Below are 72,089 nucleotides of genomic sequence, written 5' to 3'. Positions count from 1 at the left end.
AAAAGACACCATGGTAAACAATATGGTTTACTAATGCCACTATCTATTCCATCACGACCATGGGAACAAATTTCAATGGATTTTATCACTGGTTTACCTAACACTAAAGCTAACCACGATATGATTTGGACTATTCTCGACAGATTTAGCAAACAAGTATATTTCATTCCATGCAAGAAATCTCTAACTGCATCTCAAGCAACTCAATTATTTTTGAAAAATGTTTTACTAATCATGGATTACCAAAAGTTATTATTTTTTATCGTGATTCTACATTCTGTAATAATTTTTGGATTACTTTGTTTGCTAACTTAGGCACAAAGATTGATTTTTCATCTGCATTTCATCCTGAAACAAATGGTCAAACAGAAGCTACTAACAGTACTATTTTAGATCTTTTACGTGCTTATATCACTATCTCAAAACCACATACATGGGATACATATCTACATTTACTTCAGTTTGCATATAATAATACACCATACACAGCTACAAAGAAAGCACCATTTGAAGTTATTTATGGATATAGATTGTCTACACCTGTTGCATCATTATCAAATAAAATTCAGACTACTGATGATATTGCTAACATGCATGCTACTATTTTTGATGAAGTTAAAGATATGATTGCCCAAGCTAAGCAATCATATACAAAACAAGCAAATAAGAAAAGGCATGCCATGAATTTCAAAGTTGATGATTATGTTTGGTTACATATAGAAAAACGTAGATTACAAAGTGTAGATAAACACCCAGTTGTAAAATTAGCACCTAGATTCTATGTACCATTCAAGATCATACACAAAATCAATGACAATGCATTTAAACTAGAACTACCACAACATTGGAAAATTCATAACACCTTCCATATTAGTTTATTATGACCCTTTAGAGGCCAATTACTTGTACACCCTGTCTATGAAAACCCACCTTTGCTAGATGAAGAGACTGAAATCCTTGAGCCTGAAACTATTATAGACACTGACTTTATGACCACTAAAACTGATCGTAGATATTCTAGATATTTGGTCAAGTTTAAAAACCATCCTGTTGAAGAGGCCCAATGGATGCACGCTAGATACTTAAATGCTTTCCCCACTCTATTAGCTCCACATTGAGCTAATAGCGATTGAGGACCGTGAGGTTTTACGATGGATTCCGTAAACTTTTATTATCGGGGCTCATACACAAAGTGGATTCTTTGTGTGAGAATTCGATGGGGACGCCTATCCTTTTCGAGCGTTTTGTTAATTTTATGTGTACATGGGTGATTCCATAGCAGGTGATTCCGCAAAATACATATTTAATTAATAAACGTTTATGAGTTTAGAGTGCGCACTCGTGATAAATTAAGGTTAGGATTGATTTCTAACCAATTAATTTATTTATGTAGCTGAAGACTACTAGGTATTCACTTTTGTCAGTTTAATTGTATTATTTTACAAATGATTGAATGCTTCAGTTGATGTGTAGAGATAGCAGCGGTGGCAGTGGAAAGCATTGGAGGATAGCGTATATTCAAATTTATCGTCAATATTTTGATGGGCGCGTATCTTAGGCATGGAGTCTATATTTTGTCGCACTTATTTATTAAAGCGTTGGATATTTATTAATCATTTTTATATGCGCATGGACGTACGATTTAGATATTTGTATTTGGACATTGTATTTGGGTACGCTTGACTTCTTGGGTGCCCATTAGCTTTATTTCTATTTGGCACAAAAGCAAACTCAAAAGCTAAAGCGTGCTATTTTGTAATTTGGGCTATTATTTGAGCTTGAAGATGATTAATATATGAAATACATGCTTTGTGGAGCGCACACACAAGGCATGGGGGGGGAGATTGCACCCAATTGGTCTCTTGTTCATGTTGTGCAAGCTTTCTACATTGATTTGTGTACAAAAAGTAGAGTTCTTTTGTTCTTGAGGACCTTCTGACGCTCACTACGCACGCTTATGGCATCCGAACTGTGCACCAAAGCAGACTCGTCATAGAATCCACCTTATCTTCCAATGAAGTATACACTGCCATATAAATGGTTTGAAGACATTAAGTCATGGAAGTCTCCAAAGCATTTTGAACACCTAAAACTAGCTATGATAGCATAGATCTAGACATGATTGTTTGCAATGAAGAAGGAATGTGCAATCCAATTATCCTTCCCTTTGTGCAGCAAAAAGATTGGTAGATGACAAGAATGATGGAAGAGAGATACCAAACACCTCAGGAATCGGCAATCAGAAGGACCGTGTGTGCGGCACTTCTTTCGAATGAATCTGGTAGGGGGTTCATTTGATGGAACAGAATTAATTAACTTCCACAAGAGGAGAAGGAATACATGGAGGAGACTGTTGTGGAAGAGGAACATGATCAAGCACTCAAATGCCACTTGGGGTAGGTGCCAACTGAATGATTTTCAACAAGAAAACTCTATAGGATACATTACTAAGTTGACCTTTCATGACTCACTGAAAATGCTGATCCATCTTAGTCAACAGAAAGGTTGTCTAGTTAAGTTTTACTCCTTCCAAGATATTGACATAGGCTGTGAAGAGTTCTCTAGACAAACACTTTGAAGCAAGCTTGCGGTCCTTGAGAAATTGGCATAATTGTTTCCATAATGGAGAGGTAATATGGGCCAGTGATACTCCTAAACTAGTAATAACTTTATGTGCTACCAACGGAGTATAGGTTTCCTTCTACAACAAGGCAAGGATCTCCATAGTGGATAATAATTTATTATCACTAGGTACTTGAAAAGCTGCAAAAGGCAAGAATAGGGCTTCATTGATAGTAACAGGAGATAGGTAGAATCATCGGCCATAAACCAAGCTTGATTGCTTCTTTAAGTCTCCATGAAAGAATGACAAATCTTCGCATCCACTGGAGGGAATGTCAAAGCCATGAAAAGATGAAGGCCAGCCTTGCAAATACATTCAATATCCGAGAAAATGGAATAGTCATGGATCGGTAATGGTACATACTAGTTAACAAGTGGGGAGTAAAAGACAATGCCATTTAGACCACACTAGAGTATCCACACACACACAAAACCAGGAAATATTTTTTATTTTTTTATTTTTTCTTGGATCACCATGGAATATGCCTCCTGGCATTAGTGTTAGGACCATATTGCATCACTGTGGATCACCATGGAATATGCCTTCAGTGTTAGGACCCTATTGCATCAGTGTGGGGGATGAAAATCTTATCATGGGACCAAATAAGGCCATGCTTGAGCTGATATTGGGATTTTTCAGCCATGACCCACCCCATGTTGTAATTTTTGGAATATGTAGCTGAAGTGATTATCTAACAAGTAAGCCTCTTGAAGCTCTTCAACCCAATCATTGTGCAATTCAAAGATAGAGGATACTCTGCATGCCCACATTCGAGAGAGTGAATGAGCCACAATATTATCCTTGCCCCAAGTGTGCAAAATGTCAAAGTCATAGTTTTGTAAGGTTGCCACCCATCGCCTTTGCTTAGGAGTCAAAGTGGAGTAACTCAAGAAGTATTGGAGGATTCGGTGGTCACTTTTTACTTGGAAGCAACTGCCATACAAATAGTGGTGTCATTTCTTGATGGCATGGGGGATGGCTAATATCTCCTAGTCATATACATTCATTTGCATCTCCTTCTCATCAAGCTTGCAGCTCGAAAATGAAATCACACCATGCTCTTGCAACAATACTGCGCCAATACCCCTACTACTAGCATCACAATGAATGGGGGACAAGGATGGGGGACTGAAGTAAGCACAACCTTTAATTGTTTAAAGCTATGATCAGCAGTGGCATCCCAAAAGAATGACTCATTTTTTAAGTGATTAGTCAAAGGTGCTGCAATGGTGGCATAATGCTTAATGAAGCGTCTATAGAATGAAGAGAGACCAAGGAAGTCACACAAAGAAGTGGTGGTGGAAAGAGTGGGCCAGTCTCTAACACACTGTACCTTCTTCGAGTCAACATGTATGCCATTTTTGCTCACAATGTGTCCCAAGTACTCACTAGATGTCTACATGAAGGCACATTTTCTCTCCCAAGCAAAGAGTCGATGCTCTCTCAATATGTCAAACGCCCTTCATATATGTGTCAAGTGCTCCTTGGATGACTTGTTGTAATGTAACAAGGTCCAAAGCCTCACACGCGAACAAGGCCTAAGAAGGCATGCACGCGCATGAGACTGGGGGAAAGGGGTGATCATGCGTGGAAAGAGGAAATGAGACACAAGGGCCAAAAGTCAAGAGAGGGAGGGTTAGGGAAAAGTGATCATGAGAAGTAATAGCCACTGTGTGTTTGGTGGTTGGTTTTGTTTGTCATTTTGTTTTGTTTTTTTTTAAGAAAGTGTGTGTATGTGTGTGTGTGTGTGTGTGTGTGTAATGTGTCTGTGGGCGTTAGTTTTTTTTTTTTGTTTTTTGGTTAAGTTTTAAATGTTAAATTTGATTTCAAATGTGAGTTTTGTGTGTGTGTTTTTTTTTCAATTAGAGGAGGGAAAGTACCTTAAGGGAAGTCCGATAGGGGGGTGGACAGGCCCATTTGGGGGGGTGGTTGGGGTGAGCATTGTGTACGGGATAGGCGGGTGGAAGTTTTGGGGGGGGGATAGGGCCTATTAGGAATGGTATGGGTAGGGTGGTGTGAGCACAAGTTTTGGGGGGGGGGTATAGATTTGGTATGTGTGTGTGTTTGTGTGGCTGTTTTTGGTTTTGGTTTGTGTTTTTTTTTGTTTGTGTGTTTTTTTTTTGGTTTTGTATTTTGTTTTGTGGCTCTTTAAGGACCGTTGTCCCCCTCATCCGATGTGTGGGTGCTGGGAAATGGTATAAAATTTTGTATTTCTAGGACTGATAAGGCATGCGGGCACAGGCGCGAGTGGAGGATGGCATGACAGACGCGTCGACGCACCATAGAAGCTGTAAGCAGGGATGTTCGCAAGCAAACACACGCAATATTGGAAGGTAAAGTCACAGAAAAAGATTATCAAAAAATCCAACCGCCAAAATGAAACATGCAAATAAGGAAAAGTGTGCAGAATGACGTGCCAGACAGGTTTGTTAAATGAGAACACAGTTCTGACAAGGATAGGAGGCGTTCACATGGGAAAAACCGAAAGACACTTGAAATTGGAAAGAGAAATTAATACTACAAAGAGATCCGTTGTGCAAATCCTGGGGAGGCAAAAATGCTAGGCAGGGTCGAATGTGCTTCCGGTGTGACGGTAGAGCACATTCGCATGGAAAAAACAACAAAAACACAAATATAGAGTCAAAAATTGATATGAAAAAATCCATGCATCGGAACGGAGGGTAATGACAAGAAGAAATGTCAAAGAATGCTTGTAGGATATGTTTGTCAGGTCAAAACGCAGATCCGATGGTAAAATAGAAAAAAGCAGCATGAAAATGCCTAGAAAATTAATAAAAGAAAATCGGTGGGCCAAAAATGGATGTGAAAAAAAGAAAAATCATGCAAGGGAGCAAGCCATACAAGGGTATTCAATAAAAATAAAATTCCAAGGTGGTTAAGGCAGTTTCAGATGAAAAACGAGCAAAAACACACATGAAAATACCTAAAATTACGGAAAAAGTAATAACTCACAAACTAGGCATTGAAATGATAGGCAAGAAAAAGGAAAAATATCAAGGGGAAGGTATAGGTTAGGGCTACCACATCAAATTGCTTGTGTGAAGTGAAAAAGACACATTTGTATGGGGCAAAAAAGTTTTCAAAAATTAATAAGCTATGATCCGTGACTCGGAAATGGAGGGCTATAAAAAGAAAAAGTGGTTACTCCAAGGGGACAAACATGGCTATAAGGTTAGATTGTAATTTTGGTGAGTGTAGGATACATTTACATAGAAAAGTGGCAAAACCAAGAAGAATGGAAAACAAACAAGGAACAACTCGAAGACGGGTTGAAAAGAGGATGGGTGGGTAAGGAAGGGACCCCATTAGGGTAGGACTAGGACATGGTATGCTCAAATCATCCGAGAGAGATGTGTCTAGGAGGATATGCACATCGAACACACAGGGATGCATCCCCACACTTAAGACCTTAATAAATCGGATTGACGATGCAATAGGGTCCTAACATTAATGTCAGGAGGCATATTCCATGCTGGATTTTGTGCAACCACAGTGAATTCTGTGAGGTTTTTCGATGAATTTTGTAAAACTATATTTATTTTTTGGGGCTTGTATACAAGAGGTGGATTCCTTGTGCAAGAAGTTGACAGGGACACTTGTCCTTTCCGGGCGTTAGATTAATTTTAATGTGCACATGGGTGATTCCATAGCAAGTAATTCCACAAAATACATATTTAAATTAATGGATATTTATGAGTTTAGAGTGCACTCGAGTTAAATTAAGGTTAGGATAGTGTTCCAACCTGTTTTAATTATTTGTAGTTGAAGACTGCTAAGTATTCACTATTGTTTGTTTATTTTATTTATAAACAATTGTGAATGCTTCAGTTGATGTGTAGAGCAGGTGTAGTGGTGGCTTTGGATAGCACAAGGCATTAGCGTAAGTCCAAGTGTAAATTTCATTATTAAAATTATTGTTCTATTGGTAAGTTCTAAGTTCAAACTTCTTTTGTAATAATTATATCATTGTTCGTAGTACTATTAATTTATTTATTTTTAATATAGATTATTTTAAAATATGAGATTTAAGATATGCTTTTATTGAAATAAGCTTTCTTTATGGAATACCCTGCTATTTTCTTAACGTGGTTAAGTTTAGAAGGCTTTTTTGGCTTTCTTTATAAAAGCAATAGGATTGCGTGCAAAACAAACCACGGTGAAAAACTGAGGTTTTTTTGTTTCTCCCTCATTTGGAATCGAATTTCAAAGTTGCAAGAATCATTTTGTGGATTTTGGCGTGCTTCAAATGCGATGATGATGTCAAAACATCAAGATTCAGAGCACATAATTTTCTACAAAAACTACAGCATGTTATAAGATACCTCTTAACTCTTAAAACTCTGTATTTTAATTGATATATGTACTTTCTTTGTAATTATATGTAAGATATGAATGTAAATATCCATGTAAAATTATAATATATGATTAAGGATGAAAAACCATGGCTTTTGCTATGGAGGAGATTGGGCAGAATCGTGTGTTTTTCTCTTGTCTTTCTCAATCTATTGAGTTATTCAAATCCTCTTATGTATTATAATGTTATTTGTATTTAATAGTTGAGATATTTTATTTGTTAGATTTTTCCACTAAGTTATTTGTTTATGATTGAGATTTGATTTGCTAGATTTGCCACGTGTTTCGCTTTGCACCATTGGTATCAAATCCTGGCTACGCTCTGAGTTTTCAATTGTATGATATCAGTGTATAAAGACGAATACCGTGTAACAATCACAATCTACAAGACAAATAACTACATATGAATATTGCAACTGCATTTCTCATGTTTTGGGTAGCCTTATATCTACAGTTGATTGACTCGAATTGATTCAATTTTTTCTTCTCTGAATTTGGATTGTAACATGGACTTGGCTATGCAAACAGGATGTTATAGCCAAAAAGCTTTTGAAGTTTATTTCATAGTAAATCATAGCTTTGTTTTATTTTATAAAAGTTTCAAGTTTAAGCATATTAAGTCTTTATTTATGTAACATGTTATATAGAAGAGACACTTGAAAGCAGTCTAACTATTGCATATGCTTCACCATAAAAATCCTCTCAAATAACTATATTTCAGGTAATGTCACTTTTTATTGGTTCATATTTTGAGGATGGTGTATAAACAAAAGTTTTAGCCCTCAAAAAGATCTACAATTATTATTAGACACATATTTTAAAAATTCTGAATATTTAGCGAGTTATTTGAGTCCTAAAGCGACCCTGAATGCAAATTTCATAGTAGTATGCAGAAAATTGTGTAATAGCCAACTTTGAGTCCTATTTTTTATGACCTTACCTTCAGATTTGGTAGTCCATCATAGGGACATGAATTGTAAACCTTTTTGTTGTCTACAACTCTCTAGTTATCATTATGACTTGATTTTATCTACAAAGAAAGAAATTTATCTTGAAAGTAGGTTTCATAGTTAACCGAGACAGTGAAATTTGTAAATTTCAACCTATACAGACATCTAATTTCCTAATAGGATAGCTTTTAATCCATTTGGAATTTTAGTATACTCCCAAAAGAAAAATTTTAGCTTGTACAAAGATCTAAAACTTATATTAGACATAGTTTTGTCTAAATATGTATATATTAAAAGATAATCATATCTAAATATACCATAACTTGAATATTACTATTTTTTTACCAAGAGACTAGTATTTTATCCAACATTAGCCATATCTTTAATACGTTTCTTTTTAAATTTTAGTCTTAGTCACAAGTAAATGTTTTGTAAAATTCCTTACAAGGTCAAACTCTCTAGTTATAGACTAACTTGATTCACAATAAGATATAAGTTGTTTTTATTCAAAGTAGTCCTTCAATATAATTCTCACTCTAATTTTTGACGATTATAGTATGGCTTTAATGTTGCTATCTTTTGATTTGATAAACATTGAGACTAACAAATTTTTCTTAAAAGTACTTGGGAAAATCCATCAACTTCGTAATTTTGTTGCGAATTCATGCTTTCTAGTGAAGATAGAGATCTCCAATCAAGGTAAGATAAGTAAGTATTTTACTATTTTTTAAAAATTCTTAGTTAAATTTTTACTTACTACTAAACTAGAATAACAATTTTATTTGTTATTGTTGATGCTTTGAGTATGAGACTTAGCATTCATAATATTTCTATCTTATCGTTTGACTCTCTTACTCCCATGAAAGACATCTATAGCACTAATACTAGTTTTTAATCTTATTAAAATCAATTGTTTGCCAATAATTAGACTTTGATTGATTCATTGTCTTATATTAGATATTTGGTTCAATTGAAAACGTCCAACAGATGACCGCTCATGCCCTTAGTGTTTACCATATGATACTGCTAGCTCCACATTGAGCAGCTAATAGCAAGTGTGAACAATTGCTATCCCACCCCGGGGGTATGATGCTAGGAGGCATATTCCATGGTGGATTTTGTGAGACCATGGAGGATTCTATGAGATTTTTCGATGGATTTCGTAAAACTATATTTATTTTCTAGGGCTCGTACACAAGGTGGATTTCTTGTGCGAGAAGTTGACAGGAACGCCTGTCCTTTTCGGGCGTCAGATTAATTTAATGTGCACGTGGATGATTCCACAGCAGGTGATTCTACAAAATACATATTTAAATTAATGGACATTTATGAGTTTAGAGTGCAATCAAATTAAATTAAGATTAGGACATTCTTCCAATCTATTTTAATTATTTGTAGTTGAAGACTACTAGGTATTCACTATTGTTTGTTTATTTTATTTATAAGAAATTGTGAATGCTTCAGTTGATGTGTAGAGTAGGTAGTGGTGGCTTTGGGTAGCACTCCGCGTTAGCATAAGACCAAGCATAAATTTTATTATTAAAATTATTACTCTATTTTTAAGTTATAAGTTTAAACTTCTTTAGTAATAATTATATCATTGTCCATAGTACTATTAATGTATTTATTTTTAATATAGTTTATTTTAAAATATGAGATTTAAGATATGATTTTATTGAAATAAGCTCTTTTTATGGAATACCTTGCTATTTTCTTAATGTGGTTAAGTTTAGAAGGCTTTTCTAGCTTTCTTTATAAAAGTAATAGGATCGCACGCAAAACAGGAGAATAGGGTGAAAACTGAGCTTTTTTGTTTCTCCCTCATCCCGAATCAGAATGCAAAGCTTCAAGAGTTGTTTTGGGGATTTTTCCATGCTCCAAATGTGATGGTAATGTCAAAACATCAAGATTTAGAGCACAAAATTTTCTACAATAATTGCAGCATGTTATAGGATACCTCTTAAGTCTTAAAACTTTGTATTTCAATTGATATTTGTACTTTCTTTGTAATTATATGTAAGATATGAATTGCAGCATGTTATAGGATACCTCTTAAGTCTTAAAACTTTGTATTTCGATTGATATTTTTACTTTCTTTGTAATTATATGTAAGATATGAATGTAAATATCCATGTAAAATTATAATATATAATTAAGGATGGCAAACCATGGCTTTTGCCATAGGGGAGGTTGGGCCGAATCGTGTGTTTTTCTCTTCTCTTTCTCAATCTATTGAGTTATTCAAATTCTCTTACGTATTATAATGTTGTTTGTATTTAGTAATTGAGATATTTGATTTGTTAGATTTTTCCACTAAGTTCTTTGTTTATGATTGAGATTTGATTTGCGTGATTTGCCACATGTTTTGCTTCGCACCAAACATGGAATCATAACCCATACATGTACGTCTCCACACTTAAAACATGATTGACTCATGAAATCAAAAGGGATAGGGTTAAAAATACTTGGCCCAATTCATAGATGATCGAGGGAAACCGTCATTGACTTGTGAAGAGTGGTGATTGTTGGTAGCAGAAGATACCAAAGATCGCCATGTCATACTCGTCCAGCACGGTAGGGACCATGCAATAGTACTCAGGGAGGTAGCTTTATTGTTGAAACATTGATTAGGTTGTCGATAGCAAGGTATATAGCACTCAATCTTAACAATCACTCTTGTTGAAATGATAGATCAGTCACTCAACCCATGGCGCACGTCACTCCAAGTATAATGATTGAAACTTGTAGCTCACATCCAATTTACAAATTGACAAAAGGAATAGTTCAAAGGGAGTATGCCAATGTGCACAGTTGATGGTGCATCACTATATCCCAACCCATTTGGCATAAGTGTAAGAAGGAAGGCCAAGGAGCCTTATCGTGCAAACAGTATGCCGAAGAGAATGAGATGTAGAGTGATGGTGAAGGGGGCTTGTCCCATGTGTGCATAGGAAAATGAGAATGTATATGTCTCCAAGTGTTGCAATGTCCCTCAATCCTCACCTCTTAATTGATGAAGGGACAAAAAATCATGCTCAACCCCCCCTTTGTCTCACTCTTTGCCGATGATTATAGGAGGGCAACCGAGTTCCTTACACCCCTTTAATTGAATCTTCATTGGCACTTGTGCAAAGGTTGTATGCCTTGTGCACAATTGATGGTGCAACAATGCATCCCGCCCTATGCCGGCATACGGTGCAAAAAAGGAGACCATGGAGCCTTATAGTGTCATACACAAGAACAATTTTGTGCTTTGTGCTTTGAGAGACCCATCCTATGCTTGCAATGCTCCATTCACACATCTGGCCTCTCTCTTTGATATAAAGAGCAAGGACTAGTCACTCACCTCACCCTTTGTCTCACGCTCTATTGATGATTATAGAGGGTAGCCCATACTCACATACTGATCTGGTTAGTAGGATGAAAGCTCACGTCGCTCTAGGTTTGTTTATGAACATCGGATCCAACTGGTTGATGATGTCAACACGAATTGGTTGATGAAGAGGCATGCCTAGGGAGGTAGCCAACAAGTCCGATACTTGGATTGCATAGGAAAAATATCGTCCATTGTTGGAGGAAGGAGAAGCACTAATGGGTCTATATGATTCAGTGCACCAAGGGACGTGACATTGAAACTTCTGGTGCAAGAGTTCTACTAATAATTTAGTTGTTCTAGAGTGCGGGGTGTCACCACCTTTTCCACAACCAGCTTATCATCCAAGGGTGTGTGCCACCTTTTCTTGGAATGAGGCCTATTATGACATGGAATTTCTTTCTTTTCTCCCATAATAGTTTTGTTTTTACTTTTTCTTTTCTTTTCTTTCTTTTGCCCTGCTCAGGAGGGTGTTTCCACCTTTTCTCGAAGAATAGGTCATCATGACAGGGAACAAAGTCCTTTTGTCCCATGACCGATATATATTTATTTTTTTATTTTTATTTTTTTTTTCTTTTGAAAGAGGAGAATGGTGAGAATGCCATGTATAAGAACCATCCTCGCCACCTTTGATGCATCAGACAGAAAGGAAGCCAAGGAGAGAGGGAAGGTGGCTATGAGGGGCTAACAGAATGAAGCCACATCATTAGGATCAGGAAGAGGGGGACTAGGAGCATTAGGGTAAATTTGTATCAATTGTCATGCAAGGAATGAGAAAGCTATCAATGGTGATTGTCAAGATCCCCATGGAGGGTAATACATTTTGAGGCGATAGTCATTAATCAAGAAGGAATCATCCGAAGCATCGACTGTCTCGATTTGGACAGAGCCATTAGGGTTGATGGCAAGTACCTTATAGGGGCCCATCCATCATTGTTGAAGCTTGCCTGGAAAATTTTCAAATCGCGAATCATAGGCTAGGACTAAGTCACCTTCCTTGAACTCCTTCTTCTTGATGAAGTTGCCATAATAGGCCTTTCTACAAGCTTATGTGGCTTCCATGCACTCTAGGGCCATCTTGCAAGTCTCATCTCGATAGTCCAGGTACAAGAGATGGCATTGTAGGGACTCTTCATCTCCCAAGAATTCTTTGATAGCCACACACAGGGAGCGTAGCTCGAGTTCAACATGGAAGACGACTTCTATACCATACACTAACTAGAAAGGGATTTGTCCTATAATAGCTTTATGGGAGTTTCTATATGCCCAAAGGGCCTCGGTAATTCAATCGTCCCAATCACAATGATGTGAAAAATCATTCTTGTTAGAATTGAACAGAGCATACGATTGGTAACTTCAACTTAGCCGTTGGCTCTGGGGTAATAGGGTGTGGACATATGATGCGTATCTTGTATAGCTCTGTCAATTCTTCCATAATCTTGTTAAGGAAGTGCCAAAATGGGTGATGATGTTCTCATATAGGAACAAGGCCATGTTGTTGCCATCATCTTGCTTGAAAGCCTTGGCTTCATACCACTTTGTCACGTAGTCCATACAGACCAAGACGTATCTATTTTGTTTCCTTTTGGTTGGTGGATCAATGGGACCAAAAACGTTGATTCTCCACTTCTTGAATGGCTTTAGGAAAAGGAAGGGTTGCAATGGCATGGTGTTGGATATGGTAGGCTTTTCCATTCTCTAACAAGCATCACAACGTTTGTAGTAGTCATAGGCATCCTTATGGAGGGTTTGAAAGGTGAGAATGATCAAAGCTTGCACTAGGAGAACTATGGTAGCAGGAGAGCAAGAGCAAACAAGAGAGAGATAAGAAATGGGAACTCCAACTGTCACAATGTGTGACTAGGCCTTCATTTATTCAAACTGTCATCACTAAAAGAATAAATAATAAAGTGACGGTGATGGGCGCCCACCACCTACAATGTGCAATGGCAGGTACTGTTAGTATAGTAATACACGGGCAGCTAGACAAAGGCGCCTTTACCCCCAACATCCTCCCACACTTAAAGGTGAATCTTCCCTAGTGAGGAGTGAAAAGAAAAAATAAAAGATAGTACAATGTACACATGTACAACAAGATAAGGAAAATTGTCATCTCATCCAACACCCATCAATCTCTTGAGAAAGTCAAAGCCCATCAGTAGTGAGGCTTTTCGTGAGTACATCTACAAGATTTTTGTCAGTGGAGATCTTGATAAGGTCAACAAATATGTCCTCCATGACCCCACATATGAAGTAATACCTCACCTCAATGTGTTTCATCTTCGCATGGAAGACTGGATTCTTGGCTAGTTGAATAGCACTCATAGAATTTGAATGTAGCTTAGATATAGCATCAATCCCAAAGTCATGAGCCAAATGGCCTAACCATATGGCCTCCTTTCAAGCCTCGATGGCTGTAACATAACTTCTGTGGTAGATAGAGCCATATACTTCTGAACCAAGACATCCAAGAGACAACACCTCTAGTATATGTGAATACATAGCAAAAAGTGGAATTCCTACTATCTGCATGTCATGCATAATTGGAGTCTGTGTATCCCACAACTCCTCTATCTTGGCTACCATAGAAAATATACATATTTGTTGTGCCCTTCAGGTACCTCATGATACCCATCACAACATCCCAATGTTTCCTGTGATGTGTAGCCATATAGCGTGCCGCAACACCAACTGCAAAGGAAATATCGGGATGAGTGGCTATCATGGCATACATCAATTTTTCCACAACTAATACATAAGGGATCTTGGCCATCTCGGCCCTCTGCTCATCTATCTGTGAATAATTGGTCTATGAGACTTTCACATAAGAAGGTAATGGACAGCCATTAGGCTTCATGTCTTGCATGCGGAAACGCTCAAGGACTTTATGAATGTACTTCCTTTGTGAGAGGTAGAGTAGTCCCTGATGCTTGCCGCGCTTAATGCACATACCAAGAATGTGAGAGGGATGTCCCAAATCTTTCATCTCAAAGCTCTTTTTCAGCTGAGATTTAAGAGCATACAACTCATCATCATGAGTTTTCCATGCTATCAGTATATCACCCACATAAAGTACCAAAATAAGCAAAGAGTCATCACATGCTTTCCTTGTAAAAAGACGCGGATCCATAACACTCTTGCTATAGCCCCGTGCTATAGCCCTGTGACTACACAAAGGCATCAAACTTATGATACCACTCCCTAGGCACCTGCTTGAAGCCATACAAGCTCTTTTTCAACTTGCATACTAGGTGCTTCATGCAAGGATCTACAAAGCCTTAGACTGCTCCATGTATATCTCATCATGCAAATCCCCATGCAAGAATGCAATCTTGACATCCATTTGATACATGTCCAAGTCAAGCTGCATGAGTAAGGCCAAAACCAAGCATAGGGTGGTCATCTTGACCATGGGAGAAAAGATATCATCAAAGTCAACTCCATGCTCTTATTTAAAACCCTTAGCAACAAGTCTTGCCTTATATGCCGGCTTGGGGTTTCCAGGGGTACTTTTCAACTTGTACACCCATTTGCACGATAAAGTCTTCTTTCCCTTAGGCAATGCAACCCAATTCCAAGTCATATTCTTATGCAGGGAGTCCATCTCAAACTGGCATAGTCCTCTCCTAGGAGTGACTGTCAACCCCCCTGCACATAGTCTCACCATAGGTGAGATGCTCTCCTGCATCTATAACCAAGACATAATGCACCGATGGACGTCTATCTCTAGTATACCATCTCATTGCAGGCTCTGTTGCATGTCTAACATCATGTCCAACACCTTGGCCATGTGTACCAATTGCTGCTCTACAAGCTGTCCAACTGGCTCTACAGGAGCACGTGGCTCCTCCTTGAATATAACCCTGTGTATCTCTACCACCTTCTCAGGCTGCTGATGCATATTGTGTACATGGAAGACTAGATCATGGTTGCAGATGACTTTCCACGCTTGTAGATCCTAGAGATAGTAACCCATCTCACTTGCATCTCCATAGCCAAGGAAAATGCATTTGACACTCTTAGGATCCAACTTACTATGCTTGTCCTTGGGCACATAGCAGAATGCCTCACATCCAAAGACATGTAGATGCACATAAAACGGAACAGTCCATACCTCCTCTGCAACCTAGAATTCCAAACCACTAGAAGGTGATCTATTTATGGTATGCACAGATATATTGACTTCCTCAGCCTAAAAGCTTTGTGGTAAGCCTACATGGCTAAGCGTACTGCGTACATACTCCTAGATGATTCTATTCATCCCCTCAGCCAAACCACTCTGGACATAGGTACTCAAAGACATGTGACACATATTCTCCCCCAATGTTAGTTCTAAGGCATTTCAGCCTATGCCCAGTTTGGTTCTCAACCAATGCAAGCCATCTGTGAAACACAACCAAGACATTTGACTTAAGCTTAATGGGATAAGCCTAGACTTTACGCGAAAAATTATATATAAATGTCACAAAATACTTTGTACCACCCATAGACTAGCAGGGCATGGACCCGCAAACATCCGAATGTACCAATGCCAAGGGCTCACTCATGCCTATCCTACTAGACTTATGTGTATTCCTAGTTTGTTTGCCGCCATAAAGACAATGCTCAGATGAATCAAAACATGCATAGTCAAGGGGCAGTAAGTACTGCAAATTAGAAAGCATTTTCATTCCCTTCAAGGACATGTGGCCCAAACGGGCATGCCAAAGTGATACATATGGGATGGAACCCACAGAAAAAGTATGATCAACAGAGGATCCATGCAGAAGATAAACCTCCGTTCACTAGAAAATCCCTTATGTCTGTGCAAAAGAAAACAATCCCTCTAAGATTTCCGTCCCTTCATTAGTACCGGGGACTCCAAGATCCCATCCTGATCCGCGTGAGGGTCAAGCAGTTCCTAGGAGCGATTAAGAGATTTACGGCCAGAGCCCCCTTGGCACTCCCACCTCCTCCTACCTAACGAATTCCTCATAGAGTGACGTCTCCTTGTCAGAGTCAGCGGTCCAAAGCTCCTTGCAGCGGTACAAAACAATCCCCCTTGGAGCACGATTCTGCGTCTAGCACTGGTGGAGGCATAGCACAATATTTTCTCTTATTATCCTAATGATATATTTACAATCGGATCTAACTGGTGCAAGCACAATCAGTCTTTCTTGTGCAACTATCAATGCATGCGCAAATAAAAAAAGAAACAATAGCAAGTGTTTTTAGAATAGGAAGCAACCCCACCCAAATCTAGGGTTTCTCTTTTTAAGGTCTAACCTTAATCTTAGGGTTTCGCTTCCTACTTGTAAACTCTTTTTGAGGGACCCACAAGTTATTTTGCGAATCTAAAATTTATTTTATCCATATGAAAAAAAAATTATTTCTGCCCTAAAATATAATGTGGGCATTTATACCTATGGCAAGCAATTTATGCACTGCAGTGCCTGCATTTAGCAGGAATTCAAATGTTTTTCCAAGTCTGTTCACACTTTAGAATTTGTATCAACAAATTCTAATCAATGTCCAACAAGTCCTGCAAACTTGTGATATTTATTTAATTTTTTGATACTGATAGTTTCATGGTTGTCGAGTATTTCATAGTTTTTTGTTCTTCAACATTCTCAATATTATAGGTCAGGTTTTCTCGTTGATTTATACATGGCTCAACTCATGATATTGATGCTCTTGCTAATATAATCATTAATATTAACATTGCGTGATTTTTCAACAAGAAAATAATTTTTATTTTATTCTACTCATATTCCATGGTTTAATCGATGATGTCCAACTATTTGTCAAACTTTCAACGTTATCTAGAGAGAGCAATTTTCAGTTAGCTATATCCTAAGTGCAATGCTCATTGTTTTTCTAAAAACTTTATTCTAGGCAATGCAAATATCATAAGTGCAATTTTTCTTTCATCTTTCAAACATCAAATTATATTACTAGGCACCTAATTTATGGGTGTCTAGTAAATATTTTTCTATACAATTTTATGTTGACTTAATGCATTGATTATTTCATGATATTATCTAAACGGGTTTTTATAAATTATTATAAAACTCATATGTATATTTTTATCATTAGTAGAATGAAATAAATATAGTCACTTCCAGATAAAATTTATAAAATATTCCCTTCCCTAACACCATCTACCTTTTTTCTCTTACTATGATCACATGCATCATTAATGAAATAACAATAAATATCACAAAATAAACCATAATAACGATATATTCATAATGACAGGCATATAATCATTTTCCAAGTGAAAGAGTCTTTTTAGTGAATAGTTAATTATTATATTACTTAGGCTAGTTTCCTAAGCAACAGTTCATATGCATTTTCTTTAGAATGTGTTTATAATCAATTAAAGCCAAATATAGTGATAAGCTTATAAAAATTTATTTTTTTTCAAAACCAATGAGATGTTATTTCTATTAGGTTTGTAGTAACGGGGGTTTCGCCATTTCCTACCACGTCATTTTCTCCATCGATGGCGTTTCTTACTTCTCTTGCTTCAAATGGGTTTCTTCAATTTTTACGACCTTGTGGAGCTATGGTTGTTAGGTGAAATTGACGTGGTAGTTGAGGAAGAGTTAGTGGTCGTTCAAAAATATTTCACCTATGTTTTGCTTAGTGATATGGTTGTATGGAAGAAAGGCGTAACAAGGGGTAGAGAAAATGGAAATGAGGTAGAACAGGGGTATTTTCCTCCTTCAAGGCTCAAGCTAGAATATGGAAAAGAAAAGTAGAGAAAATTTTCCATCATCAAGAGGTATTTCTTCTTTCTTTCTTTGTGAAGGAGAGGGGATGTACTTATAGCCATGAGGGGAGGCATGCAGTCGACTCATTCTTTTGGCTACTTGTCAAGAGTTAAGTAAGCTTTATAAAAAACGTTTTTTGATTGCCTACCTATTGGATTGTGCTATAGGGATGATAATTCTTTCTCTTCCTCCTCCAGGTGTAAAAAAGGTCATGATTTTTTGCCTATTTTTTCACAAACGTATTTTTTTCATCAAAACGACTTCATCTGGTGGTTTTTGGCCAAGTTACCTCATTACTTATTTAGTTTATAAAGTCATGATATACTCTTTGATACTTAACATACTCAATATCATGCTCGTTATTGCACGTTCTTTGTCTACTGATTAAGACTTTTGTGATTTGTCTTGCGGTTACAAAATCAATGCGATCTTTGACGCATTAAATGGAATTGAGAATGCTAAATCAAATATAATATGGAAAAATTTATGATCAAGTCATCGTAATATTATTTATAGGTGTCTTTACTTCTTGTTGGCTAGGAACATTGAGGCATCTTTTTGTGTTGGATTCCGAAATTGATTTAATGCAAGACTCGATATTTAAAAAAATACGTGTGATCACTTATGTGATAACTCAATGAGTAATTTTTAAAAAATTTTAGGCCCGAATTTGTTTCTTGATATGAAGTGTTATGGAGGGAATATTACATCTCACCTCTCTCCTATCTTTCTAGTATTTCTCTCTTCTCATCAATCTTTCTCTCTCTTCTTGTCTCTATCTTTTGCACTCTTCTCTCTCCCCTCTAGTCCGCTTTTTGAAAATAAATAAATAAGGGGGTGTTTGGGGTCCCCTCCAAGAGGGAGAAATAAAAGGGGGGCTCTTGCAGCAAAGAGCCCCTGCTCCCCCCTCCCCCCCGCCCAAGTGCCCCTCCCAAAGATTGATGAAAAACATTGAAAGGGGATGGGAAAATTAAATGGGTAGTGCAAAAGGGCCTCTCTAAACATATAAGCAAAAACTATTTAAGGGGGCCTCCACCCTTCCACACTTTTTAAATGTAAGGAGAGTTCCTATGCCCCCCAAACATTTATATGTGATAAAATTAAGGGGAAAACCATAGGGTGGTCTCCCCTTCCATAATTTTTAATATTGATACTGGTTTGGGGGGGTGGAAGATGCTCATGCACCCTCCTGTACGAGCATCCCTCCTCCACCATGGGTATTTGTTTACACTATTGTCCCACCCCCACCTTTTACGTCATACAGTGAAAAGGTTCGGTCTGAAAATAGAGAATAAAAATAATAAAAAATAGTAGAGATACTCATGTGTATAGTAGTGGTGGATATGATAAATGATGGGTGTTTGGTTGTAGGGGTGGCCATGCCCCTCCATTTATGCAATGCATGGTTATGCTTCTCCAAAACCTTATTGTATACCCCTCTTCATCCTCCCACCTTCTCTTCCACTTAATACATTTGACTATAAGGATAGGGGTCTCCTTGCATATGCACTCAAGGGATGCATCTATAAGAAATTATCTATATAACATGCATTCAAAGGGTATTAAGAAATATCCTTTCTTTATATGTTATAAGACCTTAAAATGGCCCCTTTCACTTTACTAAATTTAGGATTTTTTTAACCTTCTAATTTAATAACCCCTTTCATAAATATAATCCTTAAAATTTTTATCAAATCAAATATATTTTCTATTGAATTCACTTTGTATTATACATATTCTATAAGATGCACCCCTGGGCATATGCATCTGAAAAATTCATTATGATGACATTATCTAGATAGCATATCACAAATGATGTAAATGTTCAGGACAACAAAAATAAGCAAGTGTCGAACTTTTGAGGTACCTAGATGAAATTAAGGTTCTTAGAAAACAGACTATGATCTACATTTCCTATTTGAAATCCAAGTTGCTATAAATACGAGCTAATCCCCATTCAAAATACACTTTTAACATCCATATGCCAAAGTTTCCATCCCTTAGATGTTGCCAAATCAATGACCATTCTCACAATTGCTATTTTAGCAGTTGGGCTAAAAAATTCCTCAAAATCAAGTCCATATTATTGCACATAACCTTTAGCAATGAACCATACTTTATATATCTCCAATGATCCACATGCTTTGCATTTCACTTTGTAAACACATTTATAGCCAATAAGTGTTTTTCCTTAAGGCAATCTAACCAAATCCCAAGTGTCATTTTCAACTAAAGCAACATACTCTTCATCCATGGATGTGCACCAATTTTCATCAACACCTACTTTACTAAACTTTGTTGGCTCTTTATGGCCCATTACTTTTGTCATGTAAGCAAAGTGTTTGGCTAAATATCCAGTGTAAGTCAGCCTATCAACAAGCTTTGGAGCTTCACTCAACTCCTCAATCCATCAGACATAATCTCACCTCCATTCCCATGAAGTAATGCTAGGCAGGCTTCATGACATTGACACTAGGAAGTCATCATTTGACCCAATTGTTGAGATGGCAAGCTCAATATGTGTAGACATTGATAATGGACTACCTAGCTCCATAGGTTTGCATGTCTTTTCTTAGCACATTGATGGTCATCATGATCCTCACATGGCCATTGACTTATCACTTATTATATTTAGTTTGTTGCATCTACCTACACTTGGCATCGTTATAGTGCCAGTGGATTAGTATAGTCAATTATGCATTGTTTGACCTAGTAGGCCACTTTTCTTTATGTCATATCTTATTTATATATTTTTTACATTTGTATTGTGTATGAAAGAAGAAGAAGAAGAAGAAGAAACTAGCAATAAAACGTTCTAGTCTCCATCTCTCTTCTTGTGTTCTTGAGTGAGATTCCTCTTGTGTGTGGTGGGAGTTTGGTATAGCAACTCAAGAAAGCTCTCCCACCATGCGATTCATGATATGATTTTAAAGTAATAGCACTAAGAAATGATGATTTTGAAGGCTCAAGTAAAGAAAAAGAAACTAGGATTCAAGCAAGCAAGCAGTGGATAAGAAGCTCTCCCATTCTTCAACTCTTTCTCTTGAATAGTGCTTGTGGAGGCACTAGTAGTAGGGAAAAGAAAAAATATTATATTTCCATGAGATTCGGTGTGTGAGCAAAGTTTCAGGTCCATTTTAGACCCACAAGGTTGTAGATAGCAGTTTCAGGATATACTACAATTTTGGCTGCGAAAGTGGTTGTAGAGATTACAAATCTCCAATTTGTAAGTCTTGAGGTGTTTTCTAAAAATAAAGATAAGTTTTATTTACAAATAGATTGCAAATTACATGTACCCTTGAGCAATCAATGAAAAAGGTTGCTTGGTGTATTGTTGTACACTCATTGTGAAAGGTTGTAGAAAACTTACTTGCTATTTTATATCAATTTTGTGATAATAGCAGACAATAGTGAAAATTGCATCAACGACTATCCATCATGGAAGTTTTATGTGATAAACTTTCTTATTGAAAAATGCCTTTACAATTTTGTTTCAGGTGAAAAAAAAGAGCCATAGCTTAGTAACCCTATGACTACAAATGAATTAAAGATGTGAAAAGAACAGAATGCAAAGGACCAAAAGGTGATATATTAGCTATTTGTAGTCATTGACAACACTATGTTGGGGCATATCAAAAATGAAAAAACTTCACATACATCTTGGATAATCTTCGAGAATATATTTTTAGTAAATATAAAGACACAAAATATTTGACTCAAGCAAGAGTTGAAGACTTTAGAAAAAGGAAAGATATCTATAAATAAATATATTTTGAAAGTTAGAAGCATTGCAAATGCCTTAGTAGCTATTGATGCAATGCCTGATGATGATGATTTAATTTCATATATTTTGGGTGGCCTTAATAATGAGATGTCTTGAAAATTATTTATCACTTATGCATATGTATGGAGACCGTTTCTAGTCTTTTATGAGTTGGTCTATCCCATGATCACTGAATATATCAATATGCAAGGTGAATCATTTGAAAGAAATTAACAAGTCCAAGAATTTTACTCAAGTTTAGGAAGGGGATATGGTAAAACCTCTTAAAGAGGCTATGGTATGGGACGTGTTATTGATAACTAGTAAAACAAGTTGAATTAGCAGTTCAGTGAAATGTAGCTTTGAAGAGGTAGTGAATATTTTAGAGTTAAAGGAAGTTGTAGAGAAAGAGATGGATGTCAAAATAGAGGTTTTGAAAATTTAGGTATTGTTTGTTAACATTGTGGCAAAACTTATCATATTGTAGCCCATTTTTATGTTAAGAAAGATTATATCCATAGTGATAAATTGCAGTAAGGAAAATAAGCATCGTCTTCATGACAAAATGAAGACAAAAATCAACATATGTTTGTCATGCAACATATGATGAATACTGTTACAAGAAAAGGAACATATGATGATATATGATATCTTGATTCTAATACATCTAATCACATGACCAATCATGTTGAATGGTTTGAAGAGATATAGGAGTTTACGAGATATATTATATATGCCATCAATCACAAAGAATTTAGTATTTGTTGACTAAATAGTAGAGCAAGGGTTATAGGTTTAATTTAATACTATTGGCCAAATAGTAGAGAAAAGGGTTATATGTTTAATTTAATACAAAAGGTTGTTTTGTAGAAGACTTTAATGATAAGTATTAGTTGGTTGCAAAAGGAGGTACGGTTGGCTGCATGTTCACTTTAGGATGCTAGGATTCCTACTATTACGAATGATGCTATGTATGCTAAAGAAAAAGGAGTGGTTACACTTATTGAAATATGGCACAAACATATTGGATATGCAAACATGCAAAGGCTAAAATTAATGCAATCCAAAGGGCTGGTGATAGGGTTGCTTGTGTTTAGAGTTGCAAAATTTCATAAAGTATATGAAGCATGTTAATTTGGTAAGCAAGCAAGATAACCTTTTCTGCAAGATAGAGATGTGAGTAGAAATATACTTAATATTGTGCATATAGATATTTGGGGACCTATATAGAATATATCTCTTGGTGGAGGCAAATATTTTATCATGTTTATTGATAATTGTTCAAAAAAGCTACGGATGTATTTCATGAAGAAAAAGAGTGATGTATTGGAGCACTTTAAAACTTTCAAGGCTACTAGTGAAACCAAAACAAGCTTGGAAGTTAAGCTCTTTAGGTCCAATGGAGGAGAAAAGTACCTCTTTAATGGGTTTAATGACTTTTTGAGATCTCATGGGATAAAGAGACAATTACTTGTAGGCATACCCCACAACAAAATAGAGTTGTACAAAGTAAAAATAGACATATTGTAGAAGTTGCACGTGTATTATGGCTAAAAAGAATATGACAAAATATTTCTACCTTGAAGCTATTTATATTGGTGTGTATATTGTGAACAGAACTCGCATATTTGTACTTCATGGAATGACCCCGAAAGAATGCTTTGGAGGCAACAAGCCCAATGTGTGACACTTGAAAGTGTTTGGTTATATTGCATATTCTTGTGCTAGACAAGTTACGAAAGAAGCTTGATCCAAAGGTTAAAAAATGTAGTGAGCAAGATAGTTATATGCAGAAAGAGAAGTAAGAATCATGGAGCCATAATAGGCCAATAATATCACCTAGTACTATATCTACAATTAGACCCTTGGTTTGGGAGACTAAGAAGTAGTCCCATATCTTTAGGTTTATCTACAAGTGTTACAAGTAGAGACAAAGGGAATAAAAAAATGTTGGATGTTAATGATGCATGTACTAGTCATTTGGGATTTGATTAAGATTCCAATGGTTCAAAGAGTTTGTGTGATCAGCTTGGTATTCCTTCAATCAGAGTGTCGAGTGTACATAGAGCATATGGTAATGTAAAGGTTTCACTAAGTGATCTAGTGGTATGTAGGCTAAGCAGGGTTAGATACCCTATTAGAAGATTTGGTTTTGAAAGTTATGTTTCTCACCATTATACTTATATGGTAAAGGTGGTTGAGGATGTTGAGCCTACTTGTTTTGAGAATGTTTTTGGTCATTATCATTGGGATACATCAATAGATGAGAAGATAGTTGCACTAGAAGACAATAAGACTTGGGATCTAGTACCATCGTGTTAGGGTAAAAAGGCTATTGGCTGTAAGAGAATTTAAAAAATTAAGCATAGTGCAGAGAGTTTTGTTAACATGTATAAGGCTAGGCTAGTTGCAATAGGCTATGCTTAAAAATATGGAATAGATTATGAAGAGACATTCACTCTAGTTGCTAGAATGGCAATTGTTAGATGTGTGGTTGCTTTGGCAGTAGCCCCAAAGGTTTGAGTTTCTAGAAAATTGATATAAAGAATGCCTTCTTGCATGGCAAATTACATGAAGAAGTGTATATAAAGTAGCGAGAAGATTATAAAGATTTAGAGTATCCCACATATGTGTGGAGGTTAAAGAAGGCACTCTATGGGCTGAAGCAAGCACTTAGAGCATGGTCTGACAAGATTGGAGAGTGTCTTGTCAAAATTGGCTTTTATGTTTCTGATGTTGATCACTCACATCATGTGAAAAAGAGAGATACAAGCTTGTTGGTTATCATAGTCATCTATATATATGACTTGATTATTATAGGTGACAATGATAGTGAGATTGTTAAATTGAAGGACCTTTTGAAGAAGAATTTTGAGATGAAGGATTTGGGTGACCTAATGTACTTTCTTGGTATTGAGGTGATGAGATGTGATGATGGTATATGGCTATCCCAAAAGTAGTATGGCTTGGATATAGTGTCCAAATACAATATGAAAACATGTAAGCCTCTTTCAGTGTCATTGGAGAAATATGTGACGTTGAGTGCTGATGTTGGAGATGAGATAGAAGACCCTACTATGTTCAAGAGGACAATAGGGTGTCTAATTTACATGACTATCACAAGGCTAGACTTAAGTTATGACATTGGTCTTGTCAGTCAATTTATGAAGATTCCTAGAAAGCCTCAAATTTTGGATGTAGTTAGATACATATTGAGGTATGCAAGTCCACTTTGCATTATGGATATTTTTATGAGTCAAGTAAGGATATACACGTGTTTGGATACACAGATGAAAATTGGGTTGATAGCATGTCTGATAGAAGATATACCAACAGATTCATGTTTTCTCTTTGTAGTGCAATAGTCACATGGAGCAACAAAATGTAACCTATAAATGCTTTATTGAGTATAGAGGTTGAGTATAGAGATGTTGCTATGGTAGCATGTGAGGTGGTATGGATGCAAAAGTTATTGGGTGATTCAGATGTGTAGGGACATGGTCTAATTGTCATTCATTGTGATCATATAAGCACTATGTAGCTAGCTAGGAACCTAATGTTCCATGCTAGGACAAAACACATTGAGATGCATTACGAATTTACAAGAGAGAAGGTAATTGCAAGAGATATTGACTTAGTGTATGTCAACACACAGGATTAGATATTGACATTTGCACAAAGGCATTGAGTGTAGAGAAGCTTCAAAAATTACGGAGCTTACTTGGAGTTGCATAGATATAATTGAGCTTGAGGGGGAGTGTTGAGATGGAAAGCTCAGTATGATCAAACATTGATGATGGACCACCTAGCTAGATGGGTATCTACATGTACACTTACCACATCAGTGATCATTATGATTCTCATATGGACACTAACTTATCACTTATTATATTTAGTTTATTGGATCTACCTATATAACTAGCATAGTTATAGTACCAGTCGATTAGTATAGTTAGTTATGCACTGTTTGACTTGAACATTTTGTCTACTAGCTTCCAATGGATTGCCAATTGGACAATGTCAATATAGCAAGTGCCCCACGTATCTTGCTATTGTGCATCCATGAACAGTTCTAGCTCTTTTCCTTCTTATTCTTGTGAACCTCCACTAGCCACGACTCCTCAGACTGCTTCACAATCTCCCACTTGATGATATCTAGAAATTCTTCAATGAATGTCAAATTTTTCCATTGATTTTTAAACTATCTATTTTTCTCTTTTGTTTTGTGAGAAATAGATGGCTATAGTGATACAACATTCTGTAGCTTTAGAAGACAATGGGATCAATCTATCACATAGAGCCCACATCAAGATGGTGTCACATTTTGTTCATTGAGAAATACACTTCTTGTAGAAGGTGGATTTGGCAATGAATACTTTCAATTATTCAATAGTAGCATAAATTCTACAATCTTCCATTGCTTTTCTTCCTCTTCAATAGTTCCACTTCTCCCATTTTCAAGCTCTATAAGTACTTATTGATGTCAAATTTTCCCAACTATGCACCAAAAATATAGAGCCCCAAGAGAGCACTAAGAAAATGAAAAAAAAAACTACAAGAAAATATATATTTTCTCATCAGCAAGTATGTTCTTCATACTTTAGTCAAGCATAAGAAAAAAAAGAATACCAAGAACAACCAAATTATCTTCACACAGCATTATATAGCGAATCTCACATGGATTTATCATAACAAAACTCTAACATATTCTTCATATTACTAATAGAAACCGCAAAAAAAACTAAAATAACACAAATCAACGATCAAATTTGAATGGAATTCATCACATAGTGTTTATATTTAATCATCTTCATAGTCTTCCTCTCAATCTCTCTCATATAGATATAACACTTCTTTATAGAAATTGGCTATCTCTCATACACTATCTCTCTTGCATATGATTCCTCTCAATAGTACATGATAATAAAAAAGAATAATACTCAATAATCCTCTCTTGTTCATTTCTACCCCTCCCAAGAGGTATACTTAATATGATGAGGCATAAGAGCCACTATAGTGTCACTTAAGAGCTCATTAATGTCACTATCACTTCAATCTTCACTTCAAGTCTTCATCAACTATTTTTTGTGCTTATTTAATATACTAAGAGATTTCATTATTATCTTTTAAATATTAGAAAATATCCCTAACTAAGAATCCATCCATTAGAACACTAACAAAAGCATATAAAAGACAACAAAATCCATACAAATGCTCAACAATACACTACACAAGGTCTATAGAAGGCATAAAAACCATCTAACTCAAACCAAAACCAACTCAACCCATCAAAAACCATCTAGAAAAATCCAAATGATTTCTTAAACCACTCATTCGCAATCTCAACCTATCAATATGTGTTGACTGTTGAAATGACTTGATTTCTTAGCTGATTTTTGTTATTTTTATGGACTAAATGGTTGATTTTTTATTGATTTTGCATGTTAATTAGTTGATTTTGAAGTTTTTGAGAGATTTTTTAATAATTTGGATAGGTTTGAGAAGCTTATGATGATTTTTAGTGGAGATATGTGTTGAAAGGTTATGTTGAGTATCTGCTTGGTTCTCATTGAATCTATTTAGCTTCTGTTTTGTTATGTTTTCTTTCTGTATGAGAGGTTGGAATGATGATTAATGGATTTTAAAAGGATCTGGAATATTATTAAACAATTATTGATGATTTTTAATTGTTTTAGTTAAGCCAAATGCTTTTTGATGAGTTTCTTTAGACCCTTTATTGTTAAGCTTCTATAGAGCCCTTGTGTTTGTTCTGTTTTTGCTATATATGCCTCTATAAGTGTTCTGTTGGATGAATGTGTAGCTTGGGAAAGTTTTCTAATCTTTGAAAGAGATAAATACAAGTTTAAAATAGCTCAAAGAAGTGGAAGAAGTAGTTGCTGAAGACTGAAGTGACAGTGACAATGTTGAGCTACAAAAGGACATTGTAGTGGCTTTAGTGACCTTTCGTATCAAACATACCTCTTGGGAGGGGTATCCATGACTAAATAAGGATTATGGATGATTATTATTGATTATTTAAAAATATACTATTGAGAGAGAGAGCATATGTGTGAGAGGTAGAGAGTAAGAGATATAGCCAATTTTTCATGCAAAACAATGTATCTATGAGTGAGAGATTATGAGAGACTATGAAGACTATAAAACTATTGAAGATGAATACTATGTGATGATTTTCATTCAAAGTAGAGAATTAATTTGTATTCTCTTGTTATTTTAATGTAGAATATGAAGAATGTGTTGAAGTTTTGTGATAATAAATCCGTGGGAGATTTGTTATATGATGCTGTCTCGTGAAGATTTGAGAATATTGGTGTTGTTTTTCTTATTGTGGTTGATTAAAATATGAAAAACATACTTGTTGATAATAAATATATATTTTCTTGCCGTTGTCGTATTGCTGCGCATTCGAGGTGTGAAATCCACCCAAAAGTTGTGTGTGGGAGTTGATATTTTGTACATACTTAGTTGTTATGTTTGCATCTTTATTCTGCGTGGTAATATAGTAAAGAGGGGTCTTTTACTACCTTTTTTTTCAGCTGGGGTTGCACCTGATAGGTCCTCCTTCAATAATGGTGGGCATGAAGGGATGCTTTCAACCTATGTTGAGCAGGGTCAAGGTGAGAAGGCATTATAATTATGCAAACAAATGCAAGATGAGGGCATCTCACCAGATGCTATAACTTTGGCCTGGATTTTTGAGAGCATGTGGAAACATTGGAAATACAACTAAGGGGCAAGAGATACATACTAAAGTTTTACGAAATGGGTTGTTAAAAAGAGATGTTTGTATAGGCTCTGAGCTGGTTGACATGTATGCAAAGTGTAACCTGCTCGAGAAAGCACAAGAAGTCTTTGATGACCTTCAATTAAGAAAAGTAATGTCATGGACTGCACTTATCTCAGGGTATATGCAATATGGATACAATCAGGAAGTAGTTAACTACTTCAACCAAATGTGACTTGAGGGAATTTCTCCAAATACTGCGACGTACATTTCTTGCTTGAAAGCTTGTGGTTCTCTAGGGGCCATAGATAAAGGCCATGAATTACATAATGAGGTCGTTTTTAGAGGGCTTATTGAGGAAGGACTATTTTTGAAAGGGGTTTTTTGGGGGGGGAAAAGGCTTAATGGAGAAGAGCGCAGAAAAAAAAAAGCAGGGGATTTTTTTTGTCAATCGAAAGAGAAAGGGGAAAAAAATCTCTCCAACTTCAGAAGGAAATCAGAGAAGAAGAACAGGGGAAAAAGCATACAAATTGGAAGAGGATGTTTGGAAAACTGCTGCTGTGACAGAAGAGCTCGGAGGATGCGGACGTAGCCACGACAGAGAAGACAAAGGAGGAGGAGTGTTGCATAAACAGTGGTCTGAGCTGCAACAGAAGAAGACTAGAAGGATGCATCAAAACTAAAAATGAGAGATGTAAAAAGTATGCGGGTGCTGAAGTTACTCGATGACCCTGTGAGGAACTCATCCACAGGACACTGCGGTGACAGAGATGTCGAATGAGTTAAAGCAAAAGTTGAGTTTTTTTGTTGACGAAAAGACGGCTTTAGCGAGGGACGGTGAAGTAGATGAAGTATCACATAGGAAGATGAAGACGACAAAGATGGAGGGGAGGAAAGAGAGGACGAACGTTTGGTATTGTTGAAGGTGAAAGAAGCCGATGACATTCTCTGATCTGCAAAGGACAATGTTGTTGAAAGAAGGACAAAGACTATCATCGGCAAATTCAACGTGCAAAAAGATGAACACTGAATGCATGCAGAGGGCTGAGATGAAGAGTATTTAGTGGAGCTTATCCAAACTACAATCGAGACCACTTCAACAATTATAAAGCAAAGGAAGATTCGTACTTAAACAACAAAAAAGACTGGTGATAAACTGGTTGCAAAGCAAGAAAACAACTCGATTTCTGTAGGGGGTGCTTCTTTCTTGTTTGATATGGAAAATAGTCAGCAACCATCATATTGTATTGTGACTTCTGCTTTCGTGGTTTCTTTCATGATGACTATTCTAACGGCTTAATGGCATAGAAGCAGAAATCTAGTTAGGCTAATTGCATGGGATACCTTTTATGCCTTTACTTGATGATATATGGGAGCTGAATTCAAGTTCAAAAATTCCATTGGGGTACCAAAACTTAGTGCAGAAGTCCACAAAAAAAAAAACTGACTAGTTGCTTCAAAAGTGGTATCTACACTTGACTGATATTGAAAACTTGGATGATGATGATGAAGACCCAACACAACTATCATATTGCAAGTTGTTAAGAAAGAGGATTGAAAGAGAAGAGGCATTAGTTTTTAGCTTTCTTCTTTCAAATTGAATCGTAATCTCACTTGATTGATCTTCTATCCTGGGATTAGTCAAGCTCCTCTGTGATCGCGACTTTGCTTTCGAAAAAAATCCTTCGATATCGTAGATCCCTATTTTTCCTGGTGTTACTCTTTGGGCTCCATGTTTTTGGTACGCAGCCGGGGAAGACTGCCATCAATAGGCATCAAATGTCAAGAATCGCATGGTAGGGGAACTTGTTTGAGCCACTACGCCAAACACACACTGTGTACAGAAGAGGAACCTCACTCAAGAACACAAGAAGAGAGATGGAAGCCAAAAAAATTTCTTGCCAATTTCTTCTTCTTCTTCCACACATTATGCAATATACACAAAGTATAGATAAGATACAACATAAAGAAATGTGGCCTACTAAGTTAAACAATGCATAACAGGTTATACTAATCGACTAGCACTATATCTTTACTAGTTATAGGTAGTTGTAACAAACTAAATATAATAAGTGATAAGTCAATGGCCATGTGAGTATCATAATAACCACCAACGTGCTAAGTGTAGATGTGCGGACCCATCTATTCAAGCGGTCCATCATCAATGTCCGCATGTGTTGAGCTTGCCATCTCAATACTCCCCCTCAAGCTCAACTCTATCTATGCAACTCCAAGTAAGCTTTGCAACTTTTGAAGCTTCTCTCCACCCAATTCCTTTGATAAAATTTTAGCTATCTGATCATGTATGCTGACATATACCAAGTCAATCTCTCTTGCAAGTACCTTCTCTCTCACAAAGTGGTAGTGCACCTCAATGTGTTTTGTCCTAGCATGGAACATAAATTCCTAGCTAGCTATATACTGCTCATGTTGTCACAATGAATGACAATTGGACCATCTCCTTCCACATCCAAATCACCTAATAACTTTTGTAGCCATACCACCTCACATGCTGCCATAGCAGCATCTCTATACTCAGCCTCTATGCTCGATAAAGCAACTGTAGGGTTGCTTTTTGCTGCTCCATGTAATTGCTACACTACCAAGGGAAAACATGAATCCACTAGTAGATCTTCTTTCTAAGATGCTACCAACCCAATCTGCATCTGTGTATCCAAAGAACTGCACATCCTTGCCTGCTTCATAAAAAATTCCATAATGTAAAGTGGACTTCACATACCTCAATATACGTCCAACTACATTCAAATGAGGCTTTCTAGGCATCTACATAAACTGACTGACAAGGCCAACAGCATAGCTCAAGTTTGGCCTTGTGATAGTCATGTAAATCAAACTGCCTACTATCCTCCTAAACATAGTAGGGTATTCTTTCTCATCCCCAACATCAACACTCAACTTCACGTTTTGGTCCAATGGTACTGAAAGAGGCTTACATGCTATCATACCATACTTGGATAACATATCCAAGCCATACTGCCTTTGGTATAGCTATATACCATCATCACATCTTATCACCTTAATACCAAGAAGGTATCTCATCTCCCCCAAATCCTTCATCTCAAACTTCTTATTCAAGAAGCCCTTAGCTTCAACAATCCCATTGTTACTGTCACTTGTAATAAGCAAATCATCCACATAAATGACTATGATGATCAAACTTGTATCTCCCATTCTCACATAAAGTGAGTGATCAGTATCAAAAACACAAAATCCAATATTGACAAGATACTCTCCGATCTTGTCAAACCATGCTCTAAGTGGTGCTTACTTTAGCCCCCATAGAGCATGTTCTTTAACATGCACACATATGTGGGATGCTCTAAATCCTCATAACCTACTCCATATACACTTTTTCTTGTGATTCACCATGCAAGAAGGCATTATTAACATCCATTTACTACAAACTCCAACCTTTGGTTGATGCCAAGGCAATCATGCATCAGTTTTCATCCTAGCAATTGGAATGCATGTCTCTTCATAGTCTATGCCATATGTTTGAGAATAGCCTTTTGCAACTAGCCTAGCCTAATACCTACTAACAAAACCATCTACATTATGCTTGAATTTGTAAACCCACTTACATCCAATAGCTTTCTTATCCTTAGACAAGGGTACCAAATCCCAAGTCTTATTGGCTTCTAATGTAGCCATCTCCTCATCCATTGTTGCATCCCAATGAGCATGACTAACAACATCCTCAAAACAAGTGGGCTCAACATCCTCAACTACCTTCACCATATAAGCATAATGGTGAGCTTTATAACCTTCAAAACCAAATCCTTTAATAGGATATCTAACCTTGCTAGACCTATGTACCACTGGGTCACTCAGTGGAGCCTTTACATTACTATGTGCTCTCTATACACTTGGTGTCCTGACTGAAGGAATACCAAGCTTATCATCCAAACTCTCTGAACCGCTAGAATCTCCATCAAATCCCAAATGACCAGTGGATGCATCATTACCATCCATCGCTTTCTTCTTTCCTTTGTCTTTTCCTACAACACTTATAGATCCACTTGAAGATGTGGGGCTACTCCTTAGTCTCCCAGACCAAGGGCTCACTATAGGTGTAGTACTAGATGATGTTTCTCGTCCATTAAGACTCCGTGATTCTTGCTTTTCTTTGTGCACATAGCTATTATGATCATTATCATTATCTAATACATCACCAGCAGGTGCATACGAAGTGCTCATCTCATAAAAAATAACATCCTTGCTCACTCTAAACTCACCTATGATAGGGTTATAACAACGATACTCTTTCTAATCTAAAGAGTATCCAATAAAAATACATTTTTAGCATTTGGATCAAGCTTCTTTTATAGCTAATCTGGCACATGAACATATATGGCACAACCAAATACCTTCAAGTATGATACATCGAGCTTCTTGCCAGTAAAGCATTCTTCAAGAGTCATCCCGTGAACTCCAACTATGGGAGTTTTGTTCATGATATAGATAGTACTATGGACAAATTTAGACCAAAAATGTTTTGGCATATTCTTTTCAACCATTAATGCCCCTACAACTTTTGCAATATGAATATTTTTTCTTTTTGCAATCCCATTTTGTTGTGGGGTATATCTGCAAGTAATTTGCCTCTTTATCCCATGAGTCCTCAAGAAGCCACTAAACTAATTAGAGAGGTATTCTCACCCTCCATCTGATCTCAAGCACTTAACTTTTAAGACTATTTCTGTTTCAACAGCTACCTTGAAAGATTTAAAGTGCTCAAATACATCACTCTTTTCCTTCATGAAATATGCCCATAGCTTCCTTGAGCAATCATCAATAAATGTGACAAAGTATTTGGTGCCACCAAGAGATACATTCTGTGCAAGCCTTGAAACGTCTGTATGCATTACATCAAGTATATTTTTTCTCACTTCTTTGTCATGCGAGAAAGGATGTCTCACTTGCTTACCAAACTGGCATGCTTCACAAACTTTATGAAATTCTGCAACTCTAAAAGAAGGCAACCCTGTAACCAATCCTCTGGATTGCATTAATTTCATCCTTTGTACATTTGCGTGTTCAATACATTAATGCCATATTTCAATGTCTGCAACCACTCCTTTTCCTTTAGCATACATAGCAGCATCCATTGCAGGAATTCCAACATCTAAAGTGAACATGCGGCCAACTCTACTTCCTTTTGCGACCAACCTACACTTATTATTAAGGTCTTCTACAAAATAACCTTTTGCATTGAATCGAACCTACAATCCATGCTCTACCATTTGGCCAACACACACAAGATTCTTGTTTTGATTGTGGCACATGTAATACATTTGTCAAACTCTTTGTGTGGCCATCATGCAAGGACAAGGGAACATTTCTAATGTGTGAAATTGGGTGGCATGAATCATCACCTATCTGCACATAACCTAGATTTTGTAAGTGTGCATCTCTCCAAACCATTCAACATGACTAGTCATATGATTAGATGCACCTAAATCAACATACCATACATCATCATGTGTCCCCTTTCCTATAACTGCATTCATCATATGCTACATAACAAACAAACACTCATTTTTGTCTTCATTCTGTCATGAAGACGATGCATAGTTTCCTTGTTGCGATTTATCACTACGAATATCATCCTTCTTAGCATAACAATGGGTTGTAATATGACCTGTTTTGCCACAATAATGGCAGAATTTCTAGAACCTCTGTCTGCCATCCACCTCTTCCTTTAGAGCTCTCCCTACCTCTAAAGTTTCCTCGGCCTCCTAAAACCTACATTTCACCAAATTACTGATTGAACTTGTTTTCCTAGCTATCACCAACACATCCCATACCACGGCCTCTCAAAGAGGATCTACCATGTCCCCATCCTGAACTTGAGTAATGTTCTTGGACCTATTCACCATTTCTTTCAAATGAGTCACCCTCCATATTGATATCTTCGATAATCATGAGAGAGACCAACTCATCAAAATCTAGAAATGGCTTCCGTACGTATATAGAAGTGACAAATTATTTCCATGCCTTCTCATTATTAAAGCCACTCAAAGTGGATGAAACTAGATCATCATCATCAAGCATTGCATCAATCGCTGCTAAAGTATATGCAATGCTCCTCACCTTCAAAACATACTCCTTGATAGAAATTTTCCCTTTCTTCAATCTATTGAACTCTTTCTTGAGTTGAATCTTTCGTGCCTTCGTATTTACTAAGATTGGTTCATGATAGGAATGATGGAAGGGAGCTACCAAACACTTCAAGAATCAGAACCTAGGCCACAGGGGTTGGAATAGGGAGAGGATCAGAAGGACCCTATGTACAACGCTTCTTTTGAATGAATCTCGTAGAGGGTTCATATGCTAGATCGGAATTAACTTCCACAAGAAGAGAAGGAACAAGTGGAGGAGACTACTGTGGAAGGGGAACAAGATCAAGCATTGGAATGCCACTTGGGAAAGGTGCCAACTGAATGATTTTTTGCATGAAAACTCCATAGGATAGACTACTAATTTTTCCTTTTGTGACTCACTGAAAATGTTGATCCATCTTAGCCAATAGAAAGGTTGTCCAATTAAGTTTAACCCGTTCGAGGATCCTGACAGAGGCTGTGAAGAGTTCTCTAGACAAACACTTTGAAGTAGGCTTTCCTGACATGAATTTGTCGTGGAGAAATTGGCATAATTGTTTCCATAATAGAGAGGTAATATGTACCATTAATACACCTGAACTAGTGATAACTTTATGTGCTACCAATGAAATAGAGGTTTCCTTCTGTAACACAGTAAGGATCTCCATGTTGGATAGTAATTGATCACACTAGGCACAGGAAAATCTGCAAAAGGCAAGAACATAGCCTCATTGACAGTAATAGGAGATAGGCAAAATCGATAGCCATAAAGCAAGCATGATTGCTTCTTGTAAGCCTCCAGGAAAGAATTACAAATCTTTTCACCCACTAGAGGGGACTTCAAGGCTACAAAAAGATAAAGTCCAGCCTTGCGGATACATTCAACATCCAAAATAAGGGAATAGTCATGGATCGGTAATGGTACATTATGGATTACAAGTGGGGGAGTGAAAGAAAATGCCATTTAGATCACACTAGAGTATACACACACACACACACACACACAAAACTAGGAAAATGAGGAAGGATTCTTGCAAAACCCACACATAACACCATTGAGATAGATAATAGGGAAAACAAAAATAGAAATATCAATACATTGAGACTGAACTCAACCAGACCTCCCCAAGCTTTTCACATCCTACGAAAAATTTGTCATGACCTACACACATATGTGACCGGAAGCTTCATGTGATGCAGACAGTTAGACACCTTGAAACTCCATATCAAGCACTCAAAAGGAAATAAAATTTCACACAGTCCATATCCCAGACATAATACAAAAATCAAGACTAAACCATCATAGACTACAACCATCAATAAATATAGATAGACAAGATCATATCTTTGACCAAGAAAAATCCCAATCCTCATATAAACGTAAGGCGTATACCTAGGGTGTGCTGAAGTGGGTGACTAAAAATTGCACAATTCATTTTTTTTAATGATCAATTAAGTATAGTTTATTATTAAATTAATCTATTAATGCATGGTAAGTCATTTGTGTAGCCCAACCCCAATTCATATTTACTTGACAAGACTCTAGGTCTCTACAAATACACTTCATTTTTAGAAATGATATGATCTTAGGCACAAAGTGTATGCATGCGTAACTTTGGGGGGCTCATTATTAATTACAAATTAATTGTGTGTATAGTGCGTGTGAGCATGCACATGTGAATTGATTTTAAGTTACCAAATTAAGTGAGTTATGGTGCCAATGCTCGTGCAATGGCAAGATTCCTTTTATAACATAACAATCGATTCATTTTAATTCAAAATTTAGATGTGTATTCTATTAATTTTTTGAGTGCAACAGTCGGTTAATTTTTATTACAATTACTTGTGTGTGACAGTGCATGTGAAGTAGGAAAAGAGGAAAACTTGGCGATGTGTGAACACCTACAAGATCTGTTGTGCAAAATACCATTTGTAAATAATCCAAAAGACAGGAAAATCCTTGTATACAACCAATAAGGCGACCAAGGAGCTAGCATTTACAAAAAGCCACATCCTAATATAAAAACAAACGGGGACGAAAGAGGGTTTGGCATTTAGGTAATTATGTGTTAGGTTTTTTTTTTAATGTATGTTTTTTGGGAAGATTTGCATGTATGTATTTTAAGTTTGGTTTGGTTTTATTTCCTTTTTTCTTTTTCCGTTGATTTGGGTGTTTGTTTGTTTTCTTAATTTTTTTAATAAATCAAGAAATGAATAAATGAATATAAATACCCACATGGCAACAAATATGAACAATATAAAAGAAATATGGTTGAAATGTTTTAAGGCATGAAAACAATCATTTTGAAAAAGTTTCGCAATGTCTTATTATTGAAAATATTTTCTTTTCAAATAAATAATTTTGAATATGCTTACTAATTTTTATGTAATTTTAACAAGTCATAATCATAATGAAAATGTAATTGTATTTTTTTTCAGACTTTTAGGAAATTTATATGACATAATAAAGGTTTGTGAATTTTTGCCCTTTTTATTTCATATTATAATTTTTTAATTTTTAAGTATTTTCTATAAATATGAAATATTCCAAAATTTTCATAAAATTGCAACTTTTTTTCTATGATTTTTTATAGCTTTCTCCATTTTAATTGAAATTTTAGGAATTTTAGATAATTTTTTATTTTTTATGGTTTTTTTTAAATTACAAAGGCAGGAAATATAGTACCAGGTCATAAACAACATGGACGGTGTGTGAACAGCTGCAAGCTCATTTCCACATGGACAAACCTACACGCGTGTCCTCCCACATGAATGACCGCGATTCCGAACACGCATAACGAGGTCCAAAACCCCGCACACGAACAAGGCCTAAGGAGGGCACAGACGCACACGAGATAGGGGGAAAGGTTAGTCACACGCGAAAAGAGAAAAGGGGAAAATGAATGTGGAAGGGAGGTGATGGGGGCCGGAGAGTGGTGTGTTGTTTGGGGTTTGTGTTTTTTGTTATTGTTTATTTATTTTTTTAAACAAAGGAATAGATAGATGGTTGTATGAGGATGGGGGTGTTGGAATTTGGTAAATGGGGGTGTGTGTGTTTTGTTTTAATTTTTAGTGTTGTGTGTTTGTTTATTTTGAATTTTAAGGTTTAAGGTGGAGGTAATGTGGAAGGAAAAAGTGAAGGTGGTTGCAGGTCTTTTTTGTTTAAAAATAATAATTAGTAGGTATGTCGCCTTTTTTTTAAAAACCAGGGGGGTAGGCCAATGGGCGGCTGAGGGGGAGGATGCTGACCAAGCGGGAGGAAGGGCCTTGAGGAGGCGGGAGGGAGGGGGTAGAGAGGCGGTTCGGAGGTCGTAGAGGAGGCGCGGGCATAGAGGAGGTGCGGCTCTACGGGTGGCGTCCAGGGCGCTGAGAAGTGGGACGACATGCAAGGGCAACACATGGTGGGGGTGATGGCGGGCGACTACAGTGGAACCAATGGGAGTGCTAGCAAAAGAAGGTCTTCGTAGTGGCACGGGTGAGACCAATGAGAGTGGTGGCCACAACCGAGGGAGTGGGGGAGAGGAGAGGAGGGAGGCCACAGGGAAGGGTGGAGAGAGAGGAAGGAAGAGACGGGGGAGGGAAGGGGATGGTTGAGGGTACGTGGGAGGGGGGTGGAAGCAAGGGGGCGTAGGAAGGGGTGGTGAGAGGAAGTGGGGGGGGGGGGGGGGGGGAGGGGAGGTGGAAGCAAGGGGGCGTAGGAAGGGGTGGTGAGAGGAAGGGGGTGTAGTCCCCCTTGTCTCACGCATGTACATAGGGCGAGGGTAAAACATTTTGCATTCCTAGGACTACAAGGGCATGTGGGCACACACTCAAGTGGAGGACAACACGATGAATGTGTCAACGCACCTTAGAAGTCGTAAATGACGGATGCATCAATGCACCCTAGAAATGAAATGCGAAAAGAAGGAAAAGTGTGCAGAATGATGGGCCGGACATGCATGTTAGATGAGAACGCAGTTCTGATAGGGATAGGACTCGTTCACATGGGAAGAACTTAAAAAATGCACCCTAAACGGAAAAATAATTAATATAAAGAGATCTGTCATGTGAAACCCAGCAATGTGAGCACAAAAAATGTCCATAGGAAGTTATCAAATAGGATAGGTAAGGTTGAACGTGGTTCCAGGAACGATAGAGCACGTTTGCATGGAAAAAACGACAAAAACACAAATAAAAACGGAGTTGAAAATCAATACGAAAAAAATCCATGCATTGGAATGGAGGGAAACAAAAATAAAAAATGTCAAGGGAAGTTTGTGTGATAGCTTTTTCAAGTCAAAACACAATTCTAATTGGCGTTAGGGGGCAATGGGAAAAATAGGAAAAATGAGCATTTCAATGCTAGAATAGAAGGGGGGAAAAGGAAAAGTGGAAAAAGGAGTAAGTGGATAGGGTTGTCAAATCAAAATTAAATTTTGAGGAGGATAAGGTAGGTTCACATGGAAAAAGGTAAAAAACGCACACAAAATTACCCGAAAAGATAAAAAAATTAATAATGGACAAACCGTACATCAGAATGATGGAAAATAAAAAGGAAAAGTTTCAAAAGGAAAGTGGAGGTCAGGGCTGTATCATCATATCGCTGTTGTGAAGCAAAAAAGGCATGTTCACATGGAAACACGTGAAATACGCAAAAATCCTTTAAAACTTAATAACTCATGATCCATGGCTCATAACGGTAGGTTATAAAAAGGAAAATAGGCAAGTTTGAAGAGACAAACAGGGTTGTAAGGTCAGACTTTACTTTTGGTGAAGTAGAATACGTTCACATAAAAAAGTAACAAAATAAAGGAAAAAAGAAAATGGACAAGGAACAACCCCAAGACGGGTTGAAAAAAGGATGTGTGGGTGCGGACAGGACCTGAGTAGGGAAAGATGAGGACTTGGAATGCTTAAATTTTCCTATAGAGATGTATCCATGAGGTTATGCAAAGCAAATGCACAGGGACACGTTCCACACTTAAAACCTTAATAAATTGGATTAACGATGCAATAGGGACCCCAAACACTAGATTAAACCCATACATATACCTCCCACACATAAAACATATCTAGCTCGTGAAATCAAAAGGGGTAGGGTTAAAAAATTTGGCCCAATTTGTAGATGATCTAGGTGAACCGTCATTGACTCATATGAAGAGTGGTGATTGTCATTGGTAGGAGGTACCACAGATTGCCATATCGCACTCATCCGCATGGCACGACTATGCAGCAACACCTAGGGAGGTAGCTTTGTTGATAAAGTTTTGGTTAGTTGTTGATGGGGAGGTATACATCACTAAATCTCGACAGTCACTCGTGTCAAAATGATAGATCAATTGCTCACCTCATGGCTCACATCACTCTAGGGATCATAATAGAAACCCATAGCTTACATCTAGTTTAGAAATTGATAAAGGGAATAGTTTAGAGGGAGTATGCCAATGTGCACAGTTGATGGTGCATCAGTGCGTCCCAATCCATTTGGCATAGGTGCAAGAAGAGAGGCTAGGGATCCTTGTAGTGTAGTGTGCTGAACAAAATGGGGTGTACAATGATGGCAGAGGAGGTCTAGCCCCTGTGCATAGGGAAACAAGAACATACCTATCTCCAAGTGTCGAAATGTCCCTCAATCCTCACTTCTTAGTTGATGAAAGGAAAATCAATCACACTCAACCCCCCTTTGTCCCACGCTCTGATGATGATAACAGGAGGGCAACTAGTTTCTCACATCTCGTTAATTGAATCCTCATGGCCACTTGTGTGAAGGTTGTATGCCTTGTGCACATTTGATGGTGCAATAGTGCAACCCACCCTGTGCTGGCATATGGTGTGAGAAGGGAAGGCCATAGAGCATTATAGTGTTGTGCACAGGAACAATTTTGTGCTTTGTGCATTGGGAGGTCCATCTGGTGCCCGCGGCATGCAACACTCCATTCACACATATCACCTCTCTGTTGAATAGAAAGGGCAAGGATTGATCACTCACCTCACCCTCACTCTCACGCTCTGTTGATGATTACAAAGGGAAACCCATGCTCACATCCGCATCCGGTTAGGATGATAGCTCACATTGCTCAAGGGTTATTGATGAAGATCAGCTTTGGCTAGTTGATGGTGTCAACGTGGATTGGTTGATGAAGAGACGTACCCAGGGAGGTAGCTGACAAGTTCCATACTTGGATTGCATATTGGAAATATTGTCTGTTGGAGGAAGCAGAAGCACCGATGGGGTTGCAAGATTTAACGCACTAAGGGAGTTGGCTTTGGAACTTCTTTTGCAAGAGTTCTCCTCTAGTAATTCAGCTGTTGTAGACTATGGAGTGTTACCACCTTTTCCACAACCAGCTTCCCGTCCAAGGGTATGTGCCACCTTTTCTTGGAACAAGGCCTCTTATTGCAGAGAATTTCTTCCTTTTCTCCCATAACAGTTTTGTTTTTATTATTTTCTTTTCTTTTCTTTTGCCCTACTCTAAGGGTGTTTCCACCTTTTCTCGAAGAATAGGTCGGCATGACAAGAACTAACTTCATTTTCTCCCATGAATGATATATAATTATTTTCTTTCCTTTTTTTTCTTCCTTTGAAAGAGGAGAATGGCAGTAACACCATGTATTAGAACCATCCTCGCCACCTTTGCTGATTCTGACAAAAAGGGAGCCAAGGAGGTATGGAAGTGGCCGTGAGGGGCTAACAAAACAAAGCCACATCATCAGGATCAGCAAGATGGCTATCAGGAGCATTAGGTAAAGCCGTATCAATTTCTCATGCAAGGAATGACTAAGCTATTGACATTGATTGTCAGGATCCCCAGGGAGGGTGATATGTCGTGAGGTGATAACCATTAATCAAGAAGGGATTGGCTTCACAAAGCCATTAGGGTTGATAGTAAGTACCTTATAGGGGCTCATGAAGCTTGCCTGGAAACTTTCCAAATCTTGAATCACAAGCAATGACTAAGTCTCCTTCCTTGAACTCATCCTGCTTGGTTAATAAAGCTGTCAAGATATGCCTTTCAGCGAGCTTGCATGGCTTCCATGCACTGTAGGGCCATCTTGCAAGTCTCATTTAGACATTCCAAGTGCAACAGACAGCATTGCAAGGACTCGTCACTCATCTCCCAAGCATTCTTTAATAGCCACACACAAAGAGGGTAGCTCAAGTTCAATAGGAAGAGATGGTTTTTGTCCCATACACCAATTGGAAAGGGTGTCCTGTAGTAGCCTTATGGGAGGCTATGTATGCCCAGAGCGCCTCTGTAAGATGATTGTCCCAATCAGATGATGTGTGGCAATCATTCTCTTCAAAATTGAACAGAGGATATGATTGGTATTTTTGACTTGGCCATTGGCTCTGGGGTGTGGACTTATGATGGCGGATTTTGTACACTGTTGAGAAACATGGATCTAGAGTTATGCTAGCTATGGCGGACGGAGGTTATAAACATAAAACATGATTGAGATAAAGAATTATAACTCAAGTGAATTAGGTTTTAAGATAAATTAACTTGGACTCATAAACAAAATCTTGAGTGACACAGAATGAAAGTACTTCTTGCATTGAAATGAGTATCAACAAGTACATGCTTTTATAGCTTTTGGATAGTACCATTGTACTCATTATGCATATGGGATTTTGGACATCTCTTCCCAGAGCTTCTAGAGCATACATCTTTTTCATATCTCCTAGCCTCTTCAGGGCATAGATTCAGCCTTTATGGGCAAGCATCATTTGCTATTCTCAACACCCCCCCTCAAATGATGAGTCTCTACCCTTGCTGGCTTTTGCCCCCCCTACATGCAGACATGGACTAGGAGACTAGCTCTTTGGCAGCCTAATCGAGTTCATGCTTGAAACTTTACATTCTTGGTAAGGGTTTTAAATCCACTTTGGGAATTTACATCTACTAAGGAAAATTCTTTGTCAATAGTAGCAATCTACTACAAAGATTGTGCTAGAAAAAGTGTGTATGATTTTAGAGTTTTGGGTATTAGCTATACTAGCATTACATGTGAACTCAGCATGGAAGAAGAACCTACACTCAGCTTTCCTGAGGAAATTATTGAGCATGAACATGTCCAGACAGCCAAGGTGCTTTGAGGATGTCTTCTACTCCAGTAGTGGTGAAGGATCCACCTTCCTCCAAGTGCAACACTTTCACAATCCCATTCTTTGCGAGCAGCAAGTATGAGCTTGACCGCACACCAAGCCCTATAGGCTTGTCACTCAAATCCAAGGTCGCTCCCATGGCTTTGGTGAAGCCAAGTTTTTCGTCTAACAGCGTCACCCACGGAAATGTTTTCTCCCATGCTCGTATGACAAAGGCATCATTGACTGAAATATACGCAATGGTGTCTACACCCTTGGCACAAAGTTCATTCGCCTTCTCCATGAACTCGGGCAGGTGCTTTTGGGAGCAAGTGGGGGTGAAGGCTTTGGGCACAACAAAGAAGACAACCTTCTTGCCCTTGGTGAGGTTGCTGATGGAGATGGTCTGGACGTGGCCATCCTTGTTGAGGTAGGCAAAGGTGGCCTTTGGCAGTTTCTATCCAATAGAGATGGGAGCGGCAACTATCAAGATGGAGGCATAGGCTATGGGGGCAAGGCCCTTCCAGCCGATGGCGGCGGCAATGCTGCCGGGAGAATTGATGGATTGCCTATGCGCATTCAACAATCATGAGTTGTAGAGAAAGGCAGAGGACATGAAGTTGAAGGACTTGGATTTGGTAAGCATGTAGGGCATGCTTGTGGAAGAAGACCTATGCAGCAACAGCAACACTAACGGCAATGCCAGAGGAGATGCCATAGCCTTAGCCATCATCATGCTTGCTTTCCCTCTCCTCGATTGCCGATCTATTTCTTCTTCTGCTCCTCTTCTTCTTCTTCTTCTTAAGACAATGAGGCCTAAGGTGTGGATATGGCAAAAAGCCTTAGGGTAGGTTCAACTCCTAATATCCATTCATAATAAAAAATTGGGCTAAAGAAGCATTATACTCTAATGTAGCTAGTCATAGCTCACCATGCCTCTGATACCATGTTGATGAGAAGCACGGATCTAGAGCTATGGTAGCTATGGAAAATGGAGGTTATAAACATAAAACATGATTGAGATAAAGAATTATAACTCAAGTGAATTAGGTTCCAAGATAGTTTAACTTGGACTCATAAACACAATCTTGAGTGACACAGAATGAAAGTACTTCTTGCATTGAAATGAGTCTCAACAAGTACATTCTTTTATAGATTTTGGATAGTACCATTGTACTCATTGTGCATATGGGATTTTGGACATCTCTTCCTAGAGCTTCTAGAGCATACATCTTTGTCATATCTCCTAGCCTCTTCAGGGCATAGAATTAGCCTTTATGGGCAAGCATCATTTGCTATTCTCAACATAGAGCTCCATCAATTCTTCCATAATCTTGTTGAGGAAGTGAGTACCTCTATCACTTACAAACTCTAGGGAGGACTGCCAAAACGGGTGATGATGTTCTCGTACGAAAACACTATTACCATCATCTTGCTTGAGAGATTTGGCTTCACACCACTTTGTCACATACTATGTACAGACCAAGATGTATCTATTCTGTTTCCTTCTAGTCGGTCGATACATCGGGCGACCCACGAGGTCGATTCCCCACTTCTCAAACAACTTTAGGGGAAGAATGGGTAGCAATGGCATGGCACTAGATTTGGTTGGCCTTCCCATCCATTGGCAAGCATCACAATGTTTGCAATATTCATAGGCATCCTTATGGAGGGTTGCCCACCGCCAATATCCTGCAAGTAAAGCCTTCTTGGATGTCGGTTCTCCTGCAAAGTGTCTGCCCGCAGGGCTCATCATGGCATGATTTTAGCACTATTCCAATCTCTTCTCCTACAGCACATCTATGAAATACTTTTTCTTTACCTTTCTTTTATAGAGCACTACCTAATAGGGTATAGGGGGTTGATTCCACCAGAAACTTCTTCTTCTCACGGCTTGAGATACTAAGGGGATATTGTTGGGTTGCCAAGAAGTTGGCTATGTCGGCATACCAAGGGGTAATTGTTTTGACTAGAAAAAGGGAAGCATTAGGAAGGTTTTGGATCATTCTACTCTTTGTCATCGCTCTGAGGGATTCATGACAAATGATCAGCCCAGGACACGGGAGCGATCAGGTTGTTTAGTAACCACTTCAACATCGAACTCCTCAAACAAAAGGAGCCGTCTCATCATTCTTCCCTTCACATTGGCCTTATTCATCAGGAAGGACAAGGCCTCATGGTCCACATAGAATTTGAAGTGTGTCGAGATAATAGGTAGTGTCGAAAATTCTAGGCAAACACCATTTCTAGGCACTCAAGCTTTGTCATTATGTAGTTTCGTTCTTCGTTAGTTACTTTTTGACTTGAATAATAGATAGGTTGATCTAACTTTGAGGGATCCTTTTGGCATAAGACCGCACCTAGGCCTTCAAGTGATGCCTCATCACCCTTAGCGGTCCACATAAACTCTGCATCTTTCCTCAGGAGCTTATGTAGAGGCGATACCTTAGCCATCATCGCAAAGTGTGCAATAAAGCTTCTATAGTAGCCCACATGGCGAAGGAATCCCCTCAACTGTTTGAGGTTGGTTGGCATTGTTAAAGTTGCAATTTTCTATCTTTGCAAGGTCCATCACTATCCCTTGTGCAGAGACAATGTGGCCTAGAAGAACTCTTGATGACACACCAGATATGCATTTGTTAAGGTTGAGAGAGATTCCATACTCTCGATATCTGTCAAAGCAGTGGTCTAGGTGTCCCCAATGCTCACGGATTAGGCTATAGACACAGAAGTTATCTAGGTACACCTCAATCAAATCATGCAGATAGTTTTGGAATGCGGCCATCATCACTCATTGAAATGTAGCAAGAGCATTACTACAAAGCCCGAACGGCATCACTCTGTAAGCATAGGTTCCCCATTCTATTGTGAAGGTTGTTTTGGATTTATCTTCTACGATTGGACTTGGTTGTATCTATTGAATCCATCCAAGAGGGAATAAAGCTCATGGCCTGCCAGTGTATCCAATAGTTGGTCAATGAAAATAATAGAGAGATGATCCTTCTTCATTTTGGAATTTAACTTTTAGAAGTCCACACATATTTGCAACTTTCCATTCTTTTTGGGTACTACCACGATGGGAAAAACCCATTTACTATTGGCCACTAGATAGATAAACTCAGCTTCAAGGAGCTTTAGTAGTTCGACCTTCACTAGGGCAGAGTAATTTGGATTCATACACCTCTGTCTTTTCCTCACAAGCTTAGCATTAGGCTCTAGGTCGATGTGATGTTGGCACACCATGGGATCAATCCCCTTCATATCTTTGTATGACCATGCAAACACCTCCAAGTTCTCCTTCACTAGGTCATGCAAGACCAATAGCTCTTCTTTTGGAAGATTAATACCCACCTTTGAGTGACGTTCAGTACCTTCAACATGCAAAAAAGTTATTTGATTTTCACCTTCCACTTTGCGGATGAATGTCCCACCGATAGCTTCTAGGTATGGATCTCACTCCTTCAAGGGAGTAGTCTCCTCTTCTAATGATTTACTGGAACCAACTTCCTCTTTTAGTGGACACTTAGCACACTCCTTGGGAAGCTAAAAGGGTATCATCATTTCTGGTTTGGTTTGGTGATGAGTTACTGCTTGGCTCAAGGACTTGTCTTTCGAGGATACATCCAATAATGTCACATAACAGGAACCTTTTGCATTCAGTTTAAGCTGCAGGGCTGAGGTTTGGTGACACAATGCATCATCATCATCTTCTCTTAAGAAGGGTGGATTAGGGCAACAAGAGCCACTGCTAAAGGAAGGCTTATTTTGTTTAATCCATATCTTATAGAGGTTTTGCATATGACATGACCCATTAGCTAGTCCAAAGGATATTAGAGTCATTCTATCGAACATCATGGGATCTTCTGCTTTTGAGGCTTCAGAAACTTCTAGAACTTCTTTCTCATTTCTTCCTTCTGCAAGTAGGATAGATCCTTTTAGCCCACTTCCATAATCTTCTTCTTCACTATCATCTTCACCCTCTTCCGACTCTATTTCTACCTCAGTAGGGATTCTGTAAGAGAAAAAAAGACTCTCTGTTATGTCCTCTGCTTTTGCTTTTGCATTTGTTTCGGTCTCTGTATCTATTACGGTCTCTGTCTTTGTCTCTATTTTTGGTTTTCCCTGCTACGGCCATGTAACAGGGAGAATAGTACATCCATGCTTCTATCCCATAGCTAGAGGTGACTTTAGAAGTCAATTCGGGTTCAGATAGGAGGTATTCACCCATTGATAAAAACTTTGCTTCTTTTGGAAGTTGGCTTACATTGCCCACTATCAAGGACTGTGCCTCTGTTTTCTTGGGAAAGATTTGTTTGACAACTTCTTCGTCTCTTGATGTACCATCTATTACTTCATTGGAAGATTTTGGTACAACTTTGATGGAAATGGATCCATTGCCTTTTTGTGATCCATACAACTTTACCACCACTTTGTTGTGTCCTCTGCCTAGGGTTAGGGTTCCTTTGAACCAATCCATCCCCGTGCCCTTGCTTCAAAAAGCCATGGTCTTCCTAGGCAAGAAATGGTCCAAGGTCCTATAGGAATTTGGTTTGACCACCAGATATGTCAACCAATAATCTCTTCCTACGAGGGTTGTCTTCACATACGGGAGAATGACCAAAGGCTTGATTCTGCTTTGGTCTGCCAATAGGATAAGCCACTGCATAGGTTTCATTCCTTATCATTACAAGACTAGATCCTTCATTGTCACATCCATCATTATTTTTACTGATGAACCTCCATCAATTAATGTGTTTGCTATAAAGCATCCTTTAATCCACATGCCGATCTCTAGGGTTCCAAGATCCAAGAAGGCGTTAGCTACATCCACTTTCTTCATAGGATCTCGAGCGCTTTGTTAAACTTGGTTGCTACTGAGGGACCAAACCTTAGGCCTCTTCTTCTCGTCGGTATGCTTTTGAATTTATTTTGTTAGCTAGGAGATAACATCATCGACGTGTCAGAATGTTAGGTTGGGTTTAAAGGTGTCTAGGTCTTTGACCAAGTCATATTCTTTGATAGGATCTACAAGCTTCTCCAATTGGCTAGAAAATGGGGCAACATCCATTCTTATCTTCCCTTTTTCTTCTAAAAGCAGCAACATATGTGCTTCTTCTCCTTGAGGAGACACTTCGGCATCCTCTATCTCCTGGATCTTTAGTCCTATCTCTGTAACTATCTTTGTGGCTCTGTAGTGCTCAGTACTACATGGTTCTCTACTGCACTATTTTGTTTCTCCCTAGGAGGAAGGTTGAACTTCATGGTCTTAGAAGATGGAATGTTCTCTTTTAGAACTGCGGATTCTCCTTCCTTTGCATTCGTTATTGAGAAAAATTCCAATTCCATCAAATTGGAATTTGGTTCTTGGGTCTTCTATTGAGTCTCGGGAGTAGCTTTCACCGGAGCGATACTTGGACAGTCTTTTGCAGTATGGCCTTCTCCTTTGCATCAGTTGCATTAGGGCTTGTAGTCCATAGACCTTCTAGGGTTTGGATAGTTCAATGAGATATGCACATTAACGAGTTCCAGAAGTTGGTGTTCAACTGTCATATCCAGGATGAAGAACATTTAATGATGTTCTTTAACATGACTCTCAAAGGTAAAGCTTCCATATGGTATCACAGGCCAGAGGATAGAACCATAGCAACTATTGATTTATTTTTGGAAGCCTTTCGAAGAAGGGAGTTTGCCTCTAAAAAAGGTGGTCAATATTGGCTACGTACTAATTGTGACATGCCAAGAGCCAAATGAGGATTTCCAAGCATATTCCAAGACGTTAAAAGAGGTCTTTCGCAAATTGCAAGCCTCTATCCCTATCCCAGCAGCTACCCAACTACAATATTTTTTGCATGGTCTAGATTTCAACAATCAAATGCAGTTGAGTAGTGTCACTTTGCCGAATGTAGACAATGCCATTAGATGAGCACAAGAATTAGAATCTCGACTACTACAAGTGGCCTATGCCTCTCGAACCAATCTTAATATGGGTCCAGTTTTGGAAAATAATTTGGCATTGACCAATGGCAATGGAAGTCAAGGGATAGCTATGACTAACCCGAATGTGAGAGAAAGCATGGTGTTCCTTTATTGCCAGATCCTCCCAATGTGACTATGCCTATGGCTAGTCAGATGGCTCCACTAAATGTTCCAGACCAAGTATGGGACCCTAACGTTGTTCATGTGAGTCAACAATCAATGCCCAATCAAATTGTTAGGCCAATGGAACGATGGATAGACAATCACGGCTATGACTCAAGTGCCTCTAATGTCCTTTGTGAAGTTAAGGATATGATGAAGCGCTACACTCACATGATTTCTAAACAATATTAGCAAATAGCTGTTGACGTCAATTTTCTTAAAAAACAACATAATCTGATAGGAAGTAGATCCCCTGAAGAGGGTGCACCCTCAAGATTTAGTTGTAAATGGTGTGGTGGCCAGCACTACCCTAGAAATTATCCAAATGTTAAATGTGATAATTGTGGAAAGTTTAGCCATTTGGCTACCACCTATTGGAGTAAGATTAGATCCCTCCAACAAGGTAGTAGACAACCAGGTGACAACCAGGTCCTATCAACCATCGTGCGCAAGGGAACAATCTTCAGCAAGATGATGGACCGAAACAAATACTTCAAAGAGGTAAGGCTAGTGTAGAGGAGCTGCCTAGTGGCACTGGAGTTAGCCTCATTGAGGCTGTACAAGTTAATGGCATTGAAGCTTCTAGCCCCTACGGGCCATTACGAGAGGTAAAAAGGGTAGAGAAGGCGACAAAGATAATGTAAAAACCTATGAAGCCCTAAGCAAGACGACAAAGGGATGCAAGTCCTTAACCCCGACATGGAAGGGAGACCTTTGAAACATGTAGGAAGTAAGGGTAACACCAAGAATGATAAAGAATTACCAAGGAGAAAGACGAAGGCTAAGAAGGAATCACCAAAGCGAGTTCAATGACCAAAAGAGAGAATGGTATGGTGAGAGAAGAGAGCTCTAGCGAATTATCACAAATTGGATTTGGCAAGCTCTCTTTGTGAAGTTAGACTAGACATGAATCTCTTGTAGTGGATTAAGCTATCTCCATGATGGAACCTTTGGTTATAGTGCAAGTAGGAGATGATTGGTGGGAGCATGCTGAAAAACATTGCCCAAGGGTTGCGGCCTACGCTGATGGAATAGTAGTGGATCATGCTATTGTAGATACAGTATCATTTGTTAACATCATGAGTTTAGAATTGATGGAGAGATTGGGTCTAGCAATTCAAAAAGATGCCTCCATAATTCTGTGAATGTCTGATAACAATTTAAGATAACCTTAAGATTGTATTACCAACGTCCTTGTGAGACCGTTGCTAGTGTGGAATGCACTGTGGAATTTAGGGTTATTAGGTTTGCAGGATGGCCAAGCTATCAAGTATTGTTAGGAAGGCCATGGATCTTGCGATCTGACTTTTAAGTGGATATACTTGCTAGTCTATTGATATTTGGTAGAGATGCCAATCGTGTGGTAGTAAATGCATATCCTAAGTCTCATCAAAGCGATAGAGCTCCTCTATCCTCTATGGAATTAGAGACATTAGAAGATGTATCTGCTAGTGAGACATCATTAGGTGATGAATCCAAAGAAGGGTTAACTACAGAGGACATCTATCAAATAACTTTGAATGAGCCAATAGAAGCTCAAGATATGATAATAGATGTGGATGTAATAGAGTTGGATCTTGGTATGCCAAATGATCCGCAGTCAATTAAATTAGGGTCCATGCTCAATGTGGAAGAAAGAAAGGACTATGTGTCTTTAATTCAAGAATTTCGTGATATTTTTTCTCGGAGTTATGATGAGTTGAGAGGTATTCCTTCCAGCGTAGCTATTCATACCATTCCTCTAAAGGAAGGTAGCTGTCATGTGCATCAGAAAGTAAGGCATATGCCTTTCAAACTGAGGGACGAGATATTCGAGGAACTACAGAAATTACAACAAGCTGGTTTGATCTTCCTTGTTTAGCACACTAAATGATATTCACCTCTTGTTATCAGGAAGAAGAAAAATAATCAAATCCGGCTTTGCATAGACTTTAGAGAGCTTAACAAGCAAACAGTTAAGGACTACTACCCATTGCCCTTTATTGACCATATTTTGGGCCAGTTAGCGAGTAGTGAAATATATTCATTTATGGATTTATTTTTGCAGGATACAACCAGATGGCAATTGCAAAAGAAGATAAGTTAAAAATAACTTTTATTATTGTCTTTTGTACCTTTGCATACCATGTGATGGCCTTTGGTTCATGGCAATGAATAGCAGACAAGACCTTTGGTGACATCTCCCTAGAGGAGTTGAAAGTATTTATCGATGAGCTGGGGGCAACTACCATAAGAGAAAGGTAGTTCATTATTTTAGGAAAGTGTTTTGAGCATTGCAGACAATTTTGCATAGCTCTTAACCCACAAAAGTGTATCTTTGTGGTGCCTTATGGGCTATTGCTAGGCCATATGGTCAGCTCAGTAGGGATTGGGACCCGACCTTGAAAAGATCAAGGCCATAGTAGCCATGAGTCTGCCATGCACTCCAAAGGACACAGCTTTTTGTCATCAATAGGATACTATCAGAAGTTCATAAATGCCTTGGCAGAAAGAACATTGCCACTAACGAAACTGTTATCCATTAGCTGTCTATTTGAATGGAATGACCCTTGTAAGGTAGCTTTTGATGATGTGAGCTAGTAAAAGCACCAATTTTAAAAGCACTTGAAAGGGGAAAACTATTCTACATATTTGTATAGTATCAGCTACTGTTTATCCCAAATTTGAGAGGAAAAAATGGTATCATCCAATCACTTTTGCTAGTCCAAAGTTGGGCATATAAAAAATCAACCACACCTACATGGAGAAGTTGTGCCTTGCAATGTTATTTGCAACTAAAAAATTAAGGCACTACATTCTCTATGAGAAGGTAGTTTTCTATATGAAGCAAAGGGGCTTAGATTGCTAATGAACAAGCTACAATTGCCTAATTGTTTGGCAAAGTGGTTTATCACTTTGCAGAAGTATGATTATGAGATCAGGAGTAAGCCACCAAAGTTGCAGGGTATTGTGGAATGCCTTGTAGATTTCGGGGAGCTGAAAGAGACTTTGTTGAAGGAAGTGATATTGAGGAAGTTTTTAAAATTGATATGGCCTCCATTCCATCTTGGTATGCTGCTATCACTCATTACCTATCAACAGGAGAGACTGGAGCTACAGTCTATCAAAATCAAAATAGAGGAAAATTAGATAGTAGGCCTTGAAATTTTCCATGATCATCGCAGGAACACTATATTGGTAGGGGGTTGATGATATCTATCACCGGTGCGTGATGCTTAGCGAGATGCCATTCATTTTGAAGAGTGCCATGACTTTACTTGTGGAGGGGATTTTGCTACCCAAAAAGCTTTGAGAGCGGGGTATTGGTGGCTGTCCATTTTCCAAAATGCATTCGAGTATGTCAAGAGATGTGATACTTGTCAACAACATGATAGTAGGGAGAATAGGAAGTGACCACTTACTCCGATTATGGCTAAACTTCCATTCGAGAAGTGGGGCATCAACTTTGTGGGTCCTATTACCCTGTCGTCTTCTACGCTGAAGAGATATATCATAGTAGCGTCTGACTATTTTACAAAGTGGTCAGAAGCATGAGCAACGAGGAAGAACGATGCAAAGGAAACTGCTAGTTTCCTACTAGATTGGATTATATGCCAATTCAGTCCGCCAAAGAATTAGTATCGGACAGTGGAACCCATTTCCTAAACAAGATGATTAAAAGCCTGACTCAAGCATGGCAAATTAAGCACAATAAGACAACTCCTTAATATAACCCTCAAGCAAATGGGCAAGTTGAAAGTACTAACAAGGAGCTTATGAGTATTTTATCAAAAAAAGTGTTAGAAAAGAAGCGAGATTGGATTAAGAAACTATATGTGGCAGCGTGGGCATATAACACAACGTTCAAATGATCCACTAGCCACACCACGTTCAAGGTAGTCTATGGGGAGGAGTGTGTTCTATTGAGGTGCCAATTATAAGATTCATAATCAATCATTCTTTGGGTGACAAGGATGGCCTCTTCGAGCACTTTACAACTCTAGTCCACTTGGATAAGCTCCATTTGTAGAGTCTTTTGCACTAGGAAGTGGCCAAGCTTCGGATTCAGTAATTGCATGATTTAAAAGTGAAGAAGCATACATTTAAGAAGGGACAGTTAGTTCTATATTATGATGCACGTAGAGAACTATTTCTAGGAAAACTTGAGCCCAAATGAGACGGTCCCTACAGGATCATAAGAATAGGAAAAAATAAGTCCACAGCATTACTAGATGAACTTGATGGAGTGGAGATTAAAAATAAGGTTATTCTTAATAAGATTAAACCTTTTTATGTCTAAATGCACTAATGAAATAAATGCATTGCAGGTCAATGCGGGGCTGATCAAACACTTGCAAGAGAAAATATTGGTTGATGAGGTGGCTTATTCCTTACTTGGAACACCCATACTTGGAGCATAGATATCATCGAGGGAAGCTTATCTGGTGGAGTAAAGGAGATAAAGTGATTGACCAAGAAGACACATCATTTGTCTGGGAAATCAAAGTCTTCTTTCATCATTGCTTACAAATTCTGACAAGCATCCTTATTGTATTCAACGAAGAAGGTGGGATGGAGCCTTCACTATATGCTAAATTTTGATTATCATAATTACGAGTAGAGGTGACGATGGCTAGCTATGTGAACCCATTGTGGACGTACACAATGTACTTTGATGGAGCATCCAGGGGTCCCAACAAGAAGGGGAGTATAGGGGCAGTTATTAGAGATCCCCAACGTAGAGTTGTGATGAAGTTAGCTATTTATCTCCATACAGGATTTACCAATAACATGGTGGAATACAAAGCTTTAATCATGGGTCTGAATATTGCTAAGAATGGCAGTATTCGTCAGTTGTTAGTAAAGAAGGATTCCTAATTAGTATTGAACCAATTAAATGGTACTTACACAGGATGAAATTCCATTCTTTCAGTGTAGTATCGCACTAGTATGACCCTACTTGACAGGTTTGGGAGAGTGTCTCTTCAACTAGTTCCATGTTATTGGAATCAGTTTGCGGACTCTTTAGCAAACTTCGCTTATGAAGAAAACCTTTTCTTCAAGTGTGGTCGTAGTTTGGATATCTCTATTAATGATGAGATAGAAATCGGTTGATTATGGTTCCTTTTATTAGAACATGCCCTATATGTTAGGTGATGGTTAGTATGGGTGATGCAAAGAGTGGCCGAGATCCATTTTCCCTTGTTATCTTGGACCCATAGGTCTGTGAGATGACACGTTATGCATACACCTCTTGCTATTTATGCAGCAGGTATGGGTCACAATTTGATGCATTTAGTTTAGGGTTGAGCCTTTATTTCCTCCTTGGGAAGGAGCATCTTGTTGTCTATTAGCAAGGATCCACAATGAGGGATATATACAAGCTATTGTGTTTTATTCCATTAGGCCAAGAGAGCCGGTTCTTTTTAGGGTTTTAATGCTTAATTTCCTTAGGCCAAGAGGGCTAGTTTTTGTCAAGTTTAATTACTTAATTCCATTAGACCAAGAGGGCCAATTAGGTTGCAGTGAAATGTTCTATTTCACTAGGTCAAGAGGGCCATATGTCTATTTGATGAAAGTATAATTAATGGTTTTCTGTTTTAGTGATTGCATCACACAAATTGACAAAATCACTACAGGGAGCCTTTGCTGCAGAGGAGCTTCTTGTGGCCATTCTAGGTGGTATCGTCCCCTTTCCAAGTTTTTTTCCCTTACGCAAATAATGTTATATGTGTATATAGGGGTTACTTTCTCCTCGTTTGTTGGGGGCCGGCAATCAAGGCATATCTTCCTAGGGGTTGGTTAGGTATATCTAGGGTAGATTTGAGTAGTTGTCTGCCTCCTCTTAGGACATTGTCAGGCAATAAGGACCTATGATAGAGGATATTCCTAGTGACCCTGTTCTGTTGGCCTGCTAGGTGACCGTTTTAGGAGTCCCTGCTAGTGTGAGGCACTTAGAGAAGCCTACCAAAGTATTAAAGAGAAGAGCGAGTTCTGAATCTGTCTCGAAATAAAAATTACAAAGGTGTGTAAAAAAGGGTTCTAACCCCTAAATAAGATAAGAAAAAGAAAAAAGAAGAAAATTTACAAGTAGTTGATTATCGCCTTACGGAGGCCTTGTAGGTTCTTGCGGACGAGTCATAGCTAGAGCCAATGCCTTGTCTTCCTAGGTGTGGCATCTAGTCCAAAAAGAAGGAAAAAAAGGAAGCTTGGAGGAAAAATAAAAGTGAGCATTAGAAAAGGATTAAGTATCACCTCGCGAGGGCTTGGTAGGCTCTTGGGTAGGTACTGTCTGAGGACGTGAGACCGATGCCATGTTCTCCTTGGGGTCACTCTACACTCAACTCCATCCTTTTTACATGCCCAAGTATGAAAACCCTGGGAAGATAATGTGTCACAATAAAAATATGACACCCATGCTATAAGAGTCATTTCCTAGTAGGAGGTCTTGTTTCAATTGTCTTAAGTTAGGCAGGTAGTTTAGACCACCACTAGGATGACCTCTTTGATAGGATTTTTAGCTAGTCTATATTAGAAAAGTTGGTTAGTGACTTGCTCTGGATTTTTTGTCAAATTATGGTGGGCCTATCCCTCATGGATTTTCATGCCTTGATTCTGTTAGAGGGTAGGGTGAGAGTTGTTCTTGTGCTTTGTTGGGATTCGACGATTGGTAAATTTGCGCTCCCCCTGTTCGTTAGTTTTCTTTATTAGTTTGGGGCTTCTTATTAAGCCTAAGGTTATTAAACTTTAAAATAATCGGTTCATCTTTTTGTGTTCACACTGTCCCACAAGTGGATATTTCAATTTTGGGTTGGCAAATGGACTCGGATTTGAGATCCATCTAGACATGTGACTCCACACATTGAGATCTATCAAGTTGGCCTTCGTTGCGTACTTTTTGGCTCCCAGATCCAATAGTCGATGCTTTATAACATGAAACCTTGTGGAGATTAAATGGGGGGTCAAACGACCTCTGATCAACAAACCGAGACTTGCGTTGGATTCTTGATGTTGAAATGCATCTGGAAAACTCAAACTTGGCCATCCACCACCATTTGATTTTTCATGAAAATTTGGTCTTTGGTGCTTCCCGGGCACTTCCTGCTCCAAAAACGGCCTCAAATGCTTCAGCACAGCTCAAAAGCGGCTCCTAAAATCGAGCTCTTGTTACCAACCATGGGATGGGGTAGGATGACTATGATTTTGCTGATTTTTATGGAGGATTTCAAAATCTAATTTTCTAGTCTTTCTTTCTACTCTCTCCTCTCTCCTCTTTGTGGCTGTTCATATGCATCAATTCAAGAGAGAAGTTGATTTCCCATGTTGAAATCTCTTTGAAATATGAAAGAAAACTAGAAAATATGATGATATAATAATTTTTTGGAAAACTCGCAAAACTCGCAAGTTGCGATTTTTATGAAAATAATGGAATTTGGGGTTTTTGTTGACTATTTTGGGGTCATATGGGATGAAAATGAATATGAAAATGATGTTGAGTGTTTGATTAGTAAGAAATCATGATTATGAAATATCTTATTTTTATGAAGAAATAAATGGAGAAAGATAGAAAAAATAAGGAGAAATTTAGTTTTTTTGCACCTAAAAATTTAGGAAAAAATTTCGGGTAAGTTACTTGTGAATATATGTGTGCATTACATGGGTTCAAAATAATGTATTTTTAAAATACCATATTTATACATTTTTTACATATAGAAGGGCATAATATAAAGGGATTATCTACATATTGAATAGAAAAGGGTTATGTTTTATTCAAGAAAAATTCACAGATAAGGATATTTATAAATATGTCTTGAATGCACGTGATGTAGAGGATATACATATAGTAACTTTCCCAAGAGAAAAATACATTTTATATTCATGAATGTATAACAAGGTTGGAGCATGAGGATTAAGGATCAAGCCTTGTTTTTATGTTAGAGTATGTTTTTAATCGATTTTTACATGGAAAATGACTTAAAAATGAACTCTACACTTACCCAAAAAATGTAAAACCTAATCGGTATATAGAAAGAGGGTTTATGAAAGTGGTTACATACTGCAAATTATTCAAATTCTATTCTATTTGTCTATGCATAACATACAGGAGAGATTATTGTTTGAATTAAGGAGACTAGTAGCACGAAGAAATTCGGTGCTAGTCTCTATCAACGTCGCATGTACAATCACTTGGAAAATCATTAAAGGGTTTTTTTGGCACCTCATTTAGCTGATTTCTAACTATGAAATGCTCAAGCACAATGGTCATCTACGCTTGCATTGCGCATATCACATGGTAACTCCTGGATGCATAGCAATTGATTGCCAATTACATGACCTCTGCCGAGTTGTGAGGAAACCCAAGCTATAGGGTAGATGAACAGTTTCTTAGTGCAAGCTTGGTAAGGAAATACCAAATCTCTTGGATTGTTAAAAAGATATAAAAGTGGACATTGTTTGTGTGTTCTTTATAGTAGATCAATGCATCGAGGGGCCAATCCTTTCGGTGTAGGAGAGTTACAGTGGGGCGAGTGGGGGTTGCCTCCTATGTTTGTGTTACGTTGGTGTATTATACCAATATGTATGGGATCTCCCTCTGAGGATTGGGGAAGGGAAATCCATTAAGACCTCCTTGCTAGAAGAAGAAAAGAAGATAAAATACAAAGAAGGACCAAGCACCTCTAAAGATGAACAAATGTTTTATGTAGGTACTAGGTACAAGGGCAAGAAAGATCAATCGGTATCTAACTTCTGCAAAAGGATCGGGCACACGGAGAAATTCTTTCATGCCAAGAAGAGGTCCCAAAAGGCCTATCTAGTTGTTGTTAAAGAAGAAGAAAACCATGGAGCAAAAGAAGAAGAAGACCACCAGGAGAAGGACAAACCTCATCAGTCCTTCTATTCTGATAGACTTTGTTAGCCTTGTATTGCCAAGCCCTAATGCTTTTGACATAATCTTGTAAACTCCTCATGTAACCTTGTACTATAATCTCTGTACACTTTGTGAGATCCTTGTTACAGCCTCTAGATGTCCACCATGTCTTTGGTACAACCTTTGGTGTTTACCATGTTTGTGGTGTTCCCACACGTTTCATGTTGTTGCTCACTAAAGCCTCTGCACACTTTGTACTTTTCTGGTTGTGATTGAGGAGGGGTGTTCAAATATTGGCAATCACATTCAACTTAGCCTCTTTGTATGGAGTAGTGTGGGCTTAGGATGTAGAATCCCATATGTAGAGTGGTGGAAAGTGTAGCCTAGTCTATTCCTATAAAGCATTGTATTTACTCTCTTTTTGAATGCAATGTCATAGTACTTTTGTACTTCCAGCAAAGTGTCTATGTCATTGTCAGTCCACTACACAAGATTGTGTTTACGAGTCCAAAATTCCATCTTGGAACCTAATTCACGTGTCACATTTGGTCTTGATGTATGTTACCTCATGAGCTCACTCTTCCTCTTTCAACCTCCATAGCCATGCTCTAGATCTGACATTTTCTACATCATGGTCACAAACACAAAGACAATATTGAAGCATTCCTTTGAAAGAAGTTATAAAATGAAGTATATAATGCATACCTTCTTCAAGATGCAATACCAACCTGAAAATACAACCCTTTATCTCAAAATTCTATCTAGTCTAAGATACGCAATCCAGCAATTCTCCCTTATCTAGCATTAGGGCCTTCCAAGCAATCCATACAAGCTCAAAGTAGGGGTTGGATGGTTCTTAGGAGCATGAGGGGTTCACTATCGAAAGCCCCCTTGGCACCTTCATCTCCTTCTATCCAAAGGCTCCCTATGGAGAGACCTCTTCCATTAGGGGTTGGTCCTAACCTCCCCTTGGTGAAGGGCATTTTCCACTAACCTTGGGGGAGGTTTAGTGCATAATTATAAATCCACCCATGAGGGCACAATAACTTTTATGCAAGCATAATAAAGCAATCAGCTTATCAATAATAACTAAAAAACATTACTTTTCAATAGCACCAATTCACAACCATTTTGAATATTTCATATGAATCAACCAATATATCTCGAGTAAGAAAACTATATTTTTCTAATTCAATAAACCAAAACAGCATCCCTTGGATACTTTGCAAAAGAAGATACAATCCCAATTATCCTTCCTTAGAATGTAATCATATAAGGATCCTTCTTCAAGTAAATCATGTCATTCAAGTAGTTCTTGCTACTACTCTAATCTTTCATTTTCCAATTCCTAGCTTATCTTCAACTACTAGATCACTTATCCTCTAAGGAAGTCTGACTTTATAAAAGCCACGTAGAAAGCTTGCAATGTGGGTGCAATAGCCATCATAGTCACAATCAAGTGATTTGTTTACAATGCTCCAAGGTTTGTATACTCTTCTTGAGCCTCAACAACACATGTGCTTATCTTTCACTTCAAGGTTTGAGGCCTTGCTTTTTTGCATACACTTCAAGTATCAATGGCCCACTTGGATTTGATGGGTTTTGGAATCAAGGGGTTAGTGTTCACTTACTGAGTAGTATTGCACTTTCTCAATCTTTCTCCTTCCCTCTATCTCTTTCAATGGCTCTTTCTCACTCCTTCTCTTTTAATCTGACCCTCTATCTCCTTCCCTTATCTTCTTTCTAACTTTTCTGTAATATTTCCACTCAAAAAAAATTATTAAACTTGACTCCCTGCACGCCGCGTAAAACATGTGCAAGGCTATCTCCCGCATCGTAATCACCGGTAGTTTAAACTGTATCCCGCACGTGCAAAAAAGAGGCCTCCGCATTGTGAGATCGAGGCCGGGGTTTAAGACCGTGAAAGCCGCAGGGAAACACCCTTTTTGAAGGGGGCAAAATGGATAATGATGAAAATAAATGACCACTGGATTGATTGTGCTTGTAATAGTTTAGGAGCATTGTTTGCAATGTTTGCTCAAGGAACTAAAGATGGAAAGATAATTAATGCTTCAGGTTGAAGGCTTGAAGGGAGAGATAGCATTAGCTACCCTCGACTGTCTGCTTGACCCTAACCAAGGGGGCTCTTAGCCACACCGAGAATGTGGACTGAACCTGTCACGAGAGGTCCTTTGGGCATTACTTGGAGCAAGAGGACGCTTGGGTGCCAGGGGGGGCTCTGGCCGTAAATCCCTTGCCTTCCGAGCCCTGCTTAAGAGGCCAACGCGACTCGGGATTGGATCTCGATGCCTGCATACTAGTCTACGAGCGGAATCTTGGATTAGTAATCCCTGTGGATTGCTGGATTGCCTTCGGGCGGTTTATGGATTAGCCTACGGGCTGGATTTTTATGAATGTATTCCAAAGATAAGTAGGATAACCTATTGAAAAGGAACTTGTTTGACATTGTCTTTTTATGTTAATTACTAAGATTACGTGAAGGAATCGATGTCTAACTGGCTAATTAAGGAAGCTGCTTGATGCATGTCCAATTAAATATGGTAGGTAATTAGACAACTAAAGCAACCCTGAGGAAAGTGCAGTGGATGTGGCCATGGGTACGTCCTATGGATGGGTGGTCCTGGTTGGCCGGGAACTTTTGTCAAATGAAATCGACAGCAGGAAACTTTGCTCGAAGGAAATGGACAGCAAGGAATGTTGACCTAGAGTTTAGGTTACTAGAATTTTTATTTATGCTGTTTTAGGGGAACGGAATGGGACTATGCCTTATGGGTAGGGAGGTCGAGCTTTGCATCCCTCTCGTTTCCCATTCTCCTTGAACCAAGTGCAGCATGAATCCGCTTTGAGCCTGACATTTTTGCGTAAAGTAGTTCGCCTGGGGTTCGATGCTAGATACTCTTTAGGAATTTGACCACTACGGTCCTAAGTGGGAACAGCTGGAATACTTCCGCTACGTGGTAGACTCAGGAAGACCTAGATCGCAAACCCCGTAAAGCTCACGTAAACGCAACTCTACATATCGGAGGTCGAAGGGTCAAGCAGAATGCATATGTGTACGAGGAAGTGACTCGAGTAATCCCTGTCGATAGGATCAAGGTGTTGGGACGTCATGAGAAGAATGGATATCAAAGGAAAAGATACCCTAATCTTCCAATGACCTATCGATTCCTGAAAATTTATGACCCCAATCCGTACTATTACTCAGTTCCAGTAGTAGCTGAATGCAACAACATCTTATTCCCCTCGAATTAATGTATCAGCTTGTTCCATCGCCCCCAAGAATAATTGTATTCGAAAGGACTATGCCCATTTGAATGAAATAAGACTTCTTTTTATCAATGACCGTCTTGAGTGTGAATATTGATAAAAATTTAAGTAATTAGGTTTCTTCGCTGAAAGTTGAAGTGGACATGTTAATGTAATGTGGAATTCTTTCTGGGAGGAAAGTCGACTTCGATCAAATTCAGAGTCATGAACCTAGGTATCCATGAGTGTTTGCTCGGAATGGATTGGCTTAAACCTAATGACGCCCACATTCATTGTGGAAAGGGCCAAGTTTCCTTTCGAACTCCGAAGGGGAATTGGTCACAACTCAAGTAGAGACTGGAAAGCCAAAAATTCAATTGGCCAAAGCATCTCGGATTATAAAGGGAGTTAGAAAGGGACTACCTGTCTACTTGATTAAGCTTAACAAGCTAGATTAGAATCAGGAGTCTAGTGAAGAACCTTTATGGCTAAAGGAGTACGTAGACGTATTTCCTGAAGAGCTGACAGAACTTTCGCCTCAAAGGGAAGTTGATCATGAGATCAAGCTAGTGCCGGGAGTTGTACCAATTGCAAAGAGTCCTTATAGAATGTCCATCGCAGAAGCAATTGAGCTGAAGGAACAACTCAAGCAACTGTTAGATCAGGGCTACATCCACCCTAGTAGTTCACCATGGGGAGCTCTAGTGCTATTCCAGAAGAAGAAAGATGGAACGCTTCGGATGTGTATTGATTATAGAGGGTTGAATCAATCAACCATTAAGAACAAGTATCCTATTCCAAGAATAGATGAACTTCTTGACCATCTTCAAGGTGCGAAGATCTTCTCCAAGATTGATCTCAGGTCTGGATACTATTAGATAAGGATCAAGGAAGAAGATATCCCAAAGACGACATTCAACACAAGATATGGACACTTTGAGTTCCTAGTCATGTCATTCGGGCTGAGGAATGCACCTGCCACCTTCAACAGGTTAATGTAGGATATCTTTAGGCCATATCTTGATGACTTCGTACTCGTCTTCTTTGACGATACCTTAGTCTACTCCAAATAGGAAGAAGATCATGAACCCCAGCTTCGGATTGTCCTTGAGACAATGAGGGCACACAAACTTTATGCCAAGATGAAGAAGTGTGCATTCTTCAAACGTCAGATTGAATATCTGGGATTCATTGTGTCAGCAAAAGGAATCTCAGCGGATCCCGGCCAAAGTCAGAGATGTTCTAGAATGGCCAATACCAACAATTGTCAAAGAAATACTCAGTTTTCTTGGATTGACAGGATGGTATTGGGTCTTTATCAAAAACTATGTTTTGATTGCAGCACCTCTGACCGATCTACTAAAGAAGCAAACATCGATGGCATGTCCAACTGCCGAACAATCTAGCTTTGATAGATTAAAGCAAAGTTTGGTATCAGCACCTATCCTGAAACTTCTGGACCTCAGTAAGGAGTTCGAAGTGGTAACCGATGCTAGCATGCTTGCCTTAGGATGTGTGCTTATGCAAGAAGGTCATCCGGTAGCATACTCTTCAAGGAAACTGAAGAACCACGAGAAGAATTATGCTATGCATGATCTAGAGCTATTAGCTGTCATCCATGCTCTCAAGCTTTGGAGACATTACCTGCTGGGTAACAAGTTTACCCTATTGACGGATCATAAAAGTCTCAAGTGGATCTTTACCCAGAATGAACTCAACATGAGGCAACGTCGGTGGATTGAAGTGCTGGAGGAGTATGATTTTGAAATCAAATACCGTCCTGGAAAGAAGAATGTAGTTACCGATGCACTCAATCGCGCAAGGCATTCCTTAATTCTCTAATCTTGCAAAATCCATCAACAGCTAGATCTCTAGCCACAAAGGTATCCATGCCGAACAACCCAATACTTGAGCTAGCTAGAGAAGAAGCATGCCATGATCCAACTTATCAAAAGATGCTAAGGGAGATCCCTATCAAGGAACAAGACCCAAAGCTACAAGCTAAGTATCAGGAATTCTCTATCAATAGTGGACTTGTCTACTATAGAGCGAGATTATGTATATCGGCAAGCCAATCACTCAAGAAAAAGATACTTTGGGAAGCTCATGATTCCTCTTTCTCAAGACATCCTCGCTATGCCAAGACCCTGAATGCAGTGGGGAAGAGCTACTATTGGGAGAGGCTTAAAGGTGACGTTCTCAAATATGTCACTGAGTGTTTGTCTTGTCAACATATTAAAGCCGAACATGTCAAAATGCCAGGAAAGTTGCAACCACTTGACATTCCCCAAATGAAATGGGAATTCATTAGTATGGACTTTGTTGTTGGCCTAACTCAAGTTCAGGGAGGATACAACTCCATTATGGTTGTGGTTGATATGCTCATAAAGGTTACACATCTTATTCCTGTTAAGACAAACTATAAAGCCTCAGACATTGCAAGGTTGTTCATCAAGGAGATATTCAAGCTACATGGGTTTCCCAGAAGAATCATTAGTGATCATGATTCTCTCTTCACATCACACTTCTGGAGAGCTATCTTAGAAGCCATTGGGACTCAACTCTGTTTTAGTACAGCTTACCATCCCCAAACCGATGGTCAAATGGAGCGAGTCAACCAAGTCATCGAGGATATGCTAAGGGCACACTGCTGCCGTGAACCAAAAAGGTGGATTCAATACTTGCCACTAGTTGAGTTTGCCAACAATGCTTCTTATCATCAAAGCATCCAGATGACCCCTTTTCAAGCATTGTATGGGCACGACTGTCGGAGTCCTTTAAACTTCTCAGATCCAACCTTGAGGGTTGAAGCTTCAAGGCAGATGATGCTGGAATATATGGATGACCAAATGAAGTCAATAAGAAAGGACATCCAAGCCGCCAAGGATGGACACAAGGCATACACAGATTTGGAAGGAGACATGGTCTTCATTCGCGTACGCCCAAAGAAGAGTTCCCTATCCTTAGGAGATTGCAAGAAACTAAGTCCAAGGTATTGAGGACCCTACAAGTTCCTCAAGTGCCTAGGACCCAATGCTTATAGACTGCAACTCCCTGAGAACCTAAAGGTTCATAATGTATTTCATATCAGCCTACTGAATAAGTATGTACCTAATCCTAGACATGTACTTGATGACCAACAAATTGTAATGCCTAGCCAAGGAGTCCTTGAGCTACAGCCTGACAAGATCTTAGATGTTAGGAAGAGAAAATTGAGATCTAGGACTTTGAGAGAATGACTCATCTAGTGAAAAGATTATCCCGAGGAGGATGCTACTTGGATGAGAGCACTCTCAGCCAACAATACCCCCAGTTCTTCTCGAGAGAAAGACATATCGATTCCTCCAAGGGGGAGAGAATGTAATATTTCCACTCAAAAAAATATTATTAAAATTGACTCCCCACATGCCACATAAAACCTGTGCAAGGCTATCTCCCGCATCATAATCACCGGCAGTTTAAACGGTATCCCGCACACGCAAAAATGAGGCCTCCACATAGTGAAATCGAGGCCGGGGTTTAAGACCGTGAAAGCCGTGGGGAAACACCCTTTTTGAAGGGGGAAAAATGAATAATGATGAAAATAAAAGCAATTTTTTTTACGAATTCCCCCAGCCGATGCATGGCTAGAGGGGAGGGAGTGGGAGAAGGAGGAGATGAGGTGAAGTTGGTGTATGAGAGCCATGCACCAGCCACGTGGTGGCTTCCCTTTCCCTCCCCTTAAGCCTATATAAACACCCCTTAGTGGGAGATATGTGGAGGGAGGAGAATGCTGCCGTGAAGCCGTCGTGCTGGAGACGCCGCCACTAGGAAGACGCCGCCCTCATACGCCTGCTGCTGCCGCCATAATCGCCTCCCTTCCATCGTCCTAATCACCCCCATCGACAATATTTACCCCTCCCCAATCATTGGGGCCCTTCCACGTCGTTTCTGTTCAGTAAGAAGCTTCTCTATCGCCGCCATAATCGCCTCCCTACCATCGTTCCAATCACCCCCGTCGACAATCTTTACCCCTCCCCAATCATTGGGGCCCTTCCACATCATTTCTGTTCAGTCAGAAGCTTCTTTAAGAAGCTTCTAAGGATAAGGGACATAGGCTTTGTTTGTACGTGGCCTTCCTCGGATTTAAAACCAGGTTCGAAAAACTCCAACTCTTACGCGAGGGGAAGGTATCGACCTCCAGGCAGTCTCAGAGAGCGAGAGTAAATTCTAGAGGGAATCTGTGGAGTCAATCACGCCTACGATGGCTCCCAAGAAGTCGGAAGGCACACCTACGGGAGGTTCTTCCTTGAACTTACACGTGGATATCACCGCAGATCCACAAATCCAAGTTCCACAATTTTACTTCCACATGAAGAGATTTTTTAAGTACGCTTAATTCCATATGGAAAATGCATTCTACGTTATCGTTAATTCATGGGTAGTGATAAAAGTACATTTGATAAATTATCTCTTTGAATGATAGATAAAGGATTTGTGCATATCATGCATCTCCAAAGTTATGAATGAAAAGCACTTACTTGCCCTATGAACTTAGTCATAAATTGCATTGTCATGCATTTTCAAAGTGAAAGCCTAAAACACATATTGCCTAGGGTTAAAGAGAAAATTGTTAAGTGCATTGGCCGTGAAGGAAAAGAGTATCTTGCATTTAGTCAATAACTTCCTTCATTATGACTCACATGAGAAAATTGTTAACTTCCATTGCACGGCATGAAAATGGAACATTGGACATTGCACGTTGCTTTGCAAAGATGTTGTCAGACGGACTAAAGGTTGCACGTCACATGAACTTCATTAACAATGTTGTATTTAGAAAAGGTTGCATGTTACATATTCATAAATTTCATTTCATCGAGTTGCATTTAGAAAAGATTGTATGGCTTATCAAAGTATGAAACTCAAATGCTTAGACAAAAGGTTGTAGGCATTACTCCTCGATGTAAATCCTAGTAGGTCCTATGTAAGTTATTCTTCAAACTATCATGCATTTTGACTTTAGCAATAAAAGATAGAGTTATTGAGGATCTTGTGGTGCGTAGAAGCAATGAATCGCATGTTTTCATGTATTGTGACATTTTGCAACTATTTTTCTCCTTTAGATCAATTTTATCATCTCTAGGAAAGGATCGTCCTTGTCGTAAGACAAGTAGGTCAATTTGCCCAAATCATTTGTGGTATTATAACCGTTACGGTTTTGTATAGGCATAACTAGCTGATACAATAAAAACCTCAAGTACTAACTAGGGCTTGGCACATTGGAAGTGCTTCCTAATATCGCACTTGGAATGCCAAGTCTAAATCCTCAAACCCTAAGGTCCTACCCACATTTACGGAATGTTGGGTCAATTGGATGCTCATGCAAATAACGATCTAGGGTTTCTATCCTAAGGATCATTCAACCTAATGCTAAAACTCGGTTTGAGTTTGTAAACCCTAGGACAGCCCAATACAATTAGGGTTGGGTTGGGTAAGAAGACACCCTAAACCCGCGTCTTTTCTAAACATAAATTCCTTGACCGAAACGTCGTTCAATGGGTAAAATGATCCCATGAGTTAAGAGCGACACTTGTGCAAAAAGTTGCATCGTCGCATGGTTTTGTGGTTTAATCACAAGAGAGATTTGTCACTCCTTGGATTGAGGTTGGCAGGTTTTAGTGCAAGTCTAACTTGCAAGAGGATGAGTAGTCATCCTACTACATCACCTTTCTTGGGCTGATTTGCCAAGTTAAGGGAAGATATGTATTTTCTTGGTAAGCAAAGGATCAATCAAGTCAGAGCGACATGGTCGCCAGGAGTTACTGTTTATTTATGAAACCTAAGGTGTTGGTTAAGCTGGGTTAACAAGGTACGGCCCTAACCCAAGGACAAAAGGGTGAACAAACAAACCCTTGGGGATCTTGCCAAGTCGCAATTGATCCCGAATCGAATGCTGGAGGCATTCGAAGAAAAGGATTCACTCCTTAGCAGTTGGCCAAATAAACGGCCACTGGATTGATTGTGCTTGTAAGAGTTTAGGAGCATTGTTTGCATTGTTTGCTCAAGGAACTAAAGACAGAAAGATAATTTATGCTTCAGGTTGAAGGCCTGAAGGGAGAGGTAGCATCAACTACCCCCGACTATCTGTTTGACCCTAACCAAGGGGGTTGTTAGCCATGCCGAGAATGTGGACCGAACCCGTCATGAGAGGTCTCTTCTTTGGGCACTACTTGGAGCATGAGGACACTTGGGTGCTAGGGGGAGCTCTGCCCATAAATCCCTTGCCTTCTGGGACCTGCTTAAGAGGCCAACGCGACTCGGGATAGGATCTCGAGGCCTGCATACTAGTCTACGGGTGGAATCTTGGATTAGTAATCCCTGTGGATTGCTGGATTGCCTTCGGGCGGTTTATGGATTAGCCTACGAGCTGGATTTTTATGAATGTATTCCAAAGATAAGTAGGATAACCTGTTGAAAAGGAACTTGTTTGACATTGTCTTTCTATGTCAAGTACTAAGATTACGTGAAGGAACCGGTGTCTAACTGGCTAATTGAGGAAGATTCTTGATGCATGTCCAATTAAATGTGGTAGGTAATTAGACAACTAAAGCAACCCTGAGGAAAGTGCGGTGGATGTGGCCATGGGTCCGTCCTACAGATGGGTGGTCCCGGTTGGCCGAGAACCTTTCTCAAATGAAATCGACATAGTAGGAAACTTTGCTTGAAGGAAATGGACAGCAAGGAACGTTGACCTAGAGTTCAAGTTACTAGAATTCTGATTTATGCTATTTTAGGGGAATGGAATGGAACTATGCCTTATGGGTAGGGAGGTTGAGCTTTGCATCCCTCTCGTTTCCCATTCTCCTTGAACCAAGTGCAGCATGAATCCCCTTTGATCCTGACATTTTTGTGTAAAGTAGTTTGCCTGTGGTTCGATGCTAGATACTCTCTAGGAGTTTGACCACTAAATGAACCCCTGATTTAGGTTGGTCCTAAGTGGAAACGGCCGGAATACTTTTGCTACATGACAGACTCGAGAAGACCTAGATCGCAAACCCTGTAACATTCCATGGGAGTGCAGGGTGGAGCTTTCTAGACCCTCTTCCCAATGGGCTGCTAAGACGTGTCCTGAAAGGGAATAGGTGGACACATTACATTTTCCCTCCTTCTCTCTCTATCTCTCACTCTACTCTCTCTCTCTCTCTCTCTCCCTTTATCTCCTTCTCTCTCTTTCTATCTCTCTCTTCTCCTCGTCTATTTGCCTCTTTTCTCTTCCTCCTCTATTATTCCTCTTCCTCTCGTTACTACCTACTCCTCTTCTTCCTCCACTATCTTCTCCTTCTCCTTTTGCCTTCTTTTCTCCTCTTCCCCTATCTTCTCTTCTCTTCCTTCTCCTCTCCACTATCTCCTCTTCTTCTTCTATCTATTCTTCTCTTCTCTTCTTCTATTTCCTCCTCCTTCCCTTTCCTTTTCTTCTTTCCTTATTCTCCTCCTCTTCGTATCTTCTATATTCATTCTCTCTCTCTCTCTCTCTCTCTCTCTCTCTCTCTCTCTCTCTCTCTCTCTCTCTCTCATTTTTCTCCTTTCTTATTCTCCTCTTTCTCTCTTTTTTACTCTTCTTTCCTTCTACTCCTTCTATTCTTCCTCCTCCCTCCTTGCCTCCCTTCCTCCCTCTCTTTCTCAATATATTCAACAAAAATTGGAACCCCAAAAATTAGCCTTACCTAAGCCTTAACTAAGTCTTTTATAAGCCTTAGAGATGGGCTCTCTCTCTCTCTCTCTCTCTCTCTCTCTCTCTCTCTCTCTTCTCAAGCATGTAACAATGCAAAACGACCCCCGATGGTAGCCTTAGAGTAATGCTTACATAGCCTTAGTAAAAGGTATTTTCATTACTTTGTGAGCAATTGAAACTCTCTCATGATTACCAATGATGACGGAAGAGTTTGATCTACTCGAGTGTAGTGCTGAGTTGATGAGATTGATGAGGATCAATCCATTGAGGCATGTCAAGGTGATGATTTTTGCAATGATGATGATGATGATGACATCTTTGACTCTCTCACTTTCCATCTCCATATTTGTTTCAAAGTAAAATGGTGCCTTCAATGCAAGAGACAATAGAAAACATGAAGCTCTTTTTTTTTCTTACACTTCTAAACCTTAATGAAATTCCCCGCCTCAAGCACCTAGGGGTTATTAGTTCCTAGTAGAAGTTGTATCATAGAACTTGTTTAGGACCTACTAGTCTTCCACTACACTATAATTAAATACAAAGAAAATAAACATTAAAGCTTTCCATAGTTAAAGGATCTATGAGATGGTATTTCGGTCAAGGATTTATGATCAATAAATCTTTGTTTAAACCTTTTTTCATTAATAAAAAGCCTCATTTGTGTTTGTTTAAAAGAGTCAAATCATTGAGCCCATGTTGATGATTGAGTTACTTCGGTAGGTTAGTGATGAAATACGCTACATGTAAATAACTTTTGAGATAATGTATGCCATTGCATCACTTGAATGTTTTGGAATTTTGAGAGAATGTAATGGTTCCTCTACAAAAGACACATGTTTGGCTTGTTTCAATTTACAAAGACACTACAATTGGAGTTGAACTTGAGTATGGGCTAATCCATAGTTTTACTTGCATTTGAGTTTGTACAAGGATGTGGAAACCCCTCCCAAGATTTTGTGGTGGCTTGAGGATGTCAAGCTAATAGGACTCTACTATTATGACACACTTAGTGTCAAGATTGTGGGAGAGAAGGAAGGAGTCTCACTTGTAGCTTTCTTGCTTGCACAATGGGGGAATACACACAAGGATGGAGGCTGAAAACAATTTTCCTCTTCTTAGTTGTGTAAGCCAAAAAGAACTCTCTTACAAAGAAATAGAAGAACCCTATATATGGGTCTCAAACCAAACTCAAATAACTAAGGTGGCATACTAACTGAGCCACGAACTAGAGTAGATAAGAATAGCTGTCATCTAGCTATTATTCATGGGCGGTGTACCAACCGCATCTGCAACTAACACGTCGGTGACATAAATGCACAACGGTCACCCTGGCATATCACGAGTGGAGCTCGATATCTCAACACTCCCCCTCGAGCTCAATCCCAATTCCTGCACACCAAGCAGGTCTCTGAACTTGCGCAGCTTCTCTGTGCCCAATGCCTTCGTGAATATGTCAGCTACCTGATCCTCTGTGGTGACATAAACTAGATCAATAAGACCTAGTAAAACCTCTCTCGCACATAGTGATAATGTACCTCAATGTGCTTTGTTCTAGCATGATAGATTGGGTTATTTGCCAAGTGTATACTACTCATGTTGTCACAATAAATGACAACTGGCCCATCTGTAGATTGATGCATATCATAAAGTAGCTTATGCAACCAAGCTACCTCACATGCAGCCATTGCTGCACCCCTGTACTCAGCCTCTGTGCTCGACAAGGCAACTATAGGCTGTTTCTTACTGCTCCAAGTGACTGCAGCACTCCCAAAAGAGAACACATATCCACTGGTAGATCGTCTATCAGAAATACTACCAGCCCAATCAGCATCAATGTATCCATGCAACTGTATCTGAACCCCAGTCTCATAAAATAGTCCATACTGCAATGTGGACTTCACATACCTGAGTATGCGTCTAGCCGCATCCAAATGCAGTTTCCTTGGAGCCTGCATAAACTGACTTACCAATCCAATAGCATAGCTCAAATCTGGCCTGGTAATAGTCATATAAATCAAGCTTCCTACTATGCGTCTATACATAGTAGGGTCTTCTAGAAGCTCACCTGCATCTGTGCTCAGCTTCACATTCTGCTCCAAAGGAACTGAAATAGGCTTACAGCCTGTCATCCCATATTTGGACAGCATGTCCAATCCATACTGCCTCTGCAAGAGCTGTATCCCACTTGGTGATCTAATCACCTCAATGCCCAAGAAATAACGCAGCTCTCCCAAATCCTTCATCTCAAACTTTTGCTTCAATAGCATTTTCACATGAAGGATATCTTCATCACTGTCACCTGTCATAATCAAATCATCAACATAAATGACAAGTAGCATAATACCTTTCTCTGTTTTTCTCACATAAAGTGAGAAATCTGCCTTGGAAATCTAAAAGCCAATAGTGACAAGATACTGTCCTATCTTGTCAGACCATGCTCTAGGTGCTTGCTTCAAGCCATACAAGGCTTTCTTCAACCTACAAACAAACTCAGGATGAACAACATGCACATAACCTGGTGGCTGCTCCATATAGACCTCTTCTTGCAAATCACCATGCAAGAAGGCATTCTTTACATCCATCTGATGTAAAGACCATCCCTTTGATGCAGCCATAGCAATGACTGCTCTTACAGTTGCCATCCTTGCAACCGGACTGAATGTTTCTTCATAGTCAATGCCATATGTTTGTGCATACCCCTTGACTACTAATCTTGCCTTGTATCTGTTCACAGAACCATCTGCATTGTGCTTTACCTTATAAACCCACTTACAGCCAATTGCATTTTTACCTTTAGGCAAAGGTACCAATTCCCATGTAGAATTTGCTTCCAAGGCATCCATTTCTTCATCCATGGCTTTCTCCCATTTTTCTTTTCCCATGGCTTCCTCAAAATACATGGGTTCTGGTTCCTGTATCACTTTAACCATATATGCATAGTGAATGGCTGTAAATCCATCATATTTCAGCCTATCCATAGGATACCTAGCTCTCTAGACCTGCGCAAAGTAGGTTCACTCCCAGGTGCTCTCAAAACATCCCTAGTCTTCCTTACTCCAGGTGTAACAATAGAAGGAATACCCAACTCATCATCAATGCTCTGTTCTGAGCCACTGGATTCACCATCCACATAAGAGTGACCTGCATTCACATCAAACATGGGCTGATCAACCTTCTCTTTTCCTTTTCGTGATACCTGCATACCACTATCTGCATTGCTTTGAGAAGATTCTCCTGATCTCAATCTGCCTGTCCATGGCGAAGAATGTGAACCACTGCTAGAGGACGCTCCAGGTCCACTAATATTTTGTGACTGCTACTGTGAATTCTGTGCAGCATTACCATTTTGTGCATC

General features: G+C 38.9%; 1 pseudogene; it reads right to left on the bottom strand.

Moving 5' to 3' along the window:
- Window positions 1-42,741: 42,741 nt before the first annotated feature.
- LOC148035316 (peroxiredoxin-2C-like) lies at window positions 42,742-64,986 on the bottom strand (annotated as a pseudogene).
- Between the last annotated feature and the right edge of the window lie 7,103 nt (window positions 64,987-72,089).

The sequence above is a fragment of the Lygodium microphyllum genome, chromosome 6 (assembly GCF_053477565.2).
Source record: "Lygodium microphyllum isolate KBCC chromosome 6, Lygodium_microphyllum_v1.1.10, whole genome shotgun sequence".
NCBI lineage: Eukaryota > Viridiplantae > Streptophyta > Polypodiopsida > Schizaeales > Lygodiaceae > Lygodium > Lygodium microphyllum.
Note: the sequence above shows the minus strand (reverse complement) of the source record. Positions and strands in the feature narration are given on the sequence as shown.